General features: G+C 39.8%; 5 protein-coding genes across 9 annotated transcripts; 3 read left to right on the plus strand and 2 right to left on the minus strand.

Moving 5' to 3' along the window:
• Nucleotides 1–227: 227 nt before the first annotated feature.
• On the plus strand, nt 228–31,913 carry LOC131443481 (dynein regulatory complex subunit 5-like). 2 transcript variants are annotated; one of them, XM_058613152.1, is made up of 9 exons: nt 228–419; nt 508–1,067; nt 1,588–2,037; nt 4,066–4,232; nt 26,459–26,561; nt 27,940–28,150; nt 28,448–28,536; nt 29,906–30,154; nt 31,018–31,913. In XM_058613152.1, exons 1-9 carry the CDS (start codon nt 263–265, stop codon nt 31,084–31,086), a joined length of 2,055 nt encoding a protein of 684 aa, XP_058469135.1. In that variant the 5' UTR covers nt 228–262; the 3' UTR covers nt 31,087–31,913. The 2 variants fall into 2 exon arrangements, with proteins under 2 accessions (XP_058469135.1, XP_058469134.1); XM_058613151.1 differs by having other exon boundaries at nt 236–1,067.
• On the minus strand, nt 8,423–17,191 carry tmem151ba (transmembrane protein 151Ba). The gene is made up of 2 exons (XM_058613153.1): nt 16,855–17,191; nt 8,423–11,932 (listed from the first exon to the last, which is right to left on the minus strand). Exons 1-2 carry the CDS (start codon nt 16,966–16,968, stop codon nt 10,499–10,501), a joined length of 1,548 nt encoding a protein of 515 aa, XP_058469136.1. The 5' UTR covers nt 16,969–17,191; the 3' UTR covers nt 8,423–10,498.
• Nucleotides 31,914–32,833: 920 nt separating the features above from the next.
• On the plus strand, nt 32,834–40,164 carry slc35b2 (solute carrier family 35 member B2). The gene is made up of 4 exons (XM_058614287.1): nt 32,834–33,089; nt 36,242–36,429; nt 36,543–36,700; nt 37,920–40,164. The coding sequence occupies exons 1-4, from the start codon at nt 33,070–33,072 to the stop codon at nt 38,847–38,849; spliced, it is 1,296 nt and encodes a 431-aa protein (XP_058470270.1). The 5' UTR covers nt 32,834–33,069; the 3' UTR covers nt 38,850–40,164.
• A 6,495-nt stretch (nt 40,165–46,659) lies between these two features.
• Nucleotides 46,660–52,747, minus strand: hsp90ab1 (heat shock protein 90, alpha (cytosolic), class B member 1). Of its 2 annotated transcripts, XM_058613391.1 has the most exons (12): nt 52,588–52,747; nt 51,067–51,210; nt 50,720–50,926; nt 50,426–50,585; nt 49,969–50,102; nt 49,567–49,878; nt 49,286–49,451; nt 49,010–49,200; nt 48,572–48,719; nt 48,170–48,438; nt 47,292–47,625; nt 46,660–47,210 (listed from the first exon to the last, which is right to left on the minus strand). In XM_058613391.1, the coding sequence occupies exons 2-12, from the start codon at nt 51,208–51,210 to the stop codon at nt 47,092–47,094; spliced, it is 2,184 nt and encodes a 727-aa protein (XP_058469374.1). In that variant the 5' UTR covers nt 52,588–52,747; the 3' UTR covers nt 46,660–47,091. The 2 variants fall into 2 exon arrangements, with proteins under 2 accessions (XP_058469374.1, XP_058469375.1); XM_058613392.1 differs by lacking the exon at nt 46,660–47,210 and having other exon boundaries at nt 47,553–48,066.
• Nucleotides 52,748–54,466: 1,719 nt separating this feature from the next.
• rbm25b (RNA binding motif protein 25b) lies at nt 54,467–68,444 on the plus strand. Of its 3 annotated transcripts, none has more exons than XM_058613346.1 (17): nt 54,467–54,617; nt 55,165–55,265; nt 55,981–56,201; nt 57,221–57,278; nt 57,470–57,630; nt 57,769–57,957; nt 58,064–58,147; nt 60,877–61,148; nt 61,278–61,395; nt 61,648–61,737; nt 62,007–62,080; nt 62,395–62,545; nt 62,756–63,161; nt 64,117–64,403; nt 65,702–65,800; nt 65,885–65,932; nt 67,544–68,444. In XM_058613346.1, the coding sequence occupies exons 1-17, from the start codon at nt 54,589–54,591 to the stop codon at nt 67,634–67,636; spliced, it is 2,481 nt and encodes an 826-aa protein (XP_058469329.1). In that variant the 5' UTR covers nt 54,467–54,588; the 3' UTR covers nt 67,637–68,444. The 3 variants fall into 3 exon arrangements, with proteins under 3 accessions (XP_058469329.1, XP_058469328.1, XP_058469330.1); XM_058613345.1 differs by having other exon boundaries at nt 54,469–54,617; nt 64,108–64,403; XM_058613347.1 differs by lacking the exon at nt 54,467–54,617 and adding an exon at nt 54,618–54,753 and having other exon boundaries at nt 64,108–64,403.
• The last annotated feature ends 2,551 nt before the right edge of the window (nt 68,445–70,995 follow it).

Genomic DNA, 70,995 nt, shown 5'->3' on the forward strand with positions numbered 1-70,995 from the left:
AAGTTGTCCTCATGTGTCAGCACATGCGGTCCTTAAATTTGATGGAATTGGTCCTGGAAAGTCCTTGAATTTGAAGTCAACGAAGCTGTGGGAACCCTGTGAAACATGGTGTCTTAGAATCTCATGTGGGACGGGCCAGAACCTATTATTATGATTATTATTAGTAGGTGTTTATTTAAACCAGGTTAGTTGTTGTGTTTTAATGTCTTTTTTTTTTTTTAACAGGAGAACTGTCGAAGTAATTTGACCAACCACTGCAACAATGCCCAAGTCCTGTTATCCTCCAGGGTCCAACCTCAAGGCCCCAGATGGGACGAGGAAGACAAGGACAATCATTGCTGAAGATCCTCACTGGACTCTGGCTCTCGTGCCTCGTCTGTCGAACCTCTGCCTGCAAAGTATCGCGAGCAACTTTGAGGGTAAGCTTTTGTTTTCAGGTGTGCGTTTATATACGCAGTCATTTACTATGTAGCTGGAAAATCATTGCAAATCTTTCACCTGTTCCAGAAAACCCCATATTTGAACCACTCACGCCCAGTCAGAGACACTTCATCCAGGAGAGGCTCTCTCCCTCTCTGCCTCTGCACGTCACGGCCAACTTGATCAGCGACGGCGTTTACTGGAAGCGGTGCTGTGAGCGGCGCTGGGATCTTTGTGATGTCTCACTCTATGGCCACAGCTGGAAACGAATGTTCTTCGAGCGATGCATGGAGAACATGATTGAGCTTTTTATTCCAGATGTAACGGAGACCAAGACCATTCTAGACATGGTCCCACACTGTAGGAACTATGTCAAGAGGCTGGACATCTGCCAGCTGCTGACGCCTGTCAAGGAGCCCCAGAGGGAGGAAGAGGAGGAGTTGGCGAGTGAACATGAGTATGAAGGACCTTCGGTGGACCACTTTGACTTTGGCATCCTGCTGGACAAGCTGACCAGCCTGGAAGAGCTACATTTGGTGTACAGGGTCAAACAGTGTGGTATGAACTTTGAATGGAAGATGTTTGAGATGACTGACAGAGACTGTGAGTCCCTCGCCAAGGCCCTTATGTCCTGCAAAACCTTGAAGGTGAATATTGTATGCAAGACAGTGTCTGGAGCTTCTTTGTTTTTGTTGCAATTCCAGCATTTCAGATAATCACATAATATTATTTTCAGAAATGTCCCCAACTAGAAAACAAACTGTTCTTGTACAACCTTAAATACAAGCTCATTCACATTAAAGCCCCACAGCAGAGCATCTGACTGCAACCTAGATTTATTACAGCATGAAAACATGGCCTTTATGTGATACTGGTTTGTGTACATTATAAGGAAGCTACACAAGATTATTGGCATTGATATTTGGGCTGAAAAGTACCACTATTTTTAATAGAAAATTCACCAAAACCCAAATATGTTTAATTTAAAATGGTGTAACACAGTATTTAATTATAGAGGCTAGAAACAGATTAGTGGAATTTATGCATATGGGAAATTCATAGAATAAAAACACCAGTTACACTCAGTGACCATTTTATTAGGTACAGTCTTCCTGTGCTCTCTGTGCTTCTCACCATAGAATCTTAACACTCTTCTGTCTTCCACAGCTTCTGAGGCTCCACCAAAGCCACATCGAGGACAACAAGTGCCGCCTTTTGGTGAAACACCTGCTGGACCATCCGTCCCTGAAGGTGCTGGACTTTTCTCACAACCTGATTGGGGACAGAGGAGCCAGAGGTATCGGCAAACTGCTCAGCAGAGGTAATCTGGAGGTCCTGAACTTGTGTGACAACGTAATTAGAGACCACGGTGCCAAAGCTATAGCTCATGCTCTGTCCAAGAACTCGACCCTTTTGTCCCTCAACCTGCGTCTCAACCGTGTGAGAGATGAGGGAGGTCAGGCCATAGGTGAGGCTCTGCTGAAAAACAACACCCTCTGTCACCTGCACCTCGGAGGAAATGAGGTGACTGCGCCCACAGCCGTCGCTCTGTCTGAAGCACTGGCTCAGAAGAACATACTGAAGAGCATCAATCTCTCCTGCAACAACCTGGGTGAGGTAAGTAAGACTGTAAATAACCTGTCAGTCTGATTATTATGTAAAATGATCTATTGTGTTGCATTGTTATGTGACCTTTTGTAATTTCCTGTAGAACCGGAAGTTTATTTTGAAAGAATAGTATGCGCATGTAATTTACGCTGAAAAAAAGAAACGATAAAACGTCAAGAACAAGGAGATGAGCAAAGGCTTAAGAAGATAAACACACGTGTAACGGTATTTGTTGCTCGAGTCTTAAGTGGCAACAAGGTATAATGAGTAATTGTGTTGTTTTAAATGTAAAACTAGTGGTGTAAACTGTTAATTGTACCTGCTAGCTTAGTTAAGTTTCACCTGTCGTCCTTTTTACCTTTACTTTGCCATGTTTTTAAACAGTCTAATTATTGTTTTGTTTTCTGTTCTGTTGGTCTGTGAACTCTGGTAAAGCCTTTTTTTTAAACATTTATTCGCAAACTTTGAACTCTGGCCGTTACTGGTATACGTGACGTCATTTTGACTAGTCGTAATTCCATTGTAGTTGTAGATATCTGTCACGTCATTCTCTACTAGTCAAAACTATAGTTCCTGATTATCTGTAATTATTATTTTTTTCCTAATCATAATTACGTCACTTTTGCCATCCATGTGTCTTGTGACTAGTCACAATTCAAGTCTACAACGTCATTCTGACTCATCTGAAACTTAATTCAAGATGGGTAAAAAGGATAATGTACATATCTTCAATTGAGGATAATTAAAGATATCTTGTGATATCTGTAATGTAACTGCATATATCTATAAAGACAAACCCCATACACATGAAGTATGTAAAATGAATGGCATAAGTAACATCATTTCTGACTAGTAAAAACTGACTTGCAGTTAGTTTTGACTATTAAGAATGACGTTGCAGATATCAGTAGTGAATATCCTGTCTACAGATTAAACGTTAAAATCTCTTGCTATATGGAACAACATCAAATTAAACAAAAACTATTAGACCACCAGTCGAGGCTTTTCTTTTCTTCGACTGGATGCTACAAAGACACTGAATTCCATAGTGAATTTCTCTCTTCTTTCCAATAACACAACAGAAAATAAGCTGCTGGACTATAAACAACAGTATTGCTGTTCTTCCATAATTGCTGCCAGGCCAAACATTTCAAGCAAGAGATATGAGATTTGTTGCCAGAGAAAATTAATTTAGTTATATGTTCTTTTAAGAGGCTTGTCTTCTAGTAAAATCAGTGAAATTCTAAAAAGAAAAAGACTGTATGTGGCTGAAATAGCTGGGTTTCCTTCTTGGTTTTGTATGTTGTTATTGTTAATCTTTGATATTGTTTTGGTTTTGCAAAATAAGGTTTTTTAATATGTAAACTTAACATTAGTTGAAATCCATAGTGACAGAAAATAACAAAATAATGCCCATTGTGTTCAATGAAATAGTCTGACTTTCCAAGATAGGACAGATGAGGGGAAAAGCCACATTACAAGTTGTCTTTTTTAACATTGTGTTAAATATTTTAGCAAACCCAGCACTTTGAAACACTTGTTTTTCTGCACTTTTTCTGAAATATGTTACTGGTACAAACTCAAAACAGTGAAGTAAACAGAACGAAGGCTTTAAAGTACAACAATTTTTAAATTATTCATGTTTGGAAAACATGGAATAATGGAAATCTGAGCAAGTATTCATTTCCCCTGTGAATTTTCCTCATGTCACACACTCTCTCTTTCTCTCCTTTTCGAGATTCCACAGTATATTGTGTCTTTGACGGGAAAACTCAGTGGAGGATCAAAAATCACCTGCAGAGCAGAAATGCACTGTGCAGAACCATCAATATCTTTGACCTTAAGCTTTTCCTCACGGAAACGGAAACTACTGTTTTAGACACTAAAAATACTGTAGACTAGAGACAGCAACAATAATAATTTCAAGATTGTTAAGGTTGTTTCCGCAGAAATGTGTGACTTACATTGTCATGGATATGTTGAAATGCATCCGTGACAGATTGTGAGTGATTGTTTTCTGTTTGTGTGTGTGTGCAGGCTGGAGGTAAAGCTCTGCAGGGGGCGATGTCTCTCAACACCAGTGTGACAGAGTGCGATCTCCGCCTGACTGAAATCGACGAGCAGATTGTTGCTTTCATCAACCAGGTGGTTTGGACGAATGAGAGTTTAGAACAAGAGAGAAGAGCTCGGGAAAAGACAGACAAGTAGACATCAACACGCCCTCTTTGCAAATCAGTCTTTAGTAGTTGTTAAATTTTTTAGGGAGATTTAACCAGATTTAGTCTAAAACACAATGGACCATTTCTAATGATCTAAGTAGTCAAACAATGAATTTGACATATCCATTTAAATTGGAACTCCTGTTCTGAAGCCTCCAGAATTCCTATTTAACTGGTGTTGAGGTTTCTCAACCAGAAATTCTGAGCCATCAAGTGCAACCAGGCTCCTGTTGTACGATACCAGCTGTCAGTCACACTAGTGTCCACTCATGTCGTCTCTTTTTCTCTAAATGGGACTAAAATTCACAAAATTTACATCATGTTTTATTAAAGAATACCTGAAACTAGAGAGTTTACACCAGAAACTTGTAAATCGTGGGACATGGTACTGAAAAGTAGGCTAATTTCCCCATAGATTCCATTCAAAAAAATCTGAATGGAGTTTCCCCCTGGTGGCTAGTCGGTATGTTGTTACTTCCGGGTTGGCTTCAGTGAGGAAAACGGAAGACAACGTCCAGTTTTTATGAATATTTCTTTACAACTTTACGTGCACATATGCAGAGACAACTTTTGCCATATAGACCTCCATTTTTGTCTTAACTATATGAACATGGGCTCTGCAGCTTATTCATTCATTCATCTTCTACTGCGTTATCCTCCACATGAGGGTCGCGGTGCCAATCCCAGCTGATATAGAGTGAAAAGCGGGGTACGCCCTGGACAGGTCGCCAGTCCATTGCAGGGCCAACATATAGAGAAAGACAACCATTCACTTACACACTCACATCTACGGGCATATTAGTGTGTCCAGTTAACTTCTGCATGTTTTTGGAAAACGGGAGATCCCGTGGAGAAACATGCAAACTCGACACTGAGACATATGTTAGTAAGCATTTGAGTTTATTGAGGAGTTTTGTTTCCATTTACACAGATTTGGTATTCAGTCCATATGTAACATCAAGGCAACATTGTGGTGTTGGAACACATAGACTTGCTTTTCCAGTATTTAGCTGTAGGTAACTGGACTTGCTTGAGTTGAGGTGAAGACTTGCAGTAACTCCAGTTCTGGAGACCTGAAGAAGCCTCTTGGATTAGAGGTGAAACGTCTTTAAGCACGTCCAGTAACAGTCCAGGCTAACTACTGAGGATGACTGAGAACCTTCACAGACATTGACTTGCATTGTTTTATTTTACCTACAGTATTCAACTGGTTATTAATAGAGTAACAACTTAATGTCATTTTTCCCCCAGTTAATTCTGGAAAAATCACAAGTTATAAGAAGAGACTAAGCTTTTCATGATCAACACGCATCAAACTAAAATTACTGATAGTCTTTTAAATCAGTAGTTATTGTCTGTTATTGTGTACGATCATTCAACCTTCCTTTAAGAAGCTGCAGATATGGGTGTCAACCACGTTATAAATCAGTCAAAACATTCATTTATTAAATAAGTGTGTCACAAAAATGTAAAATGCATTGAAAGGATAAATGCCACTGTGCTGCCAGTGGCATTTTTTTTTTTTTTAAAAAGGGATTGCGTTGCCATTTTGTGACTTCAGTGTATGCGACACATTCGTCTAAAATTGAACACCGACAGTCATTGTCATCTATTATTTTATTTACAGTACAGAGCCTTTCTGCCCTACAGTGTTTAAAAAAACAACAACAACAACATTTAATTATAAAAGGACAAAGCCCTACAGCGTTGTTGAGTGAAGGGATACATGGACACGATAAAGGGTTTAAGTGCTTGGCTTGACAAAAGTCTTGACGCTAACAGTCACCTATGGAGAAAATGTAGAACCTTTTTTTTCTCTTATTTTTTTTTAAATGATATTTTGTCAGTATTGTTGCATTAACATTGCACCGGTAAACATATTTTAGTTCTAATATTGATGAATATTAATATATCACAGTGAAGCCATCAGAGAGGCTTGTTGGCTAATTGTGAATAAGAATAATGTGATGTGTCTCCGTCTCTTGCAGTAAAAAAGAAATCATTCAGTACGTTTTTTTTTCCTCATATGTGTTGTCTGCATGCTCTTCTTCATGGTGATAATGTCGGTGTTACAGGACAAGATCGACTTGATTCTCTGTCCAGTGCATGTTTGTGTGATTATACATATTTTCCTACTAGTTTTCTGTTTATCACCTCATAGTAAAAATAAAACTTATTGTTTTAATTTGTTTTCTTTGTAAGAGTTAGACTAGATTTAAGTTGTATGTTCAACTTTGGCCGTGTTTACTCTTTATGCATTTATTTGCTTCAACCGACTACTATAAAATGCCTTTAATTGAATTTCACTCATACATAAATCTGTATTTGCTTTACCTAATATGTAATTGGTTTAAGTGCTCATATGGACTAACTTTATTTTCCATAATAAAATCCAATTTTTTTACAAAATATAAGAAATGGCAATAGTCTATAATTAAATGATTAAAAAAGGCCCCTAAAACTGGGTTTGTACATTATTTTACAGCTCATGACTCGTGTTTACAGAGTTGATGAAACCAGTGTCTATAATAAGTACATGCAAGATATTCTTTATGATTATTAGTTAAGTTATCGCATCCTGTGTTTGCTGTTATTAAGAATTTTAGCAAAAGCTTTTGAAAAGCAAAATGAAGTGTCTGCATAACTGAGAAAATGAAAGCGATATGACCCAATTTTGGGATATTTGTTACAAGCAGAGTCCTTGTCCTGAATATGATCCTGAGTCGTACAGTAGGAGCGTGCATAGATGAAAACAGGTTCAAACAGCTTAATCCAAACTGTCACTGGTTGAATGAAAATGGCAGGTTTTTATAGAATCCTTTTAATTATTTATTTATTTATTTTTAATCATCTCATTGTTTTTGACTGCTTCCAGTGAATTCTGTAGTATTGCTATAGAGATAGTCCCCGAAACCTAACACCACACATGGAATGTAATGAATATGGCTAATTGGCCACAATGTACAGTACAAGCCTGGTATCATGGAGAGGTTGAAATGGGAAGTGAGGAAGTGCTCGCGGTGCACATCCTCACTGTTCAATGATCCTGGTGACAGAAGATGATGATTCAGCCAATGTATTTTAATTTACTGAATTGTTGTTTTTTTGGAGTTTAACCCTCTCTCCATAGTCATAGCATACCAGATTTATTATTTTATTTTTGTTTCAAGGCTTGGCTCTTAAAGCTGCAGCGTGTAAACTTTGATGATTTGTGTTGTTGATGTTATTATTCTGCTTTTGTTTGGTTATTGTGAACAGAAACAATATACTATTACTTAGAGTTTGCTGCGTAATTTATCGCAAAACAGCCTCTGTCAAGTGATACTATTAGACCTGACTGAGGGAGCATTTGTGTGTATAAAGAGGCAGCACAGGGGCAAGACAAGGTTTTTTTTCAGATTTTTGAACAGTAGAATTCACCTCTTTCTTATGGCGCTTTTCTATCATATAGTTCTAGCACGGCTCAGGTTTTTTTTTGGCTTTTCCATAAAGCCCGTGGTATACTTCCACATATCGCAGACCCTGGTATACTCACACGTCAGGGTCCTGTAGTATCCATCTTTACCATTAGGGACACATTCCTACCAAGTCTAGTGTATTTTAGCGACAGCACTGCCGAAGGCCTGGCGATCGTGAGCCGAATCACAACCTGCTCGGCCGTATGTTGTGTGCTCTGGTCATGTGGGAAGTACTGAATTTATCTTTTGAATTAACTGATTCTAATGATTCAATACAACGAAAACAACTGCTAGGCAGTTCCATGCAACCGTGCTATGACGACCCCGCCCACGTTGAGGAGGTGTAATGGAAAACGACGTGCCCGATATCAATCCGCGTAGATCCAAGTAGTGCTAGAACTGTATTAGTGTTTTCAGTCATATGTCCAACTTTTTCAGCTGTTGCACTTTACTTGCTCAATGTTGCTATTGCCTCTGCTGTCTGTTTTGATGAATCACTTCCTCAGTGCAGCGCAGGAACGTAGTCTTAACACTGCGATACTGAGAAATACAAAGGGAGTCATGTGCAGCTGATGGGCTTTTAGCCGATGTTTCAAACTAAATTCACCAGGACTGAGTGTATGTACTCAGTTGAATTTTCTTTTCTTTTTTTTTTTTAAAGTAAGCCTGTCATATTAAATGTGACACTATCAGTAGTGAATCCAGGCCTCTGCGCCTATTTGTAGCGTCTTTGATGGCCAGCTCTCTGGTTGTCTCACTGATATGCATCATCATCAGCAGCAGCAACACAGAGCCTGTTTTACATTATGAAGTAATTAATCTGCAAAACGGGACGGTCTGACCTTTTATATCTAACATCAAGAAGTAGACCATGTGATACATGTTTCTTCTCGTGTAGGACTCACTTCTTTAAAGGGACAAATGTTGAGATGAGATCACTAAGTTATGGTAGCAAATGCTTGTCGGTTAACAGTTGCTCGCTAGGCACTTAAATAAAGAGGTAGGCTGAATAAAAAATATTGCCAAATATGAAATTAAAATGGATGTTTGAGAGTGAGAAATAGCTGAGGTGACACGGAGGCATCAATATTATGTGGTCAGTTGGCGATTTTACAAAATGTACAGTATAAAGTGATTGACAAACAGTGTCAGTTTGGAGTTGTCGTGTCCTTTAGCTTTTCCTGTGCTAAATTATTCATCGACTGTGTTTCTATATTTAGCAAGCGGAGAAGTATAATGTCATCGCCACCGAGCTGATTTGAGCTCGGTGGATCGGGATATTTCAGCATCTGTACCAGACATTTATTTTTGTACTGTGGAAACTTTAACCCCTTTTTTCCTCCCCAGTGAGTTTCCATGAGCACTGACGTTGAATTAGGAAATTGTAGATGTTTGTATTTTATACTTGGGCACAATTTCAGTTCATTTTATAAATGCTGTGAGATTTTTTTAGCAGAACTACAACACCTTTTTAATTAAACTTAGAGCGAGGTGCGATGGTGATATGTTTTCCCCTCGTGTTTCACCCCATTCACACATTATGTGTCAATTCTTTTATCAATAATTCATCTCTCGCTCACTGAGTTTCATATCCCCCGTCATGTCTTGCCAATTGAGTCAAAATCTATTTTAGGCTCCAAATGCGAGAAACTGTTACTCATGTCCTTTGCACATTGTCTGTGACTAAGATCTACAAATGTGGCATTTACAGTAGGATGTGACTTGACTTGGTCCTCGTTGGTTACGGACACCGTAAGGTTGATCGAGGTTGTGACACTTTGGCATTGTGGTCCTTTTAAAGCCACATTTTATTTTTGGACAACAGTCTCATCAAGTCCATCCAGGAACTTGACCAAATCCTTTTTTCATAGCTTGTAGATGACAACTTGATGTAGAAGGTAGAAGCAGAAGTCTTTATTATCTTAACTCAGGTTTCTTAGACCCCGTTCAAGCCTGTTAACAGACTGCACGCAAATAATCTTACGTAGAACTGTTCACACCTGGCATTAAAATGCGTCCTGGCTGGTCTCCTGTGGCCACATATGATCAGATCTGGCGCCCCCGCCCTTTATTCAAATGAACAGTGACACTATGATTTTAATGAGGCTGACGTGTTTTAGTGTTTCTGCTCGACACACAGAGAGAAAAGTAAAAAAAAAAAGCTCAGCTTTTGCTGTTGTATGTTTTAGCTTTACAAAAAAAGAATGTGTGTGGCCAGTAGGGATGGGCAATATCTTATCGTTCACAATATATCGGGGTAAAAATAATTGCGATAAATGCCTTGTGTTGAGTCGTATTTACGTATGCGACGCACTCGCAGCCGAGCCGGCGGTTTGTTCAAGTGTAGAACAACAACAAACGTGGTGGAAGGCGGAGATGATTCAGAGTAGCTTGTTTCGAGGCTCCACTTTAATTGTGTGGAAATGGTTTGGCTTCAGAAAGTCTGACGTGGAGCAAACTTGCAATTTGCAAGATTTGCAATAAATAAAACAACAACTATTAAGCATCGTAGTACAACAAATTAGTTTCACCACCTGAAACATGACCCTAAACTGGACCCTGCGACGAAAGCCAGAAGAAATGTGAGGAGGCAGCCCATATCCCCCTTTCCTAGTGGACACATGCATCCTCTTCCGACTGTGTTTTCTGGGATCCAATCCGAGGACACACTCAGTACGGATTGGGAAGATTTAGACCTGTACCTAGCACAGTCTGCACTAAGTGATCGTATGACTCGGGACAAATGTTAATACCAGATCTGAATGGGGTCTTTCTCTGTGTGGCAGACATGGGTCATAGTGAAGTCTCTACACAGGAGCCGTTTCTGTGCAGGGAGTGGTGGTCATGGTTGAGGCAGCCTTCGTTGCGATGCACAATGAGCACAGGAAAGTACGAAGCGTCCTGATAATTTGGAGGGTTCTCCTCAGTGGTCTGCTGATCTGACAGACAGTGAGTGCTCTCTGTGGGGCAGGACCGTTCATTCAGACTCCCGCTACTCCTCCACGGGAAGCTGCGCCTGGAGCCATACAAGCGGCCCAGTGAGAAGCGGCTGGCACTGAAGGGGATGCGAGGGCTCGTGGTGTTGCAGATACTGAGGGCGCTGCGAGAGAAGATGGAGGAGCTGCTGATGGCACGGTGACAGCGTTCACAGTTCTGCCTGTAGCCTCCACCTACGGAGTAGCTGTTGCAGCTCCCAGAGAGCTGAGCCAGGTCCATGAGAACTGCCTCTGAGTAGCTGGGCACCAGCTGCTGATTGGAGCGGATGTGCCACTCGAGTTCTGTGCTGTCGATTGTGTTGACTCTTGGGATGTGACGGCAATGCGGCCGCTCCTCAGATGGTGTTACTGGCACAAAGTCAAAGCCAAACAGCTTCTCTACATGGTAGTGAACACAGGCGGTACGATACTCCATCAGCACCCGCAGAGGCCAAGAGAGGGTGAAAGCAGCTGCCACCCAAAAAGTGGAGTTAGATGTGTACCAGGGAAGCTGATTGGGGTCAGAAAAGGCAATCATATACTCTTTAAAGTCTACATTCTTCAGATGCATGCCCTCACGAGCCTCCATGTAGTCATCCAGGCCCTCATTCTCTGTGAAGAATCTGGCCCGCTGGGTCAAATAGGTATTCTCTGACTCAACGCTGGCAAAGCTAAAGCACTTTGTGAACCTTAGCCTGGTGATCGGGAAACTCTCCAGACCCAGCAGTTGCTTTGAGATGTCCTTAACCCCACAGTTCCCATAATCAAACTCCGCCTCTGCCACGTGAGTGTTGACTCGCTCATGGTAGACCTGCGTGGTGGTGTAGGCATCTCCGTTACGGTATCGCGTCACTTGCCGTGTTCTCCTGACATAATGATAGCTGATGGCCTTCCACCAGATGCAGGGCGTGGCCTGCTGCATTCGTTGGACGCGCTCGACCACAGTCTCCACATCCACCTTGTACTGCAGCACGTTCTTGGTGTAGCAGTGCCAGCACTCCACCAGGTGGACCACATAGAGCATGACCAGGAAGGCCAGAGGGATGTAGATGTAGCCGTTGGAGCAGGGACTGTCATGGTACATCATAGACTTTCCCTTATAAGCGCTGTCGAAAGAGAGGCGCGTGACTTTGGTCACCTGGCACCAGGCCATCACCCCGATGCAGCCGTACATCAGGAGGGACAGAACCAGGCATTTCCAGTGGCTTTCCTGACACAAGGACTTAGACAGGGACTGTTTCTGTGGTCGCTGCTACAAGGTGAGCAGAAGAAATAAGCAGAAAGTCACAAAAACAATACTGTAATATACAATACATGGTAACATCAAAGCATTGAGGAAACTAGTAGGTCGGATTGAAAGAGTTAGTGACATCTATCAATTAGTTATGTTTCCAAAGTGCATCAGAGAACTATGGTGGCCTTTGCATGCCAGAAAGGATGTCAATCTTCTTTGTTTGCACTTTAAGCCTCCATTTTAAAACATGCTCTGACTGGTTTGTCCTTTCAGGCTGCTGTAGAAACAGGGCAGAGCTTTTTCTAGAGCTATTAAAACCAAACAATATATATTTTAATGCAAATATACACTAAAACAAACATACTTATGGTTCATATGTTCAATTTATAAGGATAAACCCTTCTAAATGTTATATACTAACCCTTAAATTACACATTTTTAATGTAATAATCGTTATTTTAGTTGGTGAACCTTCGGTTGACCTTAGAAAAATATAAACTCAGAAACAGTTAAAAAAAATTCTCCCTTAAATATTTAAGGGTATTTTCCTGTGTTGTAAGTGCTTTTACATAGTTTATGCATTAGCTGTGAACCGACGGCTCGTGTCCTGGTCTGACATGGCCTGTAATAATTGAAAGAATCGCCCACTTATAAAAGAAAATTCAGGAAAAAATATTAAGTATACCTTATGTGTCACTAGTGTGTGGGTGTGTGAGTGGCTTTGGCACATGGCTTTATATAAATATGATATCTGAGAACAGGAAAGGAACAAGAGATCAGAAACAGCTATTCTTCTTTGGACACTGTACTGACAAAGGTTTTAAGCCCTAACCATAACCAGTTAATGTCTAACTAACTGTAATCATTTTAAATGTTTTTCCAATGAAAATGATTAGGTAAAAATTACAATTTCCTCCCCATATCATGAGATCACAATTTCAGTCAAAATAATCGCAATTATGTATTTATATAGAATCGTTCAGCCCTACGTCTAACCACAATTCAAATCTTAACCATTTCCCATTTCCTCAGAAATTAGGTTCTGGCTCATTAGGACCAGGACCATGACTCCTGGTCATGACGAGGTCAGTGTTTATGCCAGAAAAAAAGGTCCTACGGTCCTAATTTTTTACCTCATAAGAAATGGCAAAACTAAGAATGTGTGCACACAGAATATGTGTGCACACATACAGATTCTGTCAAGCCAGCTAGAAAACAGCAGTGGGATCACTCTGGCAGCATAAATAAAGCCAGTGCCATCTTAATCACCTCGAGGCACAGCAAGCCCCAGTGCATACATCAAGAGCGAGTCACACCTTTTGGGAAAACTGCAACACGAAACCTGGCAGACATTCAAATGCCCAGAGAAAGATGAACTGTAACAAAATCCATTCCAAACCTCTGCATCACAGACATCACGCCAAAGCAGAGTCTGTCGCTGCATCGGCTTTAAACACTTAGTGTTGTACTGTAGCAGCAATGATTCGATTTAAAAAAAAAAACCCACAAAGATTATCTTTTCCTTCTATTACACAGGTCAATTTCTGACATATGAATAATCACAACAACCAGCATCAGTGCATCGATGGATTGAATTTAGCATCGGCTCTGTGCTTTTAGAGTGACAGACAAGCATAAATAATAGATGCTATTTCACCATAATTATCTTCACCACCTTGGTCACATGGTCCCCATCTCCCCTGCCAACCTAAGGCTACACCCCACAGAGCAGCAGGGATTAACACTTTAATTCCCAGTTGAAATGAACCCTCCTGCAGGCGAGAGCGTTTATTCATGAGCACTGTACGTGTTTAGCAGCCTGTTTAAAAAGGCAGGAATTATGATGACGAGTCATGAAGCAGAAGGCATTGTTGAGATGTTAGTTCCAGTGAGTAACACTGAGGAGGGTTTGTTGACAGAAATGTAACATGCCGCTTTTTCACTACATGGTACCGGTATGGTAGGGCACAACTCGCCTCAGCACGTTTTTTTTTTTTTTTTCTTTTCCATTAGTGATAGTACCTGGTAGCTGGTACTTTTTTTAAGACCTGCTCTGGCGAGGTTCCAAGCAAGCTGAGTCGATATTATGTGTATCAGCCACTGACTGGTCAGAGCGTCGCCACAGGAAGAGTCATGAGCGTGACATCTGACACAAGAATCATAGCGAACAATGCCGAACTGTAGTTAAAAAGACTTAAAAATCCTAAAAACATGGGTTTTACTTTCCAACATATAGCATGGAAATGTCTAAAATGTGGTGTATTTAGCAACAGCACTGCTGAAAGTCTGCGATCTGCTGTATTTTAGTTCAGTGACCGTGTCAGACGGAGTCTGTGCTCTTTTTAATTAACTGATTCTAATGATTAAGTCACTAGTCACTTGTTTGTGTGTCGCATATAAAACTAACTTCATGCAGCCATGTAGTGATGACTCCGCCCACGTTGAGGACGTACTATAGTAATGGAACAAGGAACTAAACCTTGTAGAGTTGAGCCGTGCCATGCCGACGCGAGGCAGGACTACAGTATGTAGTGGAAAAGCGCCAATATATATTACCCAGAAGTATGTTCTTTTGTTACAATCTGCCGTCTCTCCATTAGATGTCACTAATTCTTACCAAGTGGGCTATTAAGAGAGCAACATATGACATTTCAATTAAAGGAACTGCTTGAATTCAGAACAGAATTGTTTCTTAGGGCTGTGGACAGCACAAAGGTGACTCACCACATGAAACCAGTGTCATTGACACATTTGATAAACATTAGACAGAAAATCCCCTACCTTGGCTTCATATAAATAGGAACAATGACCTCTTTTTACACCCAATACGTCACATGGGGTCACAAAGAGAGAGAGAGAGAGAGAGCGAAAGCCAGGAATATAGCATAAAAATATCAATATCTTAATAACAATCTAAAATCTGAACATAAACTGGAACACAGTGTATTTTTGTATTCAAAACATGCTGATTTTTTTCTTTTTTAACAGAAAATTAAGAGAACACACATAGTAAATGGGCACCTGAGCATGAAATTGTCATTAGAAATAAGTATAAGGTGTTCTTTCAGGGAAAAATTAAATGAAATATAACACTCCAGTAAGAATCTGTGAGAGCCAATGAGATTCACAATTCCCGGCACCACTGTGGTGCTTTTAACTGAGTTTCTCTTCACTTTATAAGACTGTCTGTGTTGCATATAAAAACTCCCTCGTGTCATGGATATGTAACAGACATGTATGTTTTAAGGGAAGTGGCAGGAAAAAAAAATGTAATAAATGAAATAAGTATTTCCTTGTCTGTCTTTAAAAGCAACAGAAAATGGGCCAGTTTTATATTTTACTTTGCTTATCTGCTCTCACTCAGTGTAAAAAGCTCTTTCTGTAACAAACCCTCATTAATTTTAGTTTTCTCCTACGGAAATAAAAAAGCTTTTATTCTGTAGCCGTCTCGGTGGCAGTCTTAGGACAGAGCAATATACGACATTACGGCAATAAAAAGCACTTGCAATAAGTTGATTGGGGTGCATTTCCATTATCGAGATAGTCGTAAATGGGAAAAGTCATTAATATTAATATATCATGTGAGTGGCATGAAATACAACGTACAGTCCTAGTGATTTATTTGTTTTCAGTGCCACAAGCCTGCATCTTTCACTTTGGCATGTAAAAAATGTGTTTCCTTAGTTACAGTTTTTGCTAATGCAAGTTAATTGTTTCTATAACATTTTTTATATATAATTTTGTGACTTTTAAAAAACATTTTCTCGCAGACATACTTTTGGTCACTACCATGGTTGCCGGGGTAACCCACATACAGATCAGAGAAAGTTGAGGGTGGTGTCTGTCTGGACAGAAGAAGCCCTGCTGTGTGGCTAGTGGGAACTCAAAATGTGTTTTTTCACTATAATTCCTGCAAAATTCACCGCATAGCCCTAAATCTCAGATTGTGATTTTCACACGTCCTGATGTGCACACCAAGTCTGGTGAGTTTCCGTGCATCATGCAGTCTTGTATAAAGAACCTAAAAGGAGTACGTGAGTAAACGTATCTTACCAGAGACCAATGACTTTGGTAGAAGTTGAAGTCACTTTTTTATAATATTACTTAAGTTCAGTCTTAAAGTATATGATATTTACCAAACCTAAGTATCAAAAGTCATTTTATGATATGAAATATACTTAAGTTTTTGAAAGTATTAAAAAAATGAGTTGGAGGAGTTCGGTTAGGATTGAGCCATGGTAGCTCAGTAGTAGGGTGTGTTGACTTTCAAGTGGAAGGTAGTGGGTTCAATTCCTGCCTCTGCTAGTCTATATGTTTCCTTGAGCAAGACACTTAACCCCATGTTGCCAACTCTTCTTCTGATTTTATTTGGTAGTAAAGAGTAACAAAGATAGTTAGAGGAAATGTATGTTTATGTTCAAGACTCTAAACAAAAAACATTTTAAAGCATATTTGTGCAGTAATCCCAATTATATTGTGAATTGCAGTTATTTTGCTCATGATTATTGTGACAGACATGTTCCATATAATTCCATAATTCCAGGTGGTGTTTTATTTTTTTTCCTGAGGACCTACTTAAATTCTTTCCCAGACTCCACAAACGTCCCTTAATCCCATTTTGGAAACATGTGAATATCTGAGTGGAGTTGGAAGACTGTGAAGCATGCAGGAGGAGGAGGACATTCGTGCACGCGCACACTCTCGGGTGCGCGCTTGGACGGTTCAGGTTCATGTGTTAGTTCTGCATATTATTAGCCCACTGATACAATTACGTTGTAATTCCCCACTGGTGCGTTTTACAGTGACCCTCAATTAAACCCCTAATAATCTCATTATCATTGTTGTGATCCCAGTGAAATGTGTCACAATAATTACAGGATTAATTTACACGACATTAGGTGAGAAAACTGGCCTATATTCTGCAAACAATGTTTCCTCACCTCCTCACGGGGACTGTCCGACTCCTCTTCGGGGACGGTGGTGGTGGTGGTCTCGGTGGCGGCAGCGGCGGCGGTGGTGCTTTCACCGTCCGCTGCAGCCGATGCTGGGGACATGGTGATGAAGACACAAACACCCGGGCATGGATCTCCTGTTGGGATGGGGTTTGTCTAAATTAGGCTGCAACATAACCGAGAGCCCCTCTGCGCATCATCCAAAGGAAACCAGTTCAGGGACGCAAACGGTGAAAAGATGCACCATGATCCCATCATCATCGGCAGCAGCAGCCGCAGCAACAACATCCTCGTCCAGGTGGGAAGACGGGAATCCCGTCATTGTTCCTCGCTGAAAACATCGAGACTCCTCCCGCGAGGAAAAGCAGAAACGGCGAGATGACGATGGTGAGGAAGAGCAGACAAGGCTGTGGAGCTGTGGAGAAGGACAAAGACGACAGGAAGCGGCACGTGTGAGCAGCCACCCCAATACTACAGTATAGATCACACACATACACAGAGGCGGTGCTGCACAGAGGAATCCACCCACTATACGTCCCATTAACTGCACATGACTTTGTCTCTGTGCACATCAATAATATTATATCCATATATTGGGTTGTGATGGTAGGAATAACAGGGGGAAACTGTGTCTCTTAAACCACAGTTTGCGTAAAATAACATTAAAGGGCCAGTGTGTAACAGTGAGTAGGGTGTACTGGCAGAAATTGGTATTTTATTTGTTTTATTTAACCTTTATTTAACCTGGAACATCCCCTTGAGATTACAAACCTCTTTTTCAAGGGAGTCCTGGCCAAGATAGGCAGCAGCAAGTATGAAACACAACAGTCACAAATTTACACAAGCATAAAAACAAATGAATCCAGATTAAAAATACCTTTTTGTTAAGTATTTGCACATGATCAAATGATTTTGGTGCATGCACAGAATGCCAACTTCGACGCCAGTCTGACTAAGAATTTACATGCAGGAGTTATAATTGGACTATGAATCGCATTATCCATTATTAGTCCGACTAGTCTACACCAAAGTCCATAGGGTAATTCAGCAATTTCACATCACAACATGTTGGAGATTTTAATCCACTGTTGCCTCCATCATTAAGTTCAAATGTGTTATCTTGTGACTTTGAAGTGTGAATGTGAACATAAATGAATCAAACTTACCAAACATGACAGTAGAAGGCCAGCAGTGCCTGTTTTCATTTTCTCTTTGGACTTTGGGTGCAGTGAAAACATATTATATTTCCAGCCAAAGATTGCTGCCTAATAGTGAGTAGTAGAAAACATATTTTTAAGGTAATGTAGACCTTGGTAGGCATAGGCTTTATGAATTGAACCACTTTATTAAGTGTTTTATTCTTCAACCTTTGAGGTTATTTGTGTTCAGTTTTGCTGTTACACATGAGACATTTAGGAAAGCATCAGTCAATCCAGAAGGCTGCAAAATGTGGTGCTGATTTCTTATTTTATTTGGTAGACTGACTGCTAGTGGAACAAGTTTGATAAATTGTTGCAATTGTTGTAGCAACATGACATTTCTTTTTCATTTTTCTTTTAATATGAAATGCAAGAAATAACAAGATTGAGTAATATATCATGTATAATTTTGCATTCTTTTCATTCCTTTCTTTGCACACATCACTGTTTACAAAAGAACAATTTATTGTACACTGTCAGCACACACACACAAACCCACAGTAAGGACATTGGACTGGACCGCTGGCACAAGCAAACATAACAGTAGATGACATGAAAACAGATGGCAGCTCTTGGCAGCAGTAAAGCTTTCTCTCTCTGACAGTCACTATTGTTTTATAGGCTGTATTTACGATGGATCTCTAAAAGCCCAGAGCAGTAGCTGTAGTGTAAGTGAGCCCCCTAAAGGCCAAACCACAACAAGCATCTCCCAAAATAGAAAAAGAATCAAGAGTTTATCGCTGGGTTTTGTCCCGTTTCTCCTTTTTGATGTTAAACCTGCTCACAAACATGATTTACTTAATTTTTTTTGAGCATGTATTTAAAATCCTGACTGGGATCAACCAAGTTATTGTTTCAATCTTCCAATGCTTAGACACTGGAGTTGTTTATTTATAGTGGTCTTATGCAATCCTGTTTTTTAAAGTGCAGATTGACACTCTAGTATGACATGAGAACATAAAACACACAGCCGTACTGATGATGATAATAATAAGGAGTCACTTATAAAGCTTTTCATGATACATTACGTGTGAGTTAAGTTTAGGGTTTTTGCAGATTCTCTCACACAAAAGCCAAGAAAACACCCCCCACATGAATCATTGTTTGTCTGCAGCTTGTTGTTGCTTCTAGTGACAAATCTGGTGGACGTATACACTGTATACCCACTACAAAAGGACCATGATTGCCTTAATAACTACTTAAAAGTGTGCAAGGATACACAGTGTTGTAATTTACTTTGTTACTGTACTTAAGTACAAAATTCACATATCTGTACTTTAATTTGTTTTTCTAGCAACTTTTACTTTTACTCCACTATATTTCCTCTAACTATCTTTGTTACTTGTTACTACCAAATACAATCAGAAGAAGAAGAGTTGGTCATTTAAGACTTTTACTTAAGTAATATTATAAATAGTGACTTCAACTCCTACCAAAGTCATTTTCTGGTGAGATACTTATACTTTTACTCAATTATCCCTTTAAGGTACTTTATACAAGACTGAGGATACATAACAACACTTTTTTGACAGAACTTGCACTCAAGTGATTAGTTTTTGCAAATAAAAGGTGGTCGTTTTTGTCAGAAAACTAGTTCAATATAATAAAATTCATTATGTGAGCTGTTTTTGTAGGTTATTGCTGTGGGGGTCTGGTAACCCATGCCACCTTGTGGCACTACTAACCTAATTTCTGTGACCTGGGGTTATGGTGAGGAGAAATATCTCAACTGTTAGGTTTAAGTTAGGGTTAGGTATTAAAGGTCCAGTGGAATAAATGGAAGACTCCTCCACTCACTCCTCCCTTTCAGAAGTGTGTCAGGGAACTTTGGTGGCCTTTACATACCAGAAAAGATGACATCTATGTTTGAAAAATCAGCCTCCACTTAAAAAACAAGTGCACTGGCTAGTTTGTGCTGTAGAAACAGTCTTGCCTCTGTGAAGCAAGACCCTTACCTAAAGTATTACAATACTTATTTTAAGGCCATGAAAAGCATTTGTTTACACTTCTACAAACATACTTTATTCAATTTCTGACAATAAACCCTCCTAAATGTTTCACACTGGGCGTTTTGAACCAGTTAGGGATAAACAAACTGTCTAAATGAAGGGAAGTCAACGTAGAGTCCTGACAAGAATAGGTGTACAAACGGTTGTGTGTGTGTGTGAGTGTGTGTGTGTTCTGTGAGTATATGTACGTGCGCGCGCTCGTTCACGCGCACTGGGGATTCCCCCGCGTGACAAAAACAGCTTCGCCTTTCACATGTCAGCTCTTCCCCTTCTTATCGCCTTTCATTGCTCATATGCTCTTCTCCTCCTCTGCTCCTCTGCTCTCCTCCGCCTGGAGCTCACGCTGTTACCGGATATCTACCGTTTCTCCTTTCTTCTACGCCTGCTTTTTGTTTTGGTTTTTTCAAACAACTCCGTGATGACCGTTGGACAACTTTTTTTTTTTTAAAAGAGTGTGTAATTTAAACAGGGGAAAACATGGAGGTCTGTTTCTGAGTGTATTATCGGTGAGTGGAATGAAACGCAGCGGCTCTTCGCTCTGGTCTCACAAAGGAGCGGTGGTTTCCTCGGGTGTCTGTCAGCGGGCTAACACCGGAGTCCGGTCACATCACCGGGCACCGAGCGGCGACAACAACCGCCTGTAGCCGTTCCAAGTCCTCTGTGAAGGAGGGGGAAACCCAGCGAAGCCACCACCACCACCACCACCAATACCACCATGGCGGGCCACGGCTGTAGCAAAGATGACTTACAGGACTATGCGGTAGAGAACCGCACAGACTCAGGCATTGACTCGTACCGCTCCATTCTGAAGTCGGAGGAGCCCCGGGAGAGTGGCGACATCAGCGGGCCCAGGGAGAAGTTCTCCACCGTGGAGGAGCGGCTGGACTCAGCCTATGGCTCCTCGTCCATCACCGGGGAGAGTCTGTCGGAGCTGGTGGACAGCTGCACCATCTCCAGCGGTCAGGAGGAGCAGGAGACACCAAGCTGTGAACTGTCCGAGCAGGAGGAGAACCTGCTCACTACTATCACTGAGGAGGGGGACACGTACGTTTATGTTTGGTTACTGCATAGACATGAGATGACAGTTAAAAACGACCAAAAAATAGTTTTGAATTGTCACGATATTATTGTAATAATCATAGGGGTGCTAATCGCCAGAGACACCACGATACGGTATTATCTCGATATTTAAGTCATGATGCTATCACAGTATTGCGAAATCTAATGCCTATTCACCAATGCACCATCTAGTGGACTGAAACGTCAATGAATATTTTTATGCTAATCCATAAAAAGGTTTACGTTTATTGTAACATCATGCTAAAAAAACTTTCAAGTTTAACCTTAAGATGGTCTAAATGTCAGAAAGTGAATATACTACTCTTAAGTTTGAGTGTATAATTGCTTTAAAATACAAGTCATATTTAAGGCAAGGGTCTTGCTTTTCCGCAGTCAGCCATCTTGTGCCGTGAGGTTTTTACTATAGCCTCAGTGGACAAGTATAAGCTTACTACACAAACGAGAAGTGGAGGCCACCATAATTCCCTGTAGGAGTCCTCTGTTAGCTGCAATCTGCAGTCTTACCATTAGATGTCACTATTGCTTAAACACTGGACCTTTAGTACATATATATTTTTTAGATTTTCGAACATAATTAGAGTCATTTGTCTGTAGTCTACCTTCATTTGGTTTGCATCCACAACATTTTAGAAGATGTGTTTGTATTTGTGTGAAGTATCTGAAATAGTACGCCATTTCTTCGTACAGGGCGCGCCGCGAAACCTCTAAAAACATTACTGGCACTGGCTAAAACATTTTACAAAGTGTTGTATAATGGAAATCTCAATTTGCTCACATGAACTTTACAAGTTTCTTTTTACACAATTATCACAATAATGGAAATTCAGCTCTAAAAGCTATAAAAGACCTTTTATATTGCGATGCACAATAACATGCGCAAGTTCGTCAAGTTTGCAGGGTCTTAGAGCTGAAAAGCACAACGGTGGGCGAAGCTCAAACGTGGTGCCTTACATTTCAACAGTGACTATGGACACCACTAATCCACCTAATCTAAATAAGACATTCAGATTATGATGAGTTGCTAGTGAACTATTCCATCCATAGTCCTATTTACATGTTGCAGAGCATAATCTGATTATGAATCATGACTGCACGTCCACTGCTGTAGAGACTCCTCTTACCAGAACATTGTAGTCTGATTAAGATGTATATGCAGGCATAAGTGTCGCTAAAATCACAATACTCCACATCTTAATCTGATAATTGATTATGCATTTATTTAGGTTAAATGCAGTTTACATGGCAGTGTCTTATTTGGATTATAATCAATTTTGATATTATAATATTGCTCCCTAATGAAAGCATATCTCTTTAAGTTTTGTTCTTTTCAATATTTTTTTTTTTTTTTTTAAATAGCTCCAACTGATTTAGGAGCTAATAGATATTCAAAATCTCTACACCCTTCCTTCAAATTAAGTTCCTTAAGTCCAAGTTTCATTCTATTTCTTTATTTCAGAAACTGGAACCCGATGATATTTGACATTTCAATTTAGAAAATGTTCCCATGATGAGTTGCTTGTCAAATTAGTTGTTGATTAGTTGTCTTTGTTTGTGCATAGACAAAAGATTTTTTGCACTACTGCCATTTCAAGCAGCCTATGTCAACATAAAACCACCCATTATTAACAGCTGCTACTGTAATAGAGTCAGTCAACGCCACTTAATTGGGGCCACTGTATTTTCCCATGATTCTGGTTTTGAAGGGGATTTTATAAGTGAATGATACTGCACACTTTTCTTTTTGGTAATGAACTTTGTCCTTGTCATGAATGTGGATTAAATCCTGTGAGGCGTCTCTCAGCCAGAAAACAGAAGTGAAACAGAGAGGCCTGGACTTCCCCATGCAGCACAGACAAAGCACATGCTGTGAGACAGCAGTGTGGCGTGCTTTTGATCCAAGAAACTTGTTGATCAGGATCGCATGGCCTGGCTCTTCTTGTGTTGTTGGATCCCACAATTCATTAGCTGCTGTCTTTTCTTTAATTTTTTTGTTTTGGTTTTACTAAACCAGACATTCAAATAATCTTACTTGGTTATGAGCCAGTGGCTTTTTCTTTTCTTTTTTTTTGTGCTTCTTTTAAGTTCTCACTTTGAGTCAAGGAAACTGCAGCTTTCTGCACACAGTTCACACATGTCAACCTCCACACACACAAACACAGCTTTCAGTAGAATTTCTTGTGTGACACACTCATCTGCAGCATTGCCGTGTCATCACATTGTTCTAACGTCAAAAGCGAGCTCGTTCACGACTCCTGCAGACACCTGTGTGTAATCCGCCGGCTGATGTAGCCGCCACACCGACATGAATGTTTTGTGCCTGACCTCTTTTCGTTTCCTGCTCACCGATTGTTGGAGACACACGGTTTCATTCTTACACCCTAACTATAGATGCCCGAAACACACACCACACTGAGAGATTCATGCAAACATTTATTTTTCCCCTATGGGATTTTTTTTTTTTTTTCTGACTTAGTTCTTATTCATTCAAGTCTTACTGAAACCAGGAAGTCCCTTTTACACTGAGGTGTTTGCTCATCGTTGACTACTCAATAATCCACTCATCTGCAGGCTTTTAACTCAGAAAAGCAGACATTAGGCACCATACTCAGTGACCAGCGCGTCATGTGATGGTTTTTCCATACATGTATACCTGATATTTACATAATTTTTGGAAGGACTTATGTCAAAACAGATATGTAAATATGTTAAAGACCGATTGTGTTTCCATTAGAGACACATTTTTCCACTTTCATGGGCGTTTCTTATTTGAATGAAGGTACCTGCATGTTTTTGTCTCGGCTCCCACGTTCAGTTAAGGGCTGCCTCCTTCATTATGTGTGTCCTCGATTCATCTGCTTGTCCAATTGTATTCTTTTATAAATTAATGGATTATACATTTTTAAAATATCAGAGTCTGTGCAGTTTCCCAAACTCTAAAAAATAGTGATTAATCACCAGATATTCAGTTAGAACCAGCTGCTATTAAGCAAATTATATGATTAATCATTGGTTTCAAATCCAGTTATATTTAGTAGCACACAAAACACAGGCCTTATATGAACAGTTCCTCCTTTTTAGAACATACTCTGTCGTACCGTTTCCATCACAGGTCAAACAAGGATATAGTTTAGATTACAGTTTTCTAATCATTCATTTTAACCCCTTTGATTCTCACTGCAAAAATCACTTCTGTGTTATATCCACACTTGGAAAATGATTGCATGCTGACATTTAATCAGTCAGACATTTTTTGGCAATGATTAAGTGCTTTGTAGAATGGATTTCCTCCTCAATAAGATAATCATATTGAATACATAACCACTGAGATAATTCAATCAAATCTCATTTTTGTGAGGCTATGTTTGGCCAAAGGAGACAGAAGAGGTTTTCTTGCATAAATGATATTTGTGTGTGTGTGTGGGACTGAACAGGAAATCAGACATTTGTCCGTGTCTTGTTTTAAAGCTGGGAGTTTTCCTGTAACAAATGTATTCAAATGACATTTATTCTGAAGGAAGAGATCACATCTGGCCATGTTATGAAGTAGTCTCAACCTGTGATTTTATTTTTGTTTTAAACGTGTAAACTACACTTTGATTTTAAGGTTAATCTATACAAAGCAACAAAGCACCATTCCATTTCCTACTTTTGGGCACAACTTCAACTTCCCACTCAGGTTTTGAGATGCGTGTGTTTTATTTAGTCACTTGCTGCAAGTGTTTACAAAGTGGTGCCCACTGATATGTGTTGAAACACACTCACCTAGTTTAACCTCTTACTCTCCTACCCTTTCTATTGTGTGTTTGCCCTGATCAATATCCCGACCGTTGAATCTTGCCGTTCCAGCCCACTGAGTGATACGTCATGTTTCAGTCTCTTGAGATGAATACTGAGGAAAATTGTGATGCAATGTTTTCTCTCTTGTTGATACGTAGGTTGTTTTTTTGTCTCCGCTATTCGGTTCCACTTGTTTTAAGTTGAAGCGACATTATGACTACATTAAGATTATCAGCCACATTGTTCAAATCCAGTTTAAATCTGATTCATCAGACTTTCTAATAACTAATTGCACTTTTCCATTATACAGTTATAGCACCACTCGGCTCTACGCGACTCTACTTGCTTTGGTATCAGTCATGTAGTTTTCCTTTACTATAGTACCTCTTCAATGTGGGCGGGGTCGTCATTGCACAGCTGCACAAACCCGCCGTGACAACAATTCATACGTGACACAGACACACAAACTAGTGACGAGCAAAGCACTTGTTTTCGGTGCACTGAATCTTTAGAATCAGTTAAAATAAGATTAGTTCAGCACTTCCTAGAGATTAACGCATGTTTTCATGATTTTTAAGTCTTTTTAACTGATCTACAGTTCGTCATTGTTCGGTTTGATTCTTGTGTCGGACGTCGCGCTCATGACTCTTCCAGTGTCACATTGTAGTATTGGCTCAGCTCGCTTGGAACCTCACCAGCTACCAGGTAATATCGCAAAAGAAAATAGTAGAGCCGAGAAGAGTCATGCTAGAACTATATGGTGGAAAAGCGTCATACGTGTCTTGCATCCGAATGTCGCTGCCCTTTCAAACGGCAGTCATGTTCTATAGAGTGTGACTCGGCTCACATTTTTCTGTCCTAACCCGACCCACGCCTTGAACACACGTCCAAGCCTGTCCCGATGTCACGCCGGTGGTTTGTTGTAGCCTGTATTTATGGTCAAGGCAAACGACGAAAATTGTTGTTACATCTTGAAAATGGGCCTGGGTGGGTTATCCGTCATCAACAACAACAGAAACTGTCATATTTGTTAGACTACTTGGTATTTACTGTAAGTGAAAGATCAAGTAAGATCAGAAACATGAGCTTTTGCAGTAAATTAGTGTGAGAGATGTAGCTTTAGATGACGACCCTCTCCCCCACTGTTGTTTGAGTTTGCTGCAGTTGCAGGTTTGACAACGTTAACCCTCAGTACAATGCATGACCACATAGGTTCAAGATTCTTTATTGTCATTTCACATGGTATTATATATAAATATACACACGTTGTACCTCACCCGCTTCTGACAGTGCAAAATACACAATGTAATAAATGAAAGAAGAAAAAAAGGAGGGCTAATATCTAAAACCCTTAAATATTTAAGAAAGTACAAGACTGTGACGGACAAACACACAGTGATAAATCACCAGATATTCAGTTTGGATATATGTTTTACTGCTTTAGCGTTTAAATTGAATCTGCTTTCTGTTTTCACAAGCATATTGAGGATTTCATTTAACTGACTTATTTATTTGCCACTCCTGCAGATTCCTGCACTTAGCAATCATCCATGAAGACGATCTCATCACTCAGCACTTGATAGACCTTTTCCCAAAAGAAGTCTTGGACATCCAGAACAACTTGTACCAGGTAAGCGCACCGCACAAAGCATTTCTTGCGTCACAGGCGTGCTCCTGCATCTGTTGGAATTTTTGGCGTCCAGGGTGACTTCCTCATTATCGGTACCTTGATCGTGGTTTTTATTTATATCTCCTGTTCTTCTAGAGAAGTGTTGTTCCTCTTTTCTTGCAGCCCGTCACTGTCGATGGTTCCAGTGTTAAGCTCATGAGGGATACAGAATGGAAACTCCCCTCCTCTACCTCCTGTACACACAGCACCACAGGGAGCTGTGCAGTGCGGCCCTGTGTGGATGTGGGTGGAGGACTTATTTGACATGTCAGAGCTAGAATGCTGTTCATGTAGAAACCAAAGTGACAGAACTTATCATAAAGAGACGTGCGATTACTCAGCGTCTCGGCAGTGAACGGTGTCAGACGACCCATTTGCAGACGAGAAAACATCTCGTTATTCCTTTTTAGGCTTTTAGAAGAAGTGCCCTCAGACCACCGATGATGCTTCTCTGTAGTTTTGTTGTGTCTCGCACCAGTGCACGATGCATACACAATTTACTAGCCAGTGCAAAGGTCACTGTTTCAGCTGTTTATTGTTCTCCTCTGCTTTGGATTTGTTTGGAATTTTGATAAAAAACTAAACAGATTTGCACCAGGTCAGTTTTGTGAATTGTGGCTGGGTTAAGACATTTAAAAAAATATCCCTGTATGGATATTAATGTAAAAATCAAATATACTGTATGTATGAGTTTCTGTTGTTTCTTTAGAATGTTGAAGGCTGTTCATTTCCCCATCATTATTTCTATTATTATTTTGTTATAAGAACATTATTTTTTTAATTAATTGTGTGGAATTTATTTGTAAGCAGAGCTTTAACTAATAACTTATTTTTTTTGTTGCCTAATTTAACTGGTGTGTTTTATTTTAGTCATTTATTTATTAACACATACAGTACAAACTATAAAAAGGGCACAGTTTATGATATCAAGGTGAATGTGAGGAACAGCCTTGAAATCTTTATAAAACTATGCAGTGGCAATTTTTGGCATTTTAAGAACAACAAAGAAAAAGAAACAATGTCATCATAGGTTTTAAATTTAAATGACAAATAGCTCAAGCATTGCTTGGATACAAGGCTTCATTTTTCCTTTTTTTAAAACTGCTTTTTTTTTTTATGGTAAATCCACGGTAGCGTATGCTAAACTGGGATTGGGAAATATAGAAACAATAGAGGAGCTACTGTATATGTGGAGGTTGTATGAAAGTATATAATGAAGGAAAGTGGGAAGTGTTGAAACAAATCTAAGAAATTCTCAGTTTTTAGAAGCCAAAAGTAGCAGCTCTGCATTGACAAACACATTTATATTTTCTTTGTTTTTTTTCCCCTGAATCATCAGAGTCCCTTGCACCTGGCCACCTACCTGAACCTGATAGATGTGGTGAAGAGTCTGGTCTGGAAGGGAGCCAGTCTGGAGCTGCAGGACCGGGATGGGAACACGGCGCTCCATGTGGCCTGTCAGCATGGACAAAATGAGTGTGCCAACGAGATGACCTGGAATGTTTCCCCCAGCAAGCTGGCACCAGTCCTGGAAATCCAGAACTGGAGAGGTGACCACTATGACTTAACATCTCACACCAACCATTCATATATTATTGTTATTTTTCTCAGTTTTTGTCAGTGGATTCTGGAGAACTTGTCCAAATGTAACCATTTAAGGTGAATAATTAACCAGGTTGCAATTGCTCAAACTATTAAAGGGAACAATATCTGAAGGGTGTTCCCTTTTTCTACTACTTTTGAAAAGAAGAAAAATATAGCTAGATGCAAAAATGCAGTATGTTTATCTGTATCAGACCTATGATTAGTCCCACGTTTCATGTGTCAAATTGAATGTGTATTCGCAGGTCTTGCCTGTCTTCACTTGGCTGCTCTGAACAGACAACATCTGATTATGACGCTCCTGATGAAAAAGGGAGCTGACCTGAATATACAGGTTAGTGTGTCAAATGACTCCTCATTATCATTTTAATGACTTGGCTGTGTGTCAGTGGGGGAATAAAAACTGAAACGTACAACTCACAGATGAGGGAGTGGAAGTTTCCTGGCCTTTGTAATATCATTTAAAATAAAGACTGCATGTGTAGGTTTGAAATTATCCTTGATTTCAAGCAGTGAACCTCTTCTCTTTATCCTGCTGGGTTTACACTCACCCGCCACTTTATTATGTACACAGAACACCTTATAAAGTGCTTTATAATCTGCTTTAAGGGTGGGTCTTCTGGCATTAAGATAGGCATTTTTTCCTCCCAGAGAACTGCTGCTCACTGGATATTTTCTCTTTTGCACACCATTCTGTTTAAGACCTAGAGAGTGTTGTGTGTGAAAATTCCAGTAGATCAGCAGTTTCTGGCATCAGCTCATCTGTCACCAACATACCAAGCCAATTTAAGTCCCTTAAATGCCCTTTCTTCTTCATTCTGATGCTCGGTTTGACCTTCAGTAGGTCGTCTTGATCATATCTACATACCTTGGACAGGTAGTGGACGTGCACAATCTTCATTTGTAAGATTTTAAGCAAGTGTTTTTTTAAACATCCATGTGGGTTTTTGTCAAGTTTTTCATCGTTAACACAAAATTAAAAGCACAAGCAACTTTCCAACAAGGCCGTAAGACGCGCACTGCATGTTTTTAAATGATTTAACCTGCATTTCATTCAAAATTGCCCAATAAAGTGTTTGGTGAGTGTAATCAAGTTTAATTAGTGTCCGTACTGTAGACTCACGCTGCAGTATACTGCATTACCTCCAGGAATCCAGTGTCTGTATTTATAATCACATCCCTTTCAAACTCTGTTTATTGCTCCTGGCCACGCGCTGTGTACATGTCCATAAATCTGCTGCACCTGTGCAGTGCTGATGGTGATAGAAGCTGAGCTCAGGGCTTTTTGCAGGATTCATGGTGACATAATTAGATTTGAGATATGATTAGGCTGAGCTCTTGACTTTCTATTGAAGGAGGGGGAACATGTCAGTCGGCTCCAAAACTGCCCCAGACATTCCTGTCACTTTACCTCACCAGCCTCACTTTACCACTCTGCCTCACATCCGTCCCGGACAATTATTATTCATTATAATAATGCAACTTGTTACATTCGTCCAGTCCAAGATTCCTGAATATGCTTTGTTGCATGAAGAAAATATATACAAAATAAAATGACCTACTTATAATATATTCAGCTTTCATTTGAATTCATTTTGAATAACATTTAAGTGGTGTCTCAAACCCTTCAACACACTGAATATACATTTTTTTTACACCAAATCAAACCTTTACTTGACACAGTCTGCTTGCCTCACTCGCAGGAGGGAACTAGCGGGAAAACGGCTCTCCACCTCGCCGTCGAGCTGCACGACATTGCGTCCGTAAAGCTGCTGCTCAGCAGGGGGGCCAACGTGGACGCGGCCATGTTCAACGGCTGCACGCCCCTGCATCTGGCAGTGGGGAGACAGGACGCCGCCATCGCTAACCTCCTCTGCCAGGCCGGTGCCGACACGATGCTGCGAAACATGGAGGACGAGACGGCACTGGATCTAGCTGACGGCAATGATGACGTAAGTTATCATTTCTGTTGTTTAGATACCACTTTACTATACTACTATAATAATCATATACAGTACATGCAGGAGTAATCGGACACATAATCCAGCCAGTCTTAGTCGGACTAACATACCTGGATAATGTGATTCATAGTCCAATTACTCCTGCATGTACTGTATATGCTAAGTCGGACTGGAGTCAGATTTGGCATTCTGCACCAAAGTTTCCTCCCCGGTCTTTGACCCAGAAGTAGAAAGAGACGACGTATAAACTGCCGCACCAGTTTCTGTGACGTAAAGGTCAACAGGAAACTGATTTAATACACACTCGCTTATAGAGAGATACTGCGCCACCTACGGAGGCAAAGTCAGACATACACTGCCAATAAACTGATTTTCTCCTACTGGGACTCTGCAAGTGGTCCGATTGCCTGTCTTTGTCGGACTAGGACCTTAGCTCGATTAAACTGTGCATGTAAACCTCAAACAGTTTTGCCATTAATCTATTGTGATTACCGATGACTCAACAGTCTGACACTGCATTTAATTTACACACACATTCATTCATCTTCTACTGCTTTATCCTCCACATGAGGGTCGCTGGTGCCAATCCCAGATGACATTTTAAAAGGCAGGGTCACACCCTGGACAGGTCACCAGTCCATCACAGGGACACATAGAGACAAACAACCATTCACTCTTACACTCACACCTACAGTCAATTTAGAGTGTCCAAATTTCCTAATTTGAAAAGTCAGTTATACTTCTTTTTGGGGGTTTTTTGAAAAATGTTTGATGTATTTGTAGTTCTTTTTTTTATTAATTAATTAATTTATTTATTTTTAAAAAGGGATGCCTTTTGTGTCTTTGTCTTTCAGATTCTGGCTCTGTTTCCTTTCGATGACATCCAGATCTCTGGGAGGTCAGTGGTTGGTGTGAAGTTCTGAGCTGAGCAACAATCTTTGAAATGATCTAGAGCTTTACTGTGGCTGGAATTGAATTTTTTTTTTTTTTTTTTTCTCGCTGAGGTTGTTATTAAATAGTGGCTCTATTCTTAGTACCCTCTGATTTGATCCTTATTTATCTATTGTGTAGACAAATTCGCACATCATTTAAATCTCCAAATCCCTCTGGCAAAGTGTGATTCTGCTTAATTGATCACTGATTTTTAAATCAGTCACTGGCTCGATTGTTTTGCTTTTTTTTGCTTGCCTCTGTGGGAGTGGGGTTGTACACCTCACCTTGAGTGCCAAACTTTCTATCATTCAGCATCAATAAAACAAAAAAATTCTACCTCTTCGTCTAATGAATCTAGCTTAATTGCTAGAAAAGGAACATGCAAATCACTTTGTTTCAAAGTTTCTAAAACTTAATCTCTGCTATATAACTTCCTTTGTATTTCAGCGGAAGTGTGTTTTTCCTGTTTTTAAGTTTTAAAAAAATAAATAAAATGCGTTCTTTCATGCAGTCGAGCCCTGTAATCCAAAGAAGACTTAACCAATAACAACCCTGCTTTTTGATAGGAAACTGATAACCTATATAGAAATGTAATATAATACACAAAATGCAGCTTCATCTTTTTTGGATTATTTTGATTATTATTTTTTTTTTAGGTTTGCTGCTGCTTGTTTTGAAACAGGTTTTATCTGTTTATCTCACTGTAGCCTTTACCTGCAAAAATCTGTTCTTTGGTGTATACAGTAATTACATTGGCCTGTCTAGTTACCATAAGCAGTTCCTTTATTTTTTAATAAAATGGAAAAAAAAACCTCAACTGCATATTGTGTGTATTTCTTGGTTAATTGATAATGACCTTTATTGTGCCATAAAATAGAGATAACGATACAAATATATGATTGGATAAAACTAGAGTGAAATTGACTTTATTTGTAGATCCCTTTTTGTAATTTTCTGTATTTTTATTAGCTTTTTCCCATTATCATTATTTATGCTGTGATGAGCTCTTCCATGAAAACGGAATATCTCTTTTCTTTGTTTCCTGTCATCTGTGTGTGTGTGTTTTCAAAGGCATATCTTTTGTTTCCCTGTAATTGACTTCCTTCTTTTTTTTAAAAGAAAAGCACATATAGAAAGCACATGTTTAAAAAACAAACAAAAAAAAACCGCTGTCAAAACAATTGGAATGTAGTTATTAAACGGACTGTTTTTCCCACTGCTAATCACACGAGTGCTCATCTCTGGACAGTAGAGCAATATCTTGACAAGGGCACTTGTCACCATGGTGACAGCCCATAAACAGGCAAAACCTTGTGGTCACTGGCAAGTACAAAGAGTTATGAAACTACAACTACTTCCTCATTGAGCAAAATGGCCTGGGAAACAGGTTTTTTTTATCTTATGTACATTATAGACCATATAGATTTGTCTATAAGTCAACAACCCCCCCCCCCCTGCAACCCTCTGGTGGAGGATAAAGCGGTAGATGATGGATGGATATATATATGTATGTATGTATATATCATCATATGTAATATTTTGTATTTTCTTTTATTCTTTTATTCTTGTCTACCTCTTAATGTTGCCTTAACAGAAAAATGTACAGAATGTTACAACACTGAACACATCAGGGAGTAAAACCGGTTGCTTTTGTGAACGTTGTAGTTACTCCTCCGCGCCGACGGGAGTCGCTACCACCGGCTGAAGCGGCGCTTTTGTCCGCCATCCTTCGGTGTGTGTAGAGCGAGGAGGAGGAGGCGGCCTCGCCTGCTCCAGTGACTACATCGGCGGATAAGTTGATGACAGCGGAGCCGAAGGCGGTGGTTAATCAGGAAGAAGACGAGCCCGAATTGTTTAGACAAAACGTCGCCGACCTGCGGAGCCTGTTCATGCTCTGTTACAGCGGAGACGCTTGAGTGTGTCGGCGTGTTCCCTGCGCCAGGAGCCGGGGAGCCGGAGTGAAGGGGGAGAAAATGACATCTTTTTCATGGAGGTAACGTTGCGAGCTAACTGGACGTCATACCATGCTAATAATGATGACTTTTAGTCGTAGAGACGAACTAGTCACGAATCCTGTTCGTTCACCGTAACGATCTTAAATCCTGGTCAAAGTGACTGTCAGTGGGGGGTTTGAGTCTGGCTGGTTCAAAGATAAGGGTAAGGTTCGTGTTCAGGAACAGCCAACCTGGTGCTATTATTATTGTTATTACCACCTTATTTTCCATGTTGTTACTCATACCTCATACTTTGCTCGGTCCGTTCATGCAAAGGCTGTTAAATAAGGTGTCTGGCTATTAGCACGGCAACCGGTTACTAAATGAACTGTGAGCTACTAATTCATTTAAAACCACACGTTTTTATTATTACAACAAGTTCTCAGATTGTCTTCTAAAACTTCCTGAATGTGAATATGTGATTTATTTTTATCTCATTCACCACAAACAGTGAATAACTGGGGGTTTGTGTGCAAAACAAGACATTGTCACTTTGATGTTCATTTTACACAGACGTCTATTATTGTTTGGACTGAACAATTTATCATTATCCAGAAAATAATTGTTAGTTGCAGCCGTTGTGGTTCATAATTGTTAATATATGAATTATGGTCATACAGTTTAATAGCACATGTGTAAAGCTGAGCATAATATCTTGTCCTTAAATATGGTCTCCTATTTAACTACATCAAAAATCTGTGAAAACTAAATGTTTCTGTAACAGGAGTTTAAATCATGGATTGGCTCAATACCATTTTTTTTTTGTTGCCCAATACTAATATCACAACCAATATCAGTAAATTGTTGCTTCGATTAAACAACGTAAGTGTTTATAACATAGTTGACATTTCAAAATGCTGTGCTTCCACTGTGTCACAAACGTAACTGCTCGCTTAAGAGAAGAAATAAACTCTGCAGTACTTTTTTCCATCCTTTATCCAAACAAACAGCTGGCACGATTAATGCTTTGTGGCTGACATGAAGGCAGCCGGCGGCATATGAAGGGTTAGAGGATCATATTACATTTTGATATTCATTAATATCGGCCTGATACTGATCATAGTCAGTGTCATATATTGGCTTGTCTTTAATCAAAATCCAAACACATAAGATTTTGATGAGGGCTGAGCCATGGGGTCTGATCCACATTTGTATTTAGTGTCCAAATCACTCCCTCCAACAATCAAGAAGAGTTATGTGTATATATTTAAATATATATATGTTGGGAAATTCTTTGTTGTTTATATTCACTCTAGGTGATGTTACAGTATATTCACACACACTGGGTGAATGCATTCACTCTGTCACTCGGGTACATTTTGGCACCCTCTCCTCTTTGGGCCTGTGGTGCAGCAGCCTGTGAGTCGGCTGCCCAGATAGAGCAGTGCATTCCTCCATGTAATGAGCTGCTTGTTCGGAGCCCAGGTCTCGCTGCAGTGGCCCACTGGCTGCCCAGGCCACGGCACGGTCCCACACAAAGACACTCTGTCTGTGGAACGCAGGCCCCCTCAGGAGGAGGAGGAGGAGGAGGAGGAGATGGAAGCTCAGCCTCGATTTACACTCAGTGCCACGACAGCAGCATGTAGCACACCCACTACAGGTGCGCGAGTGTCACCTAAGCTATTTGAAAGGGTGGGGATCATCCGACTCCCTTCTGGTCAGGTTTAACAGGTTGTGGGTGTTTTGCCTGATTCCATTTAGAGACCATTGTGGGAATGAAGTCCGGTTTGCATATCAGCTTCTGAGTATTCTTTGTGGAGTTTTTTTTTTTTTTTGTGGAAGAAATTACCACATTACTGAAGAGTAAGAATCATAAAACAGACATTGTAAATCGTCTGCTGGCTGTTTTTTTTTACATTTGGTTCCAATCTAAACAATCACTACCTGAAGGTATCCTGTCAAAGTGCCAAAATGTGAAAATACAGTTATTCTGTACAATAAGGCTTCAGTGTGACTGTGTGGTCCAGTGTGATTTGGAAGGAAATGTGAAATAGTTAATTTCGTTTAGGGTTAGTTAATGATTAATGCAGGATTAACTCTTGCAGTGAACTTTGTGAACAGTTGAAGTTGGCCTTAAGCCTTTGAATAATTCTTGCAAGGAAAGGAACGTGGCTTTGTGGACCTTTGGTGTTTTAAGGGTACCATGGACCCTTTAATACCTTTGGCAGCTATGATGGACAGAAGGTAGATTTGTACTGGGAAAATATGTATTATGGGTTGGTTGACATGTCTGTAAGAAGCTGTGCTATATTTGTTTAGATTAGTTATTTTACTGTTAAAATAATAGATCGTCATTCACAACTTGGAACATCAAGGAAATATTTCTGTGTTGATCCGAGAGAGGCTTGGATATAAAAGATGGATGGATGTATTAACTTGCCAATTGCATGCTTAATTGTCACTCAATTGAAAGCAAGATGAGCCTGCTCTAAATAGTGTAATAATAATAATAATAATAATAATAATAGTATAGTCTTTACATCATGACAGCATATAACAAACCCTGAGGGTGACATTCCTCCACGTCTCTCGAGCAGACGCAGTACCTTACAAGAGCTTAAAATAGATGTTAAATTGCCCCTTTAAAAAAAATCGACTATTTTCTGTAACCGTCAATTAAATGTCGGAAAATGTTGCTCTGTGCTTTTCAAACCTGTATATGATGACATTCTCAAATGTCTTGTTTTGTCCACAAACCAAAAAAGCATTCGGTTTTCATGATTTCTTTTGTTATTTGGAGCAAAGAAACCAGAAAAATGGTGAAATATTGACTGAGAAATACACTCATTATCCAATTAATCAAGATAGTTTTCGACCAAAACAGTATTTAATGAAGTTAATACCTTAGTTTTATTCCAAAAATATATAAGTGTACTGCAGTTTAAACACAAACATACACATCGGAGAGACAGACCAGTAAATATTTATTTAAATTAAGCAATTTTGTTCATCATTTGTATTTAATAAACTGTATATTTTATCAGATGAAGAGGAAAAAAGGAAACTGTTGAAAATGTCGGCCATCAGCTACACTGATTTCTAAAGTTGACCTCTATTTACTGTATAAAGACATTTCACACTGCACTTTGAAAAGTCTAGAAATGTAATGTTTGGTGTAATATACTCTATTGTATTATTATTGTTCCCTCAGGGTTTCGCCTGCACTTGTGTTGCTTCTCTTCCCGTCCACTGTGGCTGCAGAGGAGTCATTACTACAGCCAGGCTGGCACGACGTCTGGTTCTTCCGCTTCTTCATCAACGTACTGGGATACTCCACCATTATCATCCCGGGCTACCTCCTCATCAGCTACTTCAAGCGCACCAGTTACCTAGAAACAGGTTTGGGTTGATCTAATCAAACACCGGCATCTAATATTGACACAAATTAGAGTTAGTAACCAGTAAATATTTGTTGTGCCGCCCTCCCAATCCCATGTGTGCTGTACTTGCAGGTAGTGGAATTTGTTTCCCTGTTATAAGAACCTGCGTGTTTGGCAGCGATGTCAAAACGGGTCTGGACGACGTGTCGGTTTCATCCAGGAATGATGCCGATTCGGGCTCAACAATCAAACAGACCGTCAAATTAATCTTTTGTGCTGCAGGACTTCAGGTGAGGATCCATAGAAATCACACTGTCGCTGAGTACACACACACACACACACACACACAGCTATGTGTCCCAAAAACAAAAAGCATACAAGTGTATGTTTGTTCCACTGATTCACAGTGTGGTCTGCTCTCAGTGATGTTTGTTTTAAAGAAGTGCCAAATAGAACTTAAGACTGCACTAATATGTGAAGTACATCACAGGTGGTAACTTACCTGTTTCGTTAGTTAACAATGACTATGTTGTTTGTTCTCTGGATGTGTAAACAGGTGCATATTGGTTCAAATGAAAGGGTAAGGCTCTTTTAATGCACTACTAATTTGCCTTATGTAACATTTTGTTAGTTGTCCCCACTAAGGGGCCCCTTCACACAGAAACAGGTGTAGGTGATTACGCGTATTATTATTATTTTTTTTATCATATTGGTGTTTTGGGAGACCTGAAACGAGAAAACAGAAAATCTCTAAATGTTGCCCTTGCATTTTTGTGTAGACGGTGAATACGCTACTTATTGCCAGCTCTCTCTTGCACTGGTATTCACTGTCTTGTGTTTTTACTGTGAAAAATTGTTTCACAGTATTACCAACTACTGTCAATGAAAAGTATCTCATTTGAAAGGAAGCCAGATATCGCTGGAACAAATCCTGTCCTAAGTGTTGAAGATTAACCGTGACACTGTATCGTGAAATAAAGGGGGAGAAAACAAAACCTATTTTTACTTACAGATTAGTGATTGTTACCGCAGACAGTCAGCTGCACTGCACATCCACAGCTCGTTGTTGTCTGTGACTGTGTTTGTGTGGTCACAGTGTTTCCCTCTCTCTGTGTCTCCACCCACAGTAAATACAGTTAGATGAAACTGACTCGTGTGGCAGAACTGGCTTTTTACTTTTCAGAAAGTAGTTAGGGGGTCATGACAAAAGTCGCTGGTCTCTTTTTTGACAAAAATAACAAAAGAAAAGTGGAGTCCTGTTTGAAAACTGCTGAACGACCAGGTTTGTTGAGCAGTAGAATGAACCTCTGAATCCTTTCATGGCCATGGTCTGTAGTCCACAGATTAAACACATCATGTGGAGTCATGTGGAGCTGATAGACTTAATCGGCCTTGTGTGAACTCATTTGACAATAGCTTGGATGTAATGTAAAAGTTTCAGCAACATTGCTACCGCTATACCTAACTCCATGATCTTCTACCTGTAAAAACTCTGACTGTTATTCTTAGGTGTCATACCTGACATGGGGGGTCCTGCAGGAGAGGGTGATGACTCGTGCTTATGGTGCGACTGCAGAGGAGGAGGGGGAGAGGTTCAAGGACTCCCAGTTCTTGGTCTTCATGAACCGTATCCTGGCCCTGACCGTGTCGGGACTCTGGTGCCTCCTGTTCAAGCAGCCTCGCCACGGGTCGCCCATGTACAAGTATTCTTTTGCCTCGCTGTCAAACATCATGAGCAGCTGGTGCCAATACGAGGCCCTCAAGTTCATCAGCTTTCCCACCCAAGTCCTGGCCAAGGCCTCCAAAGTCATTCCCGTCATGCTCATGGGTAAGATTGTGTCCCGGAGGAGCTATGAATATTGGGAGTACTTAACTGCCATGCTGATTTCAGCGGGTGTCAGTATGTTCCTGCTGTCCAGCACGGCCAGCAAACACCCGTCCACTGTCACAACCTTCAGCGGGTTCATCATCCTCGTCGGCTATATTGTCTTTGACAGCTTCACCTCCAACTGGCAGGACAACTTGTACAAGGCAAAGATGTCGTCGGTGCAGATGATGTTCGGAGTCAACCTGTTCTCCTGCCTCTTCACAGTCGGCTCGCTGCTGGAGCAGGGGGCCTTCTTCGAGTCGGTGTCCTTCATGACTCGCTACTCCGAGTTTGCGTTTCATGCCGTCTTGCTGTCCGTGTGCTCGGCGTGTGGCCAGCTGTTCATCTTCTACACCATTAACCAGTTTGATGCCGCCGTCTTCACCATCATCATGACCCTGAGGCAGGCCATCGCCATTCTCCTCTCATGTTTCCTTTACGGTCACGCCGTCACGATGGTCGGTGGATTTGGCGTCGGCATAGTTTTCCTGGCAATTTTCCTACGGGTGTATGCACGTAGGCGCATGAAATCCAACCAACGCTCCGCGCTGCCGCTTCCACAGAAGGTGTAACAATCCAAAGTCGCACCAGACTGGGAACTGAGACCACGTTTTCTGTGGTGATTTTTGTGTATCTCTTTGGTCTGGGAATTTTTCTTTATTTGTTTCTTCTTCTTTTTTCTTTGTGGTAGCAATGGTACAGAAAGGGATTCTACACTTTTGACTCTTACACCAAGATGCCCCCCCCCCCCAAGGAGTCCATGTGAGTCGAGTGCCTGTAAGATTGTTGAATACACAAGTACCCATGTCACAGATTAATTGTTGAACCACAGAATGTTGCTCGTGCAGCCAATTACTGCTATCCTGAAAAATTGGAAAAGGTCTATGAGCTCTAAAGTTTTAGGATTCATTTTTGTGAGGACACCTTTTAATTTACCTTTATCCAAAATGTTTTAACACAACACAATGCGTTTACATGCATGTTAAAGTCCGATTTTAGTCCGACTAAGACAATAATTTGGTTTTCTTAATGTCTTGTAAACACGTTAGTGTAAAATTTAGCTATTCTTAGTCGGACTAACATACCTGGAGAATGTGATTCATAGTCCGATTACTCCCGTAACTATATGCTTAGTTGGACTTGGTGTTCAGACCCGGAAGTAAATGGAGACGACGTGTGACGTAAAGGTCAACAGGAAACATATCCAATCCACACTAGTTTATTGAAAGATACAGCGCCACCTACGGAGGTGGAGTCAGACGTACGCGGCCAGTAGATCGGATTACGGCCTTAGCTCGATTAACCTGAGCATGTAAACGTACTGACTAACGTTCTTTAAAGACACATAATCATCACGAGAACCAGAGGGGGGCCTTTATGTATTCATGTCAGTCTGAACACAAGTTAAAGGTCAATTTAATCAACAGTATGTGTAATAACAAAGGTCACACTACTTCACACTACACACATCATTGTGCCCCAGTGTTGCTGAAACAGATACTGCTGTCAGTATGTTTTGCTCAGTATTTTTTTTAATTTTTTTTTGTTTGATTTAATTTCATGTATCACAGTTGAGCTAAAAATAATAATGTACATATATTGCTTCTTTCCAACAAACCTCTCTGTTGTGTACTTTTGTAAAAAAGGACTGCCTCATGTGTGTGTCACTGTTACATGTGAAAGTTTGAAAGAAGACTGAATGGATGTTGACCGATGACGCTCGTTGCCATCACAAGAACATGCAGGTACTCTTAAGTCCTGGGGTTGGGGTTGCTGAAGAAAATGAACACAAGGGCAATGCAATGTGACAAGTACCTTGTTTTTTGTATTATTCTATTCCCCCTGGTAACTGGATTATTAATAAAACATTAAATTAACTTAAAACTAGGTTTGATTTTCACTGAAAAGTGTCATTACTATTTGTTTTTAATTTTTTTAACAGGTGATACAATTCCACAAAGTTTATAATTGTTTTTGTTGTATATTTTGTAGATTCAGTTATTCAGCGGAAAGTCGGGGTGTGACACAAATTAAATTCTTAGTAAATATAGACTGATGGCGTGGAATGTAAACATGACACAGAGTGTATACGTTACCCGACTGAGCTTAAGTAAATGTTCTGCACAGAATTTATGATATGACATGACATGAAGTGACTGTCATGTGTCACCAGAGATTTAGGAAACATGTTGAAATACCTGTGCCACTGATAACAAAGGTGCTGCCAGTATATTCACGAAATACATTTTCATTTGCACTTTGCGAACTGTGAAAATGTTTCCATTTGTTGTTGTGGTCTGTCGTGTCACACGTCGTCATTCATACAGGACCAGAAAGGAAATTGGCCTCGTAACAGGAAGGTTGCTGGTGAATATTTGACACTGCACAAAAATAATAATCAAACGTCAGTTTTGCTGCCAATCATTGACACATCCTGGGCTGTAATAATGCAACACACACACAAAAATCTACTTTACATGTAATGTAATGAAAATAAAAATCTAAAAACATGGTGGCATTTAAAAAACAAATTAGTATTTTTATATTTATTTATTTATTTATATTACATAAAAATAATTAGTATTTGATATCAATAATAAGGTCAGATATAGCTAAAAGGAACTAGAACATAATAATGTTATAATATTTTTTGCACATTTTTTGTGCTTAGCGGTATGAATGTGACCAATAATTAGACCCGGGTTAACCTGCTGTTGGAGCTCTTCATCGATTCATAACCCCAGACTGCCGTGATGATTCACTGAACACCAAACTGAAAATTGGGTCTGAAAATGATCTGGTTTATTGATCTCACAGCTGCTGGGGCGGCGGTGGTGGTGGTGGTGGTGGGGGAGGGTTTCATTACACCCCTCATCTATCTGGTTGGGCGAAGTCAAGTCTGTGTCTCCGTCCACTTAAATGATAAACAAACATGCTGCTCTGACTGCGGAATTGACAAATGTTTCCTTTGACTGTGTCAATAATGACCTGTGTCATTTAGGCTAACAGAAATCAGGTAGACCAGGAGGGGGTTGGACTATGTAAATGTGATCGTCTCCTCAGGAAGATGCAAATCTTTGAGGTAAAACCAGTTTGAGGAGCGCCTACATTCAAATGGCCACATCTTTACATATCTTCAGAATTCCTTGTGTTCCCCTCCCCTCGGGAGACTTGTTCCTGGTTTTTTTCCATGGCTGGGCACATTTGTCCTTTACTGTACATCAGATTCAGATTTAAAGTGCTTTAAAAGAGTTCAATCATCAGCATCGGAGAATAGAAATGTTTTCGACTTGGATTTTGTGCTGTTTGTTATATCTTGTTCCACTTGTGCGCAGTATAGACTTGTAGTCGAGACCGCCTAACCCGAGACCAAGACAAGACCAAGACCAAGACCGGGGGGGAAAACAGACTAGTGTTGAAGTTACACTATAACTTGCATGACTTGAAGAACAGCAGCAGCATACTGGGGTTCAGCCGCAGTTTACATTCAATATATATATTAGAAGGTATAATTTCAACTACAGGCAGAACAATACAGAGACAGAGTTTATGTGTTCACTGTGAATGTTTTCACAGACTGGCTATTATTGCACTATTAGACGACTAACTTTTGTGTGCTGTTGAGGACACAACTGCTCCCAAAGTCATCTGACAAAACAGCTAACCCCTCCAACGCCATCTTTCACCTCCAACGACTGTCTAAAGAATGGGAAATATGGAACTGATTTAAATCATACTTTATTTGTAGAGGAAATTGGAACGTCAAATTGAAGATACACAATTATAAACTTGAATCAAATTGAATCATTTCCCATTGTAGTAGCCAGATTACACTGTATCATATCAACTTCCCTGAAATGCGGAGACACCTTGGAAACACAAACACACACACACACACACACACTTTAGTTTTGTCGGGTAACTTTTTAAAAGGAAACATTCCGCCCAAAAGTCTGTAATGGTTTGGTTTGTCTGCATACGTGACCACGTCGCCACCGGAAGTAAACAAACAACGTTAACTGCGTTTATTTATTAATTAAATTATTTAAATGAATCGCCAAAGTGAACGCGGACAGCACTAGTGTATACACACACGTTCATTAACATACACGTACACATTCCTAGACACAAAACAGATTGAATCTTTCATTCTATGGCGGTGAACTCATCTCCTCTGACCTTCACGTCACCTGTGGAACATGAACTCTGAGAAACAGACGTGTTGCGTGACTCTCTCTCTCTCTCTCTCTTCGCGTCGCTATAAAAGTTACCTTTTACGTTTTTGATGTTTCACAATGTCGTTTTTCCCCGCCCCTTTTTATTTTTATTTCTTTTTCTCTCTCTCTCTCTCTCTCTCTCTCTCTCGTGTACGCCTTCTGCCTTTTACACGTCGCTTCCTTCCTGCTCAGTGTGGGTGTAAATCCCGTTCCTGTGTGTAGTATTTACCCACCCGTGTCACATATGAGAAGTGACCTGATGCCTGACGTGTGTGCGTGTGACAACATCGGTTTCAAATCACGAGTTTGTCGTTATCTAATTAGTTTTTCTGGCATTTTGAAGTCACTCAAACTAAATGACTGAACGGACTTAAACTTTGACAGTCAGAGCTGCGCGGCGGTTGTAATTGTTTCAGTGTTTCCACTATGTCGCAATAACAAAGAGCTCCATCTCTTTACCTCGTGTTGTCTGCAGACTTAGTTCCGCAGTGTTGCTGTGTGGTGGGGTTTTTTTTTTTTGCTCATATGGAAATGTAATATTTAATTTGACACAATCTGCTGCATGTTAATGTGCCCCACAAACACAAATGTAATATTTTACAGTACACATACTCTATTACCTATATGGTGATATATACATTGTTAAGTGTGTGTATGTGTATTAGGAAATATACAGTACATTTCATGCTGCAGTTCAAGTACTGTATTTACCATTATGCCAAAGTACAAGAACACTGAAATGAATTTATGGGTCTCACAGTCACATAATAGAACAATAAAAGCACAAGATAAAACAAAAGATGCACACGCATAATTGTCATAAAAAAAGTACACAGTAAAAAATATACACTCATTGTTTTATGACATATACTGTAGGGGAATGAACATGTAGTGTATTTCATACGTTCAATATGCAGAATTTCACCTATATGTTATTATTACATAAAGCCATGGTTCTCAAACTGTGGTACGTGTCCCACCAGTGGTATGCAAGCTTCCTCTGGTGTGTAGAAACAAATCACAATAATATTATAATAAATGAAATAATAACAGTTAGCGTCACCTCATCTCTCGCTCCATCATAATCTAATCTCACTACACCAGGGTGTGACGAATATGTGAGGAAGAGGAGGAGGATGATGAGAGAGTACATTATCTTATCTGCCTCCTGTGACTTTGTACATAATTGCATAATTAATCATTAAGAATATACTGTAATCATGTATGTTTTTACCTCATTATGTACTGTAGTTCATAATGTACTGTATATGAAAATTCAAATTGCATTTGTGTTTGGGCTAATACTTAAACACAAGTCACTGTGTAATATACAGAGAAACTGAAAAAAAATGTTTCAACAAAGTTTAACCTCGATATAATCTAAGTATGGTGCAACCAGTCAGCACAGCTTGAGCCCATGTCCTGGCATTTCTGCAGCCAAGAGGCTGCAAAGGTCACAAGCCACATTATAGTGTTATGCAACATGTATTGCCAAACACCCACATGTTAATTCACTCAGCATCTGTGGGTTTCTCAGCAGATTTACATGGGGGGGGGGGCTCAAATGTTTCCACAGGAAGTCTCTTTTTTTTTGTTGCTTTTTTGAAAGGAGGCCAAGTCAGGTCAGACGTGTCTTTCAACCTGTGCTAATTCTTAAATTTCACCAGGACATTTCCACCAGCTGAACCATTCATTGATTTAAGTGAGTCACACACTCACCAGAGCCAGACCACAGATGCTTTCTGAGGCAGTCTCCATTTAATCTCTGACAGAACAAACAGTAAACAGCAGTCATACACACGTGGAGCCCTTAAACAAATATAATAATAAAAACAAGTTAGCATATGACAAAAAAAACCTTTAAATTAAAGCTGTTGTGGGGCCCTTGCAGCTGCCGCCCTGCCAGCAGGTGGCACTATGCGCTTGACTTAGCTTTCCCGTGCCGATGTGTTCTGGCCGGTTTGTGCAGATCGGTCAATGTGCGGCTAAGTCACAGACCACTTCCTGTTTTGTGGCAAAATCGGCGGCTGAATTCAAAATGGACTTTTTTGTTCGTCTTGAGCTGTGACATAGTTCCACCAAGTTTCATGAAATTTGGAGCAACTTAGTTTTGGCTTTGTCCTACCAGGTTTCTCCTTTGGGGGCCATTTTACACCACTTTTATGTATTTCCCCTATGTATTGTATTTCTTTATTTCTGATTTATGTGCCAATTATTGTTACAAAACAGCATCAGCATTTTGAGAACAACTTTAAACATTATGATCCAAAATGACTTCATTATTTCATTGATAACAGTTAGAATTGACAGATTTTACCCATTGAGTGCAACCAGTAAAATGCATGTTTTCCCCCACTTGTCAACCAGTAATTGAAAAGCTGGTCCTCAAATTTACTGGCTTTTAATAAGGTTGTGTTTTGTGTGCCAGATTGTATCGCCCTCAGTCATTTTTGCCTGTTGAAACATATGACAGGGGTCACTGCAACGGATAAAAATGAAATTTTTCCCCCTCACCCACAACTGATTACAGCCCCTATCTTGTGTTTCTGCATTTTGGCTTGCATTGGTCAGATTTTGACCCTTTCTTGTGGCCAAAATATTGTTTCTGCCTCAACTTTAGGGTTGTATTTGTCAAACCCCATTTAAGTCATTTTTACCAATCAAAAGCAACCGGCATGACTTGATTTTTAAGAGTAATAATTGACATATTTTAGTCCATTCAGTCATTTTTACCTATTGTTTCTGCCTCAAAATAACTTATATTTTGATCAGTCCAGGGTTATATTTTTCAGATTCATCATTTTTGCCAACTGAAATCTGCCTCACAATGACTTGATTTTAACAACAGGCTTTATAATTGGCAGATTGTAGCCCACTCAGTACCTGGTGATATACTTATTTAAGGTCATAACCCATAAAAATTAGTTTTTTCACAAACTAAAAGTAGTACAAACGACACATACTCAACAGATGCAAGGGATTTCAAGTTGTCAGATGTGGCTTGAAACCATGAAGTCCTCAGTGTGTTACTGAATGACACAGTTTGCGTTCCCACGCTATCACTTTGACTGGGTTTTAGAGACACCCACACCCACACTTTATCGTTTTACTGATGAGAGCAGAAAAGCCGCTGCCGCCGCCTCCTCCTCACACTTGACTTCCAGGAAAAACTGTGAGCTTTACCTTCAAAAACGTTGCCTCACACTTGCCAGAAAACTGTGCATTCAGCGTGTGCATCTCGTTTACAATATGTAAAAAAAAACAACTGTGATGGACAAATTTCCTGTGTGATACTTTACCAGTAACATTTGCTTTGCTATGAAAGATCGAAATCATTCGTGACATGTTTGTAACCACACAAATGTAGAACTTTTAGGTGACATTAAATCGTTACATTATATGGAAAAACTATACCGTTTACTAGCAAATGAATTGATTGACTACAACCTTTTTCTTAAGCTCACGCAGATACTGTTTTACGATTTTTTTTTTTTTTTTTAGCAGAGGCAACAACTTATTTAAGTCTTTCTGATTTAAATCATACAATGGTCAACCATTGGCTACTTTGTTGGTACATATTTGTCCTCTGCTGCTGTAGCCTACATCTGCTCCACAGCTTTTTTTTCAAACTTTTGTTCCATGTAGTTACTAAAGTTATTGTTTTTTCCTTTCTATAAACACCAGAGATGGTTGTATATGAAAATCTTTAGTTTCTTCTTGGCCAAAATAGATGAGCTGCCATTAAGCGAATCAATGTTTATGTTGAGCATGAACTCTCAATAAAAAAAAAAAATACAATAGACATTTTGCAAGTATGGATTTAATGTTTTATGGGCTTTTTACCTTAAGTGATACTGTTTTGTCAAGGGTTATACTGAAGAAAGCTTCAGCACAAATGGCTTTTAATAGTGTGGTGACAGTTTTATTCTTTTAGTTCACCTGGTTTTTATTGGCATTTTCATGCTTTGATTTGTTTGATGAATTTGTTTTTATACCATGTTTTTAATGCCACAAAGGACACAATCATTTAGTGTTAACTTGTTAATGAACATCATTTGTACTGTGGGTGTTTGATACCAGGGCTCCACCTACTGGTCATTCAAAGAACACAGTCTCAATTTAACCCCCCCAAATTCTGATCAAAATAGACATAACAAAAAGGCAGTTAAGGTATTACAGCTTTAATTTTTTGCAAAACAAAGACTTGGAATACAGACAAGCCTGGACTCAGGCAAAGGAATCATACAGTCCTCTCTCCATGCAGCGTGCAGTGTTGCACATGAGCAGAACCTCCACAAACCCTCCTGACCCTTATACTGGAATGCATTCCCATGTTCACACATTTTCCAACATTTAAAACTCAGTGCAACAGGGTACTTGATAAACAAATGTGCTGTCACCATGAACTTGTAGAGCAAAAACCAAAATTGCTTTTCTTAAAATGGTGTTGCAGAGTAACTGCTCTGTACACAGGAGCAACACTGGCCAACCGCACAACATGAATGACTATTTGTTTTGCAATTACTGCAGGTTTAGGGATGAACAATTGAAAAGTGAGGTTAAAGTGTTAAAAATCTGGGAAGAGGAGAAAGATGGTTTAATCGACTTCTTCCATGCGTGAAGCGTCATCCTCGCCTTCACCCTCAAGCGGAGGAATCTCATCTGGGACGGCTGTGGAGGTGGTCTCCTCTGTGGGAACTTCGTCGTCATCGATACCTAGAGGAACGGGGTGAGGTAACTTGTTAAAAATCGATACATGTGACAAGTGTTTGAAGTTTAAATGTTGCGTGTCCTTACCCAGTCCGAGTTTGATCATTCTGTAGATGCGGTTGGAGTGAGTCTGTGGGTCATCCAGGGAGAAGCCTGAGGACAGCAGGGCAGTTTCGAACAGCAGGATGACAAGGTCCTTCACAGCCTTGTCGTTTTTGTCGGCTTCGGCCTTCTGCCTGAGAGTTTCCACGATGGGGTGGTCAGGGTTGATCTCAAGGTGCTTCTTGGCCATCATGTAGCCCATGGTGGAGTTGTCCCTGAGAGCCTGGGCCTTCATGATCCTCTCCATATTGGCCGTCCAGCCGTAAGTACTTGTCACAATGCAGCAGGGTGAAGACACCAGTCTGTTGGACACGGTCACCTAGACAAGAAAAACAGGAGAAATTAAGACAAATATACCAGCATACATTATGCCTGGACAATCTGTGTTTAAAATTAAAGTTAATGAATGCATGCAGATCAGTCATGTTAGGTGACACACTACCCTGTCTGAGACAGGTTGCTTTGGAATTTACCACACATCAAAAATGCTTTAGTCATGTTGACTAATTTCAAGTCAGAAATTCTATAAAATCCAAATATGCAAAATGTTAGATCAGCATTACAAATGGCATTCACGAGTTAAGGTTTTCAAAAGATATTCTAAATTGCTTGGGGCCACCACACCTCAAATATTCAAGATCACATGAGGGGAAACAAAACTGCACACCATTCACAGTTCACTTAACACAGGAGACCTCAGGGGGGCTCCCCTCAAACCTGCTTTGACTCACCACAGAAGACTTTGAACAAATTAGGACACCTGTTATTAAACAGAACCACCGTCAACCCACGTCTGCATCCCACAATTAGAAAAACTCAGGTTTTAAGTTTAACCTAAAAAATAGTTCATAAAGATCACCAACCTTCTCCACTTTCTTGTCAAGGATCTCCTTCATGAGTTTGCAGAGATTCTCAAACTTGGCCTTGTCTTCCTCCATCTTATTCTTCTCCTCCTCATCCTCAGGAAGCTCCAGACCCTCCTTGGTGACAGAGACCAGGTTCTTACCATCAAACTCCTTCAACTGCTGGACACAGTACTCATCGATTGGCTCGGTCATGTACAGGACCTCAAAGCCGCGCTTGCGGACACGCTCAACAAAGGCAGAGTTGGCCACCTGATCCTTGCTCTCTCCTAAAAAAAAAAAAAAGGGAAAAAGAAAGGTTCATGAAGTCCATTTCATAAAAAAAAATAAATAAATAAATAAAAGGACATACAGCTTACTTTAGGCAATGTACAACAAAAAAAAAGAAACAAACAGACTTACCAGTGATGTAGTAGATGGACTTCTGGTTGTCTTTCATACGAGAAATGTACTCTGTGAGGGAGGACATCTCGTCTCCAGTCTGGGAGCTGTGGTAACGCAGCAGCTCAGAAAGCTTCTTACGGTTTTGCGAGTCCTCATGGATACCAAGCTACAGAGATATGACAGCCAATCAATACTCAACACATGAAGCCTGAAACGAGGCATTGTTACCTTCTACTTCCGTTCTACTCCATTTTTAAACAATAAATTCATGATTAAAGGACAGATATCACATCAATGCACTAAATCTTGATATCAATAGAAACCTTGTCTTATTCAGTACACTACCAAATTGCAACGTTTATTTCAGCTATGTAGAAGTAACAAGTCTAAACTAAAACAACTGTTTATATTGCAATTAATTTGAATCAATGTAGCATTACTTTTCATTTTAAATACCTTAATGTTCTTGGAGAAGGCTTCGTAGAAACTCTTGTAGTTCTCCTTGGCCTCAGCCAGCTCAGCAAAGAGCTCCAGACACTTCTTGACAATGTTCTTGCGAATGACTTTAAGGATCTTGCTCTGCTGCAGCATTTCTCTGGAGATGTTGAGGGGCAGATCTTCTGAGTCCACCACACCACGGACAAAGTCTGAAATTACAGCTGAATTAAAAACAGACTGCACCACGCAACGTTTTAGTCATATCAGTGTGGTAGAGGATACTAGAGGACTTACTCAGGTACTCTGGGATAAGTTCTTCACAGTTGTCCATGATGAAAACTCTCCTGACGTACAGCTTGATGTTATTCTTCTTTTTCTTGTTCTCAAAGAGGTCGAAAGGAGCACGACGGGGGATGAAGAGAAGAGCCCTGAACTCCAGCTGGCCCTCCACTGAGAAGTGCTGTGAAGGAGACAATTCACATTTAATAATTTTACTAGCACATTAATTTTAGCCAAAGTTACTGGCTGAGCAGTTGTATACATACAAACAGCAGCTTTAGCCTTTCACCGCTTACCTTGACAGCCAGGTGATCCTCCCAGTCATTGGTCAGACTCTTGTAGAACTCTCCATACTCCTCATTTGTGATGTCATCAGGGTTTCTGGTCCAGATGGGTTTGGTCTTGTTCAGCTCCTCCTGGTCAATGTACTTCTCCTTGATCTTCTTTTTCTTCTTCTTATCCTTGTCTTTGGAGTCTTCCTCGTCATCTGAGCCCACATCCTCAATCTTTGGCTTGTCCTCTGCCTCCTCTTCCTCTTTCTCCTCCTTCTCAGCCTTTTCCTCCTCTGCCTCGTCGTCGCTGATCTCCTTGTCGCGCTCCTTCTCCACCTGCAAGTCAAGATAAGTTAACCCAAACTGAAAGCAACAGTGACCAGGTCTTGAATTACATCACCAGTGAGTCATATTTAGATTGCTTACAAACAGGGTGATGGGGTAGCCAATGAACTGGGAGTGCTTCTTGACAATCTCCTTGACCCTCTTGTCCTCAGTGTACTCAGTCTGGTCCTCCTTCAGGTGCAGGACAATCTTTGTTCCACGGCCAAGGGGCTCACCTATCAAAAGTGAACAGACCATTTTTCCATGAGTCCTGGCACAGATTTCAACTGGAATTGCACTGATGTATAATGCAAAAAAAGTGTAAGGTACACAAAGCTACAATTTAATTGTCCATTTTTTTTAAATGAAAAATTACAAGGCACTCAAATGCCTATTATACCAACACATGATCAAGTCTAAAAGTCAGATATTCACTTTATCACACCATCTAAACCAATTTTAAATTCCCATGTGCGAGTAGAACAATTTAAGTGTCCATTTAAATATCTCAAGATATTAAAGCTCTCATGCAAAGACATCAGTAAGCGAGGATGAGCACCTGTGTCGACCTTGACAGTGAAGGAACCTCCAGCAGAAGACTCCCAGGCATACTGCTCATCATCATTGTGTTTGGTGAAGACAGATACCTTCTCAGCAACAAGGTAAGCCGAGTAGAAACCCACACCAAACTGACCAATCATGGAGATGTCGGCTCCAGCCTAAAGGGAACACAATCACAAAGGTCAGAATGATGGTGAAAAAAAAGTCTTGTGCTTGCATGATTTGTCCCAGCCAGTGTTAGTTTACATATTGTGGTCTCATGTGACGTAATCGAGAAGTTCTGTCATCATACCTGCAGGGCCTCCATGAAGGCCTTGGTGCCAGACTTGGCAATGGTACCCAGGTTGTTGATCAGATCGGCTTTGGTCATACCAATTCCAGTATCGATGAGGGTCAGGGTTCGGTCAGCTACGTTGGGGATGATCTCAATTTTCAGATCCTTGCCACTGTCCAGCTTGGTTGGATCAGTTAGGCTTTCATAGCGGATTTTGTCCAAAGCCTTTTAAACACAGGACAAAATACATTAGGGCTACATTTAATATTACATAAGGCACGTACGTTACATTATTAATGCTTCAATGTATCACAAGCACTCATCAGCACTCAGTTGCACTGTAAAATGAGAAAACACCAGCTTACATCAGAGGCATTGGAGATCAACTCTCTGAGGAAGATCTCTTTGTTGGAATAGAAAGTGTTGATGATCAGGGACATCAACTGAGCGATCTCTGCCTGGAAGGCAAAGGTCTCAGTCTCCTCCTCTTGGCGCATTTCTTCAGGCATCTGTGCACACAAAAAAACAGTTAAGCCAGTGTTTCTCAAATTCAGGTTGCAGGCCCGAGTGTGGGCCTCAGTCAGGGACATAAAAGTGTAGGTTTCATTATGTCACTCGTGGTCTTCTACATTTATCAGCCATTTTACATTTTTAAAAACAATCAAAACTATATTTGCTGGAAGGAAAAAAAAAAAAATCTAAAATACATTTTAATATGTAATATTGCATTTTATTTACACATGTCTTGTGATGAAAAAAAATTCTTTAATGCCACAAATCTCCAACTTAAGAGGTTTTGTCCCTTTAACTCAGTCTTTTGCCTCCACTTTCTTTAGTCTCATTCAGTGACCTTCGTTTAGGGCATAATCAAAGCAAAAACCCTTATGCATTGACAATATATTTCGAAAGACAAAGGGAAACGTGTACACTATTCGTGTTAAGGGTGGTGAACTGAACAGTCTCGCGAGAAGGACATCACAGAGGCCGTTATATAAAGTCGTTTTTAACATTTCTCCTTATTCATGAAGGTTTAGGTAATGAAATAGTCTAAATTTACGAGAGAACAAACCGGTTCGGCAACACTGGACCGCTTTCATCGCGTCACTACAAGCCGGCGGAAGTTTCCGTTTAACCAACATGGCGTCGCCCAACAGACAATGGACTCCGCAAACACGTGCTAAGGAAACTACCAGAAACGAAATGAACGTCTCTGCTCACAAACGCAGTACCAAACATATCTTTCCCTTTACGTTAAAGAGAAACCATAAAGTGACGCCATCGTTAGGTCGTTTATTACCGACAAGATAAGGAAACGAGTCCCTTCCAATTCAAGACAATGTCATTAATGTGTGCATCGTGGTATCTGTTATTTACACTTCTTACGTAACCGTGAACTGATCTGAAGTCAAATTAATTAGGTCATTCATTACCTTAACGCGTGTCAATGGTGTTAAATGTGTCGTGTTTTATGGCCTGGCCTAACGGGAGCAAGTGTGAAATATCACGACTAGCTCCGTAAAACTGAGCCACAGTCGGAGTTGACATCGCTACCACACCTGCCTGCAATGGTGCAGTCCAAAAGCAGGCCTAACGGTGCGGCAGTGTGCCGCATTCACACTGTCGAGCATCACAAACCGTACATAAGCTTGACGGAGAAAACATTCTTCGTCAAGATGTAAGATGCCATCAAACGTGTGGGGCTAATAATTCTTTTCTTTTTTTGCGTAACGCCAGAGGATAGCTGTAGTGCTACGGTTAGCGTCGTGACTCAGGAGCACTCGCATCACGGACACATCCATTCAATAAATCGGCGACGGATGAGCCAAACGGAGATTTGAATGGAGAACACGATGTTCCACACGGGAGGAAAACACTCGTATACGCACCTTGTTTATTTCGTTGACTTTTCTTGAATAAAATGCAGCCAATGTTATAGTCCCTTCTGCTCTCTGACGCAGGGAAATGGAAAGGGACTTCCTTTTAATAGACCGGAATCTTTATACACACGCGTTTTTGTGTGCGGTCGTATCCTTCCGCGCTCTTTCTGGTAGTGATACAAGTCTGTGGGCACAAAGCAGTGGGTAAATGAAACTTAAATACACAAATGTTGAATATTCCTGCTTCTTTGTCAGTTGTTATATATTAACTGGTAATTGCAGGTCCAGATTAAACATTTAAGACTGTTTATTGGCAGACATGGGCATAGAACATAAGAATATACTGTAGACAAAAATAGAATACAATACAAAAAAGATACAAAAATGTAGAACTATTTATAAATATATTAAACTATAAACTCATTGGCCAGTTGAAACACTACAACGACGGTATAGCATTGAATATATGAATAATTAGCAGTGCAGTACTTAACTGTGAGGGAGAGGACCTCGGGAACAAAATGTCACACAACTGTGGAATTACGTCAGAATCGCTTGAGAAGACTTTGACACTCCAACACCAGAGTTTGCATTAATAACATGAATACTTATATGCCCTGGGATAGTTATGAAAAGCTAAAAAAGGTCTTCAAAGCGAAAAAAGATCTCCAAAGCGAAAAAAGATCTCCAAAGCGATCAAAGCCAATGAAGGTCACATGGTTTTTGTCCCTGCCTTGCCTAATAACCACCCGATCTTTGCATAAGTGCACTCAAAGTGGTTTTTGTACACTACCCATATGTTTATATAAGAGTATAATTGCTTTAAAATAACAATTATTTGTCCATGCCTTCACTTTAGGCAGGGGCCTTCATCCGCCATCTTGTGCAGTACACCTCGAACAAACCACATTTATACAAAAATGTTCATGCATATGAACATTTTTGAAAATGAGTAACAAGGAGGCTTTCCTGAATACACACATTGTGGAATATTGACATATTTATTTGACACGTGTAGGCATAACACCTACCAATTAGGTGTTGGTAATATAACCTTATGTGATATGTGTATAAATAAAAAAGAACATAACTTCACAAGAAACGTAATTTGCCAAAACATACCCAGATGATAGCAATATGACAAAAATGACCACGTCCTTGTCCATTTCATACCAAATCTGACCATTTACAATTTCAATGATAAAAGGCAGAATTTATTTTGAAACTCTACAAAGCTGTGGCATACATTTAGAAATCTAATCATAAACACTACATGTGCGGCGTTAATTTAACAAAACAACCAAAATAAATAACGGACATTGAGGGTCTATTTAATGTCACAGATGAATACTGGAAATCAGGAGGGTGTGCTTCGTTTGTTCTAGCACCTTCCATGAAAAAAACCGCCTAAAGTGACGTCACGGACTTGTCAGCTGCAGCCCTCGCGGCGCAGCTGCTGTCAGGCAACAAAAACACCATGGTTACAAAACCACCGGAGCACTCTACCTAACATCTTCTTTTGCGTGACAATACACGAAAGAAACAATGAATATTAAAATGTTACATGGACTAAATGTCGTGATTAAACAAGTTATTTTCCGGTGGGATAAAACCAAATACCATACCATACAACAAGAACATTTATTGTTGTCAGGCAGGCTTGGAGCTTTTTCAATGACACCTCATTTTATATTTAGGTTGTGTAGAAAACCTTGGTTTGTATTTTCCCCTTACATTTACGTATCCCAACCATATAAAATCCCAACCATATAAAAAAAGAATCCTATGACTGTTAATCCTTTGATTATACCACCGTCACTCGTTTTATTTCCCGAGCCAGGACGAGAAGGAAGCAACAATACAACATTTACCAACCAACCAGATACTATAAACTGAGAAATCAAACGGGAAAGATTAGGATGGTGGGATGATCCAAGCCAGAGGGAGGCAGTATTGCAACATTACGACCAATGCCCCTACCAACCAGCTCCGCCCAGCGACAACGTTCCGATGAGCAAAACAAACGCACGAACGGGTTGGTACGTAGAGCGCGTGCGTCAAATTTCTTTGAGGGCCCCGTGAATAGCCAGTGTGCTAATCTAAGTTACGGAACCTTACAAAGGGTTTCACAAACATAGCTGTTTTTAATCTCTTTTTTACTCCACCTGGTTTGGGGTATGTACACACGAACATGTTTGCGTTCATTTTGAACTCATATTTAACCCACAAAAGTGAGTTTTGCCGTGTTAGCTCATCCTAAATCAGCTGCTCGGCTAAACAGTCGCGTGCTTACCGCTAGCTTGAGCTAAATAGGCTACCCGGTTGTTGTTTTTCGAAACTTCAACCGGTTACTGTGCTTTATTACTATATCGTGCTATTAATGTAATAGCTGTTGGAGCCTAGTGGCACTAAGTAAGCGACCATTAACCCATTGAGCTGTATTGAATATCGATATGATGTGTACCGTATGTTGCGGTTAAACCCTGATATGCTAAATGAAGTTACACAATTAGAAGCAGTAATGATTTTAAGTTGTTTATCTACCATGTACATATATATTGCTAATGGTTTCACTGTAATTTTCAGGTCGGTCCAATTCTCATCCACAATGTCCTTCCCCCCACATTTAAACCGGGCGCTGTTGCCACCTCCTGGTATTCCCCCCCAGTATGCTGGCTTCCCCTCAGGTGAGTACTTGGCTGTTTAAATATGCACGTAACTTTATTGTCTGTTGTGCTGAACGTGGTACGACTCCATGGCACACTAAGCAGTCTTTAGACCAGCTAAAGGTGTCTATTCTGAAATTTTCCCCAAAGACTGTAGTGCACACTTAGGGTTATGTTGCTTACAATCAGAAAAAATGCTCAGAGCTCAAACCTCCAGCAAGGTTTGTATCAATGCATTTATGTGCATGTTAAAAGTCGTGTTTTTGTCGAACTAAGACAATAATTCATGAACAAGTTAGTCTAACTAAAATCAAGCTAGTCTTAGTTGGACTAACGATACGATATATCTTTATTGTCCCACAATGGGAAAATTCTCAGTATTACAGCGGCAAAGAGATGGTCACAAAGCAAAAGAAAGTCGAACAAATGATAAATTATAAGTTTTCACAGCAAACAAGGAACAGCAACAACGGGTGCATGGTGGAGCATAGAATTGTGAGAGTGGATGAGATAATTGAATATTTTAGTGATCACAGTGGTGACTGGGTCTGCTGGGAGCACTGCTGGTTATGGTTAAGTATTACAGCAGCAGGAAGGAAGGACCTTTGATATCTCAACTTCACACACTTGGGGTGAAGGAGCAAACCTACCTGAATAATGTGATTCCAAGTCGTTCTTGGCGTTCTGTAAATTCTTTGCCTCTATTTGAATGAACATGTCCTTTTGGTGTTTACAGGAACTCCAATGATCCCAGTTCACATGGGCATCATGACCCCCACAACTACAGTAATGGTGCCTTCCATGGCTGTGGTCAGTAAGCCTCCAGTATTTAACAAGAAGGATGCTGTTGCGTTGCAAGCCAAAGACAATGATGAGAGCAGTGGCCCCACCACCACCGTGTTTGTGGGGAACATCTCAGAGAAGGCCTCAGACATGCTAATCAGACAACTCCTTGCGGTAAGGGACAGAAATTGCTCCAAAAATGGCACATCAGATTTAATTGATCCTACACTGAGGAAATTCACTTATAGCAACAAAAAAGGGCAGGGATTGACAAGTAATAAGTACATAATAGAAAGGGACATATAAGTATACAAGGAAGTATTATTTAGTTTTTTTTAACATATATGTAATGTTCACTTTCCATATTATTAGAAAGTAAAAATTAAGTGCAGATTGCACGTGTATTGCACAGATTATAGTTATACAGATTGGACACATCAAAAATTAATTGTTTTTCTTTCTTTTTTTTCCAAATTAGACACTATATAATTATTTAGTGTTTAACAAATGTAGCTATACTATAGATCAGGGGTCTCAAACTCAAATGACCTGTGGGCCACTGACTGTCTCGTCTGGCCCACAGGTCAAGCCAGTCAAGTAAAAAAAAAAGCCCAACTTTTTTGGGAAAATCAACAGTTGCGTTGTACGTTATGAGCTCAAAATAACATATCAATATGCCGTATTAATTCCTTTTTTTATATGTACTCTTGCCTCGTGTGAGCTTTTCTGTCTTTTATCCATTATTCTGTACAGCACTTTGGTCCACTGTGTTTGTTTTGTGCTTTACAAATAAAGTTGAATTGGATTGGATAATTTCAAAATATAAGTGCTTGTTTTAATATGCAACAATAAAAAAAAACATATTTATGATGCAAAATTAATCTATTAATTTAAAATTAAAAACATATAGAAATAACTTGTTAAAAATTGATATTGTTTGGAGGGCCACATGAAATCGATTGGAGGGCCACATGTGGCCCCCGGACCGCCAGTTTGAGACCCCTGCTATAGATCTCTTCAGGATCATCAATTAAATCTCAAATAACCTTTGCATACAGAGGTTTCATGTTAAAAATAATGTTAATATCACAATATTTTACAGGCAGCCTGCAGAGTCTGAATCCTGTGCTGTGGCATTTTGTATAGTTACCTCTGCTTGAATGTTTCTCTCTCTCTTTGTCCTAATGTTCCAGAAATGTGGAATTGTTTTGAGCTGGAAGAGAGTTCAAGGGGCTTCTGGGAAACTTCAAGGTAATCTATAATTCACTTATCAAGTCTCGTAATGTCACTAATACTCTTCAACTTGCATCAACTCTGAATACAAAACTGATTTACTTGAGACACTGAATGAACAGTGAATGACAAAATTGTTCTTTATTTGATGTGTGAAATAACGATTTTACATCTTGATCTGTCTATTTCTATTACAATATTAATTGCAGCTTTTGGATTTTGCGAGTACAAGGAGCCAGAGTCCACATTACGTTCCCTGAGGCTGCTTCATGACTTGCAGATTGGAGAAAAAAATCTCCTTGTGAAGGTGGATGCCAAGACAAAAGCTCAGCTAGATGAATGGAAGGCTAAAAAGAAGACTACAAATGGGGTATGAATATGTTTATAGGTTTCAGTCAGTAGTACTCCTGTAAGACCTTTAAATCACTAGCCAGGTCTCTGTCTCACTATTTTATTCAGTGATTGGAATTTATATTTACATACTGCTTTGACAAAATTGTACTTGCAGAATAAGAAGGCAGATGAAGAAGGAGGAGATGAAGAGGAGGAGGTTCTAGACGAGGAGACCACAAAGAAGGATCAAATAGTTAAAGGTGCTATTGATGGGTTGATGCGGGAATATGCTGCTGAACTCAACGCACCTTCACAGGATGAGGAGTCTCAACGACGAAAGAGAAAAAAAGAGAAAAAAGAAGAGGTATAATAACACAGAATTAAGATTTTTGTCTAATTTATCACTGCTTTCTTTTCAATCCTAGTACTAACCTTTCTCTCCGTTTTTTTTTGTTTTTATTTTTACACAGGACGACATCAACACAATCGATATGGAGGAGGACAAGAGAGACCTGATTTCCAGAGAGATTAGTAAATTTCGAGACACCCACAAGGTAAAGTGGCTTTTTTGATCTTGTAATTGACATTACAGGTTTTGGACAGCAGTTCACTCCTAGAACCTGCACATTTAGTTGACACATTTACCAAACTGTTCTTGATCTCAGTAACATGCATACTCTGCTACAAATTGGGAGTTCCTAAATTTTTACACCACCAATCGTAATAATTTGCCCCATCTTCTGTGAAATGTTTCATATTCAGATTTAAGATGGCACAAGTAGGCTGTCAGCTAGCACGTTTGTCACCTTTTCTCAGGCCCTATTTTGACAACTGACCACCGTAGTGAAACTATCTAGGTGTGACCATTATATCTATATTTATTTATTCATTCTTCATTCATCACACAAAAATGCATGGAGACGATGTAAAGTTACTCAAAAGCTAATCTATTCATTAAACCCCACCATTATGATAGTGATCATATGGTGACTAAAGCAAGATGAATCTCAGAGCTTTGGAAAAAGTTGCAAGGATAGGATGTAAGTATCAGCCTTTATTTACTATATACATATACTGGGCGTCCCCCTCTTGAGGACTTGCATAGGGGCAACTGTACTGCACGTTTGTGTGTGTTGGCCTGAGCATTGTAATGCTCTATGTTCTGTCAACCACAATAAAGGTACTACCCAGCTTTATGCCCCTGAATTTAGGACACCACTGATGGTTCCCCACGGGAGTCAGTGAACCTGTGTGAGTCCTTTGTCTATGGTCTGTCTTAATGGTGTTCATGTTGAAGCACAAGGACTTTTGCCAATAACCACTGCAGTGATTTTTAGCTGTAGCCTTTATGATGCTAGTGTGGGGGGGGGCGCCCTGTCCACAGCAGCATGCTGATCTGAAGACTGACGAGGTACGTGCTCCTCTATGTGTGTGCGTGTGTTGTGTGATTTTTCTCATCCGTCTCTGGCTCTTATCTGACCCAATGTCCCTTTCCTCCTTTTAAGTATGTTTATTCATATAGTCCAACATTAACATTATGTCACTATTCTCTGGTTAAAAGATCAAGTCTATTTGTAAAAAGAAACCAAAACAAGAAACACTGCAGCAGGGATATTGTTAGATTTGCACAAAAATATTTAGAAGTTTGAAATCGGTTCTCTTTTTTAATGAATAAAACTTTTTTTTTTATTATTATTAATGTCTTTACAGAATACATAAGACATTGGCTTTTAATGGCATTGGGAGCCTATAATGTTGTATTTCTCATCTAATTTTCTCCTCTCCTGCTTGTTAAGGCACAAGCCTTAAATCACAATATCAGCTGTGACATGAACAAATGTGTGCATAATGTAGTGACTAATTTACATCATAATTTTGAATTGATAAACGGTTCATTGTATGCATGTTATTTAAAGCTACATATTTAAATCTTAACTAAAAGTTAGGGAAAATTCTGAAAATTTGTTTGGGGACCCAGTATGTGGGAGTAACGGAGAGAAGCAAATACAAAAATTGTTAAATGTTTTCTCAGAAGAGTGCATTTGGACAAATATTTCTTTAAGGAGTCCAGATAGACACTGAACAGAGGTAAGTAAAATAACAGATGGGGAAAAAAAAGCAGGAAGAGAAGGATTTAAATGAATGAAACCAATTCTTACCAAAGCAACACAGATGCAATACATTAACACACTTAAGTTACATAACTTTTAAAGTGATTCCAAACATCCTTTTCTTGAGTTGCATTACACCCAAGGCTTTTGTAATCTGAAGAGCTTTTGTTTTTCTGTGGCTTTATATAACCGTGTTAAGCGTCACCTCATTCACTATAAGAGTGTCTGCACAGATGCCTGTGAATAAAACAAGAAGTGTACGACATCGCATTGTGTTTCACAATGTCGGCATTCACTTTCAATGTCGGATGCCATTTTAACTACAAATGTTACCGAAGCCTTGTGTGTAATGTCCAGAATTCTAAGTCGTCTTGTGTGTGTCAGTGTGTATGTGAGAGAGAGTGAGAGTTATGAAGAGCTGCTGAAGACTTCTGCCTGGGTAAGATGCTTCTACAATTCATTTATCTGTGCAGAAATGTTACTGATGTTCATAATGTTCATTACTTTATTGATCACTTGATCAATTGAATGTCATTGAATTAAAGGCTGCTGCTGTTGTTGATGATTATGATGATGCTTAAGCAAGACAAAATCCCATAACATTTTTCCCCTGTATACCGTGTGACCTGCTTTCCTCCCAGGCCTAACTTAAAAGGCTTGTAGGGGCAGCGAAGGGCTGAGTCCATAGTTCAACACCTGTAAGTCACAAACAACTAGTTCAACAAAAGATTGACGCCTGTTTTCTGTTTTTGATTTCCTTGTTCTGAGAGGAGGACTCTTTAGGAGAGAAAAAAGCATTGTCTTTTGCAGCGCCTTTTTCTCATAATGAATGCCTCAAGCTGAACATGTTCCACAGATCATATTCACCGTTAAAGTGGTTTCCAGTTGCATTTTTCTTAATCTGTAAGATTAATACTGCAATGCTGAAGCAAGGCCATTTCATTTTATTGCTTTGAATCTTGATGCTGTGTCTCTGTGAGGGAGAGCCTTTTGATACTTCCATTTTTTCCCTAGTTTGACCTTTTAGGAATCCAGCTTCACATGCACGGATTAGCTCAGGGCATGTTACTGCAAAATCTATAATACTGGAAACCACTTGATCTGTGCACAGTAAAAAATTTAAACCGCTTATATGTGGCATTGGCTGAACCTGTCTGTGTTTTGCTCTGCAGAAACTAGAGGAGGAGAAGGACAAGAGGGAGAAGGAGCGGCAGGAGTTTGAGCGGGAAAGGAGGGATCGGGAAAAAGAGCGTGAGCGGGAAAGAGAGCGACGTGACCGCGAGCGGGAGAAGGAACGGGAGAGAGAGCGGGAGAGGGAAAGAGAGCGAGAACGGGAGAGAGACCGAGACAAAGACCGTGACCGCCGGACCAGAGAAAGGGATCGGGACAGAGACTGGGAGAGAGACAGAAGCCACGATAGGAGCGTTGATCGCAGTAGATCCAGGTACAGATGGATAAAAAAGATAAAGTTTTAAATTGGTCAGGATATGTAATGTAAGCAGTTAAAGGCTACTCTCACCCATAAAGGTGCGCTAGTCATTTGGTAATGTTATTCTTCTACCTTTTTTCCCAGAGAGGTGAGTCGAGACCGAGACAGAGAAAAGAAGAGAGAACAGGGGGATGAGGAGGAGGCGTATGAACGCAGGAAGCTGGAGAGGAAACTGCGAGACAAAGAAGCAGCCTATCAAGAGGTAGGAAAAGGAGAGATGGTGCTGCATAACTTCAGTGTTTAAATTTTATCATGGGGAATTTTGTTTGTATAGCTCCTTCATCCTAAATATGAAGAAGAACAAAAACCAAGATTTGGTTTTTACTTTCCAAAATAACATTGATTAAATCTTCAAATCCATGTGTCGGAAAGCTTTTACCAACAAAAACACCTCATATTTTACTCTCTCAACTTGTTTGTATTTGTACCTCATCTGACTCTGTATTCACTTCAGCGTTTAAAAAACTGGGAGCTCAGGGAGAGGAAGAAGGCACGGGACTATGCCAAGGATTCTGAGAGGGAAGATGAGCGGCGACGAGAAATGGTGAGAGGATGTTAAATGATTGATATGATGTCCAAACCCTACCTAACCTACGCGGTTCATGCACAATACTCTGATATTACACTACAATATTTCTTACCTTTACCTCAAACCAAATAAAAGTCATGAATTTGTTGTTGTTTCCTTTATTATTGTGTCCATTGATATAATCTGTAAGCAATAATCAATTAGTTATTTTTTTGCCAATATCGCCCACCCCAAGTTTGAATGTGTTTTCAATGATTTAGTGAATGTATCTTATGTGTCCTAAGGGGAAAGAGGGGAAAAGGCTAAAAGAGTTTCTTGAGGATTATGATGATGATCGAGACGACCCGAAGTACTACAGGTGAGCAACGGAAAAAAAAAATCTGCTACTCTTCTGCCTTTACTTAACTTGAGTGTGTTGTCAATCCAAAAATAAATCATCTTTACATGCCTGTAATGTCTAACATGCAGCCTTTAAATAGCTTGACTCTACAGATGTGTGATGTTTAATACTTGCTGTTTCTGAGTTTTGAACAATATGGCATCAAAACATGTTTAAAAAATGCAGTAAAAAGTTGCAGCAGCTGCTGTGACCCAGATCTGACTTCTATCTGATGCAGCACTGCAGCTATGACCATTGTTCTGAAGACTGTAATTTTTCGGTCTGACCAACAGGGGCAGTGCACTGCAGAAACGTCTGAGAGACCGAGAGAAGGAGATGGAGGCGGATGAGCGTGACAGGAAGAGGGAGAAGGAGGAGCTGGAGGAAATCAGACAGAGGCTGTTAAACGAGGGACATCCAGACCCAGACGCAGAGCTACGCAGGGTATGCTGCCTGTAACAAGACTGTGTGTGTGTTTGCATGTGTATTTGTAGTGAGTGCACATGCATGTCTTTTGTCTTTGTGAAGGTCATTTTATTATTTGACTGTCTCTGCACCTTCATTGTCTGTTCATCTTTTATTTCTGTAAACCTCATTCACTGAGTGGTTGATTTTTGTCTTCATTTTCTGAATATCTGCCTCTCATTGGTCCAGATGGAAGAAGAGGAGGAGGAGCGACTGAGGCAACCTCCCATCATCCAAGAACCAGAGCCTGAAGAGGAGCGTGAGCACCACAGGGCTTCACGAGACCACCGGGACCACCGAGGGGAACCAGAGCGGACACGCACGCGGCCCCCTCACTCGGACAACGAGGTAGAAGAGGGCGAGGAAGACGATTATGATAACGATGAAGGAAACTCTGATGCAAAAGTCAGCCTGAAGCCCAAGATGCGGCCCATCACAGCCGCCCCCTCGGTGTCGTCGGCCAGCGGCAACGTGTCCCCAAACACACCGGGAGACGAGTCACCGTGTGGCATCATCATCCCGCACGAGAACTCACCCCCGGACGCTCTGCCACAGGAGGAAAACCGACCAAAGTTTGGCCTCAGCCTCAAACTAGGTGAGTCTAAAAAAAAATATGCTCAAAGCCCCAGAGATGGAACTACAACTATCACACAAGTTCATTCATGAACCGAATTTAATTCACACTTTCTTATCATCGTACAAAAAGTCTCTGGTTATGATTTTGGGTTAAAATTGGGATGAGCCCTCTTAACTATAATCTGTAGAATAATTACTAATTGATTATTGAAGAAAATAACAGGCGGCTTAAACGGCAATGAGAAGGAACTGACAGCTACACAGGATTTTTGGATCATAAATTGTTTGTCTTCAGTAAAAGCACCACTGCAAAAAAATGACACCCCTATATATAGTGCTTAACACATTTCTGAGAGCATCTGTTGTAAAAACGAGAAGACAGAAATATTTTAGAAATCAAAAACTTGTTCAAAACTAAAAATGTTATTTATTTGGCAAGTAAAAAACTGAATTAACCTTTTTATATCCAAATCAAAGGTCAGAAATTAAACGAGCATTACTTTCAACCACTAAAAAATGTTTCTGTTCATGAATGCAAGTAAATAACATATTCATTTGACATATTAATCAAGAAATAATAATGTGCTGTATTATGTTTTCACTTTTCATGTAACACAGTAAATTTGAAATCCATGGATAACAATAATAATTATATATATATATATATATATATATATATATATATATATATATATATATATATATATATATATATATATATAGACCTTCTACATACACCTTTATAGAAACATATACATATGTACAATAAGTACTAACTGTATTAAAGCACAGTTAGTACTTGTGTTGTCTGTGTCGTGGAAATACATCCTCTCCAATGCTGTCTTTCTGTTTCAATTCATCAAAATTTTGTTCGGACAATGACAGTAACTGAATATAAAGTACGATGACAAAGGACTCATTTTCCAGTAAAAATGTGTATTTCTGAATCTCCTTGTCGTCTCGAGGCGCCCCAGGAAGCCCCAGTCAACCCAATGCAGTCAAAAGGAAGAGGCTGCCCGTGGACAGCGTCTTTGACAAGTTCGACGATGAGGAGGCAGACGAGCAGCCACGCAAGAGGAAACTGGTGCCACTGGACTACGACGACGACAAGAGCCTTGGCGTGGACGGCGCCGGGCTCTCCAGCATAAAGGGAGCCGACACTGAAGAGAAACGCAAGCACATCAAGAGCCTGATAGAAAAGATTCCTACAGCGAAACCGGAGCTGTTCTCTTACCCACTGGACTGGTCTATGGTGGACACGGTGAGGAAACTACTTTTTAGTCCCTTTCTAGGTTTTTTTTTTTTTTAGAACATTGTTGTTCAGACTTTCCTTAAAGGAGACATATTATACCCTATTTCCCCAAGTTAAAATGGTCCCTGGTGTCCAAATGAACATGTCTGTGACATGCTTTGGTCAAAATACCATAAGGATGAAGCACCATAGCAGTTCAATAACCCTGCCAAAACTGCCCCTTTCAGAACGCTCGGTTTTGTGCCTGGTCCCTTTTTATATGCAAATGAGACACAGGCAAACACACACCCACTTCTTCCAGGGGGTTTCTGATTTGTCCTTTTTACAGCGCTCACTCGCTCAGCTCCTGTTCCCTCCACTCCATTCCTCTCCCCCTCCCTCCACTAGTTCTCTGACAATATCAACATGGCAGCGTGCGCGGAAAACAGCGAGAGTGCCGTCACAGGAAGAGACGTCCGACACAAGGATCTAGCCGAAAAGTGCAGAACTGTAAATCAGTTAAAAAGACTTAGGGACAGCACTGCTGATCGCCACCGCTGATCGCCAGCGGCGAGCTGCATAAGCTGCCGCTGTATGTGACTTTATCAGACTGAGTCTGTGCTCCGGTCATGGAGGACATACTGAACAAATATTTTTAATTAGGACGTGTCAGAATGGTCAGTTATGAGCTCTATTTGACCTTTTCTTAAAAATGTGTGTGTTTGTACGTCGGTGAAATACAGTAGCTGACTAAATACGGCACATTAGCTTCGTATATAAAATCCTCTGAGGCTGGAAGTTTGTGTGAAACACTGTGCTCCACTGTGCAGCCACGAACAGCACACTTGTCCCTCCACGTTGACATAATACCGATCTTCCTCCCTCGCCTGCACTCTCGCATTTTATAGGGACAAGGTGGAGCAAAGGTGGAGCTCTCAAGGTAAACTTACTGGTGGGGTGGTAACATTCACGGTGAAATGCGCATGCTGCCGTCATAAGCTCAGGGAATTCAACATTGCGTGTTTTATTATCATACTTACACTAAGGGGAACCACGAAAAAAGGACTGAGTATTGTTTTTCCACACTTTTGCGACTGGTAGGGCCTCCAGAGTCCCAAATATAAGTATTGAAATGGTTAAAAAGTTGATTTTCCATAATATGTCCCCTTTAAGGAGTAAGTGTGAGGGTGATAGGAAGTGTACTCACAAGCTTTGTACTCCTGACCCCTAGAAGACGAAAAACTTCTAAGTCCTTATTTAACAGTGTTTGTTCAGAAGTAGCAGACGCAGTTTCCGCTTTCACAGCTTTTATCTCTTAATCCCCATAGACGTTAATGGACCGACGAGTTCGTCCCTGGATCAATAAAAAGATCATCGAGTACATCGGAGAGGAAGAAGCCACGCTAGTGGACTTTGTCTGCACTAAGGTATTGATGGTTATGTGATGTTTGTACTTATTATTTCATTCATTCACATAATATAAGGAAATAATGCTCTTGTGTTTTTCTCAGGTGATGGCTCACAGTATGCCACAGAGTATATTGGATGACGTTGCTATGGTGAGTTGTCTCGCTTTTTCATACTTTTATATCATGTCCATTTTATAAGACAGTAATATTATTACTCCACACAGTAATGAGTTCTTAAGACAGTTTAGAAAACGAAGGAACATAAATGCAGGTATTTGTTTTTTTGTGCTTTTTCAAAAACATAAAATGGGTGAAACAGTGGTTTAACTGCTCCTTGTAGTTCTCATAAGTTTAAAATCACTTACAATAAGTTCATTCCTATTATCGTAAATGAAAGAAAAATTAATATTGCACAAGAGTGAGTTAAAAATCTCATCAACATACAGTATTTTTTTAATGTGCCACAATGGGGAGCTGCACCTTTCATCGTGATCTTATTAAGTTAGTTAATATCAGGCATCCCTATGGTCCTCTGGCTCTGGCGGCTCAGCCACAACAGATACAGTGGGGCAAAAAAGTATTTAGTCAGCCACCGATTGTGCAAGTTCTCCCACTTAAAATGATGACAGAGGTCTGTAATTTTCATCATAGGTACACTTCAACTGTGAGAGACAGAATGTGAAAAAAATCCTGGATATCACAGAATTTATTTGTAAATGATGTTGTAAAATAAGTATTTGGTCACCTACAAACAAGCAAGATCTCTGGCTCTCACAGACCTGTAACTTCTTGAAGAAGCTCTTCTGTCCTCCACTCATTCCCTGTATTAATGGCACCTGTCTGAACTCGTTATCTGTATAAAAGACACCTGTCCACAGCCTCAAACAGTCAGACTCCAAACTCCACAATGGCCAAGACCAAAGAGCTGTCGAAGGACACCAGGAACAAAATTGTAGACCTGCACCAGGCTGGGAAGAGTGAATCTACAATAGGCAAGCAGCTTGGTGTGAATAAATCAACTGGGAGCAATTATTAGAAAATTGAAGACATACAAGACCATTGATAATCTCCTTCGATCTGGGGCTCCACTCAAGATCTCATCCTGTGGGGTCAAAATGATCATGAGAATGGTGAGCAGGGAGTTGAAAGACCGTGTGTCCCGGCGACAGCCCCAAACATCACTGCTTTAGAGGAGAGCTGCATGGAGGAATGGGCCAAAATACCAGCTACAGTGTGTGCAAACCTGGTGATGACCTACATTAAACCATTGACCTCTGTCATTGCCAACAAAGGTTGTATTACAAAGTATTGATTGGAACTTTTGTTATTGACCAAATACTTATTTTCCACCATAATTTACAAATAAATTCTGTGATTTCCAGGTTTTTTTCACATTCTGTCTCTCACAGTTGAAGTGTACCTATGATGAAAATTACAGACCTCTGTCATCATTTTAAGTGGGAGAACTTGCACAATCGGTGGCTGACTAAATACTTTTTTGCCCCACTGTATCTGTTGTGGCTGAGGGCCAGAGGAGTTCTGCTCGGAGCCATTCAAAATCCACCCAAAAACCCACTTTTTTAATGTCGTCCAAAATCACGCCAAAAGGTCATAGTTTAGTATGTTGTCCAAAATGTGATTTAAAAAAAAAATAAAAAAAGTATGTCCACATTTTGACAAAAAAGTCATTGTTCACAACCTTTTAGCAGCATTTTCATATCCATACACGGCTGTGAATGTTAAATGTTTCTTGTCTTTCAGGTTCTTGATGAAGAAGCAGAAGTCTTCATCGTGAAGATGTGGAGGCTGCTCATCTACGAAACAGAAGCTAAGAAGATTGGACTGGCAAAATGAACCAAAAAAAAACACTGAATGTTGATGACTTTTGTTGTTTTTCTTAGTGTACAAGTGTAGCACAGTTATATCAAGTTATACCCCCCCCCCCCAAAACAAATCGTTAAAGACTGAACCAGCAGATTCTGCTCATTCAAACAGTTGCACCAGTGGTTAAGGTTTATTTTTTTCCCGCTCGTCATACTCCACCTGAGTTTACCTCCCTGTCCGTTTGCAGGTGCTGACCATGTCAGTGAACTTTTGTGTGTGTATATACAGTGCGTCACTATTTGTCTAATATGGAATATCTCTTGAGAAGAAGCTGTTGCTGTCATGCACCCACGATAAAGGCTGTTGTTGTTGGCAGGTAACATCTCGTCCTGTACTTTTTGAGTGTAAACGTGCCGACACATTTTTACGAAGACGCCTGTGTGCGTGGTTGCCAGCAGCAACCAGTTTACAGCGTTCATGAAATTTCGCTAACTGTTAAAGTGGACAGTTTTAAGTTTGCGTAGCAACGACAAGGATGTGATTTGTTTTCTTTTATAGCGTTATTTATTCAGGGACTCGACGCCACCTTAATTCTGTCAAGTTGCCCTTTCCTTAATTTTTTCCTTATCACATTCCTGATAATGTTGTCGGCATGTTGTCAAACAACGCTGTAAACTTTGTACTTTGTAAACTGAGTTATTTTGGGTGGTGACATCACCACAGCTGTAAAAGCATACACATCATGACGACTAAAAAAAGAAAAAGGAAAAAGGTGATCCACATTTGTTTTTGTATTAGTAGACATTTGAATAAAAATTGATTTTTATAAAAATTGGTTCACCATTGTTTGGTCGTCCAATATGTGACAAAAAAAAGTCATAGTTTAGTATGGCTACATGCAATGAACAAATCTGGCCCAGACTACATCCAGGACGTGATCAAACCCTACACCCCAGCCCGCCAACTCTGCTCTGCAATGGCAAACGGGCAAACTGGACAAAAAAAGTCATAGTATAGTATGTCGTCCAAAAAAGTCATGTTTGTCGTCCAAAAATGGACGAAAATGTCATAGTATAGTATGTCGTCCAAAAATAGTCAAAAAAGTCATGTTTGTCGTCCAAAAATGGTCCAAACAGTCATACTATAGTATGTCGTCCAAAAATTGACAAAAACGTCATAGTATAGTATGTCGTCCAAAAACAGTCAAAAAAGTCATACTATAGTATGTCGTCCCAAATTAGACAAAAAAGTCATACTTTAGTATGTCGTCCAAAATGAGACAAAAAAGTCATACTTTAGTATGTCGCCCTAAAATGGTCAAAAAAGTCATACTTTAGTATGTCGTCCAAAAATGGTCCAAAATGTCATAGTATAGTATGTCTTTCAAAAATTGACAAAAACGTCATACTTGAGTATGTCACCCAAAAATTGTCTAAAAAGTCATAGTATAGTATGTCGTCCAAAATGAGAAAAAAAGTCATACTAGACAGACAGACAGATGACTTTATAAATCCCTTTGGGAGGTTCCTTCGGGGAAATTAACAGCTCCAGCATCCACACACAGCACTGTTATAGTATGTCGTCCGAAATTTGACAAAAAAGTCATACTTTAGTATGTCGTCCAAACTGAGACAAAAAAGTCATACTTAAGTATGTCGTCCAAAAATGGTCCAAAAAGTCATGTTTGTCGTCCAAAAATGTTCAAAAAAGTCATAGTATAGTATGTCGTCAAAAATGGTCCAAAATGTCATAGGATAGTATGTCGTCCAAAAATAGTCAAAAAAGTCATGTTTGTCGTCCAAAAATGGACAAAAATGTCATACTATAGTATGTCGTCCAAAAATTGACAAAAAGTCATACTTTAGTATGTCGTCCAAAAATTGTCAAAAAAGTCATACTTTAGTATGTCGTCCAAAAATGGACAAAAACGTCATAGTATAGTATGTCGTCCAAAATGTCATAGAATAGTATGTCTTTAAAAAATGGACAAAAATGTCATACTTGAGTATGTCACCCAAAAATTGTCCAAAAGGTCATAGTATAGTATGTCGTCCAAAATGAGAAAAAAAGTCATACTATAGTATGGCGTCCGAAATTTGACAAAAAAGTCATACTTTAGTATGTTGTCCAAAATGAGACAAAAAAGTCATACTTTAGTATGTCGTCCATAAATGCACAAAAAAGTCATAGTATAGTATGTCGTCCAAAAATGGTCCAAAATGTCATAGAATAGTATGTCTTTAAAAAATGGACAAAAATGGCATACTTGAGTATGTCACCCAAAAATTGTCCAAAAGGTCATAGTATAGTATGTCGTCCAAAATAAGAAAAAAAGTCATACTATAGTATGGCGTCCGAAATTTGACAAAAAAGTCATACTTTAGTATGTTGTCCAAAATGAGACAAAAAAGTCATACTTTAGTATGTCGTCCATAAATGCACAAAAAAGTCATAGTATAGTATGTCGTCCAAAAATGGTCCAAAATGTCATAGAATAGTATGTCTTTAAAAAATGGACAAAAATGGCATACTTGAGTATGTCACCCAAAAATTGTCCAAAAGGTCATAGTATAGTATGTCGTCCAAAATAAGAAAAAAAGTCATACTATAGTATGGCGTCCGAAATTTGACAAAAAAGTCATACTTTAGTATGTCGTCCAAAATGAGACAAAAAAGTCATAACTTAGTATGTCGTCCAAAAATGCACAAAAAAGTCATAGTATAGTATGTCGTCCAAAAATCGTCAAAAAAGTCATACTTTAGTATGTCTTCCAAAAATGGTCCCAAAAGTCATGTTTGTCGTCCAAAAATTGACAAAAATGTCATAGTATAGTATATCATCCTTAAATGGGTAAAAAAGTCATAGTATAGTATGTCGTCCAAAAATGGTCCAAAATGTCATAGTATAGTATGTCGTCCAAAAATAGTCAAAAAAGTCATGTTTGTCGTCCAAAAATAGTCAAAAAAGTCATGTTTGTCGTCCAAAAATGGACGAAAATGTCATAGTATAGTATGTCGTCCAAAAATCGTCAAAAAAGTCATACTTTAGTATGTCTTCCAAAAATGGTCCAAAAAGTCATGTTTGTCGTCCAAAAATTGACAAAAATTTCATAGTATAGTATATCATCCTTAAATGGGTAAAAAAGTCATAGTATAGTATGTCGTCCAAAAATTGTCCAAAATGTCATAGTATAGTATGTCGTCCAAAAATGGACAAAAACGTCATAGTATAGTATGTCGTCCAAAAATGGTCCAAAATGTCATAGTATAGTATGTCGTCCAAAAATGGACAAAAATGTCATAGTATAGTATGTCGTCCAAAAATGGTCCAAAAGGTCATACTATAGTATGTCGTCCAAAAATTGACAAAAACGTCATAGTATAGTATG

The sequence above is a fragment of the Solea solea genome, chromosome 17 (genome assembly GCF_958295425.1).
Source record: "Solea solea chromosome 17, fSolSol10.1, whole genome shotgun sequence".
In the NCBI taxonomy this organism is placed as follows: Eukaryota; Metazoa; Chordata; class Actinopteri; order Pleuronectiformes; family Soleidae; genus Solea; species Solea solea.

Excerpts from the sequence above, each read along its gene's own strand:
- LOC131443481 (XM_058613151.1), top strand. The coding sequence starts at position 309 with ATGGGACGAGGAAGACAAGGACAATCATTGCTGAAGATCCTCACTGGA. Across the intron at positions 1,068-1,587 it reads TGTCCTGCAAAACCTTGAAG|CTTCTGAGGCTCCACCAAAG; the intron begins GTGAATATTGTA and ends TGTCTTCCACAG. Across the intron at positions 28,151-28,447 it reads GGAAATCCAGAACTGGAGAG|GTCTTGCCTGTCTTCACTTG; the intron begins GTGACCACTATG and ends GTGTATTCGCAG.
- rbm25b (XM_058613345.1), top strand. The coding sequence starts at position 54,589 with ATGAGCAAAACAAACGCACGAACGGGTTG. Across the intron at positions 55,266-55,980 it reads GTATGCTGGCTTCCCCTCAG|GAACTCCAATGATCCCAGTT; the intron begins GTGAGTACTTGG and ends TGGTGTTTACAG. Across the intron at positions 62,546-62,755 it reads CAGACGCAGAGCTACGCAGG|ATGGAAGAAGAGGAGGAGGA; the intron begins GTATGCTGCCTG and ends TCATTGGTCCAG.
- hsp90ab1 (XM_058613391.1), bottom strand. The coding sequence starts at position 51,210 with ATGCCTGAAGAAATGCGCCAAGAGGAGGAGACTGAGACCTTTGCCTTC. Across the intron at positions 50,586-50,719 it reads CCTTCATGGAGGCCCTGCAG|GCTGGAGCCGACATCTCCAT; the intron begins GTATGATGACAG and ends TGTTCCCTTTAG. Across the intron at positions 50,103-50,425 it reads CACTGTCAAGGTCGACACAG|GTGAGCCCCTTGGCCGTGGA; the intron begins GTGCTCATCCTC and ends CACTTTTGATAG.
- slc35b2 (XM_058614287.1), top strand. The coding sequence starts at position 33,070 with ATGACATCTTTTTCATGGAG. Across the intron at positions 36,430-36,542 it reads CACCAGTTACCTAGAAACAG|GTAGTGGAATTTGTTTCCCT; the intron begins GTTTGGGTTGAT and ends CTGTACTTGCAG. Across the intron at positions 36,701-37,919 it reads TTTGTGCTGCAGGACTTCAG|GTGTCATACCTGACATGGGG; the intron begins GTGAGGATCCAT and ends TGTTATTCTTAG.
- tmem151ba (XM_058613153.1), bottom strand. The coding sequence starts at position 16,968 with ATGTCCCCAGCATCGGCTGCAGCGGACGGTGAAAGCACCACCGCCGCC. Across the intron at positions 11,933-16,854 it reads CGGACAGTCCCCGTGAGGAG|CAGCGACCACAGAAACAGTC; the intron begins GTGAGGAAACAT and ends CTCACCTTGTAG.